Raw genomic sequence first — 70807 nt, forward strand, 5'->3', positions numbered from 1 at the left:
CCAGCACGTTCTAGCTCACAGCACGTCTCCCAGACATAAAGCCTACGGCAAAGAGCAGCGGACTGAGGCTCTGCTTTGCTCCGCATAAAAGCTCCTTGTTCTSAGGGATGCAAGCAGGCGAGGAACGCAAGCAGCCAGGAGGAAGGTCAGTTCAACGAAGGCTTTCATCAGGCTCCCAAAAGGTTGTTCGTAGGCGGAAGTCACTGTCATTTGCTCCTTGACCTCTCAAGGATGAAGAAGGCAGGAGCTTGCAGCTGAAGGTATAGCTCCACTGAGCTCCTGTTGATTCCTTGAGCCTTTGACATGTGCTTGGTGCAACGTGTGAGGCACAAGGGGGTGTCACTGTTAGAGTTGTGGCTCGGTCACTGGGCAAGTCTCTGCACCTCACATTTCTACCTCTTTTCCTCTCTTACCCAGTTAGAAGTCGCTGGAGCAGCTCTTTTACTGGTGTCTTGGGACTGCAGCGCTGTGGGGACACGGCTGTGGGACTGCAGTGGGAGGAGTGAAGATGGGAGCGTTTTATGAAATGATTTCTGCAGACAGATGCAGTTCTTTTTCTCTCTCTGAAGCCTATCCTGATGGTATTTCTGAGCTGAGCATGCAGATCTGCAAGTGGTCCAGCCCAGGCCCCCAAAATAAACTGCGATACAGCATGAGATTTGTCGGCGAACAGGGAGATTAAGGGTGGGGTTAGACATGCTCCAAGAGACTATATATATTTATATATGTATAGTTCTATCTTTCTGCTTTTGCTTACCTTGCTTCAGCCCCACCAGTGATAACACAGGTAAAATGCAACCCCGGGGCACCTTTGAGGAGGAAGGCCCAGCTCTCTCTGATGAAGCGTCTGGCTTCCAGGCTGCAAAGCTTGGATTATCTCATTTCTTTCTTAGAAGAGGAGATTGTAGATGCCAAACCGAAAGGGCAAAGTGATTAGATGTTGCGTTTCCACTCTGATATATGGCTAATGGAGAGATTTCTGCGTCATTGATTCAAGTAATGGTTGTATTTAGGTAAAGGAAATAATTCTGCTGTTTTCAAATCAGCATCTTTTTAGCCATAAAACTGCAGCTATTAAACCTGTAAGTGAAGAATGAGCAGGATCAAGGCTACAGGTGCAACAAAAGGTACCGGCTGAGACATCGTCTGTCTCTTGTGAAGTGCTTGGCACAGCTGGAGAGCAAAGCTGCTTGTGCAGCGTGTGGACCTCAAGGGAATAATTGCGAGCGTCTTGTTAGATATAAAGCCGGGCTTTTCCAGCTTTACAATGTTGTGTCAAACACATGTTTTATTTAGATTAATGGCAGCGGGTATGTTGGCTGTTTGGTGTATGCGCCAAACCAACATTTGTTCAAGGCTTTATCTAGTTACTCTCTGGCTGCAAACCGGGGCGCCCGGTGTTTTCTCACGTGTTCGGTCCCCCTGGGAAAGCGACCTTTCCGCACTTCTTATCTGTACTCAACAATTTGAAGCTGCTACCACGGTTGATTTAGCGAGACGGTCGGTCTGACTGGGGGTCAGCCAAGTAGCTTTTCTGCACTACTGAAAATCTGTGCGAGTGTCAGCAAGTTCTTCATTGTTTGCTGTTCTTTCCGGGGATTAATGAGTGTCGTCTGACACTTTTGCTAGTATAATTTGGCCTGGCCACAAGTGCACCAGCCACTAAAATGAAAGGTCCTGTTCTCATGGAAGAGGTTTGGGTAGCATAGGTGGCTTTGTCACGTTGAGTGACGCTGCTGCGCTTACTTCCACTATGGTGGTGTGTATGTGAAAATTGTATATATTTTTCTACCATTCAAGCCAAGACTCTGGGATCATTTTTTTGCTGCTTCCCTTTGGATCTACCTTTCGTCCCGGGGGGACAGGGACAGGTTCAGCGGCAGCAGCAGTAGAGTCCTATTTGGTGCCTTCTGGCCTTTTGCTGGTCCCAGCTCTGCTCGTCTCCTTGCTTCTCACTGGGACCAGGGTTGCTCTGGGCTTCCAGTAGAATCTTGGTATTAAAGAAATCTGAAAAATACTGTTTTGGGGAAGAAATAGGTATATGATCTGTTGCTGGTCCTAGGTGAGGCCCCTCAGAGCCAGCGGTGCCGGAGCGGCAGGGGCCGAACATAGCCACCCCGTCCTTAATTTTTGACTGTTGTGCTAGAAACGGCTCTTGCGTAAGAGGGTCTGATCCTGCCCGGGGGGGGGGAGGACTTTGCTTGTCATAATAAAAAAGAGCTTTACTCGGAGGAGCTCAGAACAGTAGCCCTCTAATTTGGCAGCTTGCTTTTATACAGGTCCAAGTGCTGCCTGGTGCCAGCAGCTCAGTGCACGAGCTTGTGCCGCTTCCAGGGGCCTCGGGACAGGACGTCTCCGATGGAGRTGCTGGCGCGGAGGTTGCTGAGGACACAGCTGCGCACCGGCGTCGCTTGCTCCCTAGCGTCCTCTGATGGCTAGTTGTTCCTATCGCTGGCCGTATTCACGATGAGCTGGGGGGGATAGCTCGGTCCCCTGAAATCGCAGGGCTGGCAAAGCACTGGGTTTCGGGGGTCTGCAAAGCCRTTCGGGCCTCGGGAAGAGTGGGGATGGAGCCCCCACTGTGATAGAAACCTCATGTTCCTGCGAGGTCCAAGGGATTTCAAAGCAGAGAATGAGATCCTTTGGTTCATGGCTGAAAGGAACTAGGAAGAGGGGAGGGGAAAAAGCTATTTGCTAAGACGGGAGTATAAACGTTGTGTTTCCCTGCCCTCAGTCCCGAAGAATAACCCTTCCTGAAGAATAACCCTGCTCTCCGTGGACGTTCCTGCAGAACGTAGCAGCAGGAGCCCTTCTTTACTGGTGGGAAGGTTTAATTCAGTTTCAGCTTTAAAATCTCCCTGGCCTGGGAGTGTAGGAGCTGCAGGAAACTTGCCCATATTTCCTTCTGCTTCGCTAACTCTGCTGCTGTGACTGAAATGTTGAGAGAATCCCTCAAAACGTGCGAATCCTTCACAGGAGCGCTCCGGGCTGCCTTTCCCTCCGGTGCCAGCTTCGTTCGCCCGCTGCTGTCGGTCTCTCTGCTGCATCTCATCCACTCCCTGGGTCTTTGCTTCTTGGCTCCTTTGGGTAGGAAATGCCCTTTGCTGTGCTGGTGCACTGCTGTGCCCGGCGGGGATGGTGCCGCAGCGCCGGTAAGGATGAGGCTGCGATAAAGGACGTTCGAAAGGCTTTTGCAAGGGAGGGAGGGATTTGGGGGGGATGGGGGGGGAGAGAGGGAACGAAAAAACGAATCACATCATGCTCCTGCCAAATCTGCCCCGTATGGGAATTGATAAGCTAAGTCCATACGATGAACACGGTCAGCGGTATAACCCCTGCTAGACCAGCCCTGCTTTGCAGCACGGTGCTGAATCCTGCGCCCGAGGCTCCTGGTTTGCGGGATCCGGCCCTTTGCATTGTTATCCTTCTTTAATTAGCACCTGTGGTGCTTTGTTAATAACAGACGTCTTGTTACAACACTTGAGCTTTAATGAATTCATCCAAGGAGAGAGCACGCCYGGTGCTTGTAGCAGGTTCAGTAGAAAGGAAGAGCTTATTGTGACCGAGTGTTCAGCTCTAACACAGGGAAATGCTGGAAGTGCACGGAGAATTGCGTATGTCTTCCAAAAACGATAGCCGAGAGCCGGTGCAAAGGCCCCAAGGACCTTCTGACTGCCCAGAGGAATGAACGGATTTGAAAGGGTCAGTGAAAGTCARAACGGCAGCATCGGGGCAAATCCTGTACGCTTTTCTGGCACGTAGGTGATGTGTATCAGTAACGCGAGTCAGGCGCAGGCTGCCTTCACGCCTGTGAAAGTGCCACTTCCCTGCCAGGCTGAGGCATGGGAACGAACCAGGACTGATGTAATGGGAGGGAGGGAAGAGAGAGAATGAAAAAATGGAAGAAAATTTCCAAATTCCCTAGTCCTTGCACTGGACAGCACAAGGGCTCCCAATTAGAAAATCTCGTGATATGCTATGTAAACGAAGGCAGATGCAGCAGCTGCCCTGATTGAATGGAAAGTAAATTGAAACTGTAAAAATGCATTCAATGTTGATAAAGAGGTAACATGTCTCTACATTTCTTAGCTTATTTTTCTATGCATGATATTCCTTGGGAATTTGGTTTTATGATCCTTGGTGTAAGGAACTGCATCTCTTTCTTGGTCGCACCTCAGTGCACAGGCACACGTACACGACTGGAGGGCAGCTTGGTCTGACCACAGGTTTTTCGCAAGCTTGTYGGGCATTTCTGATCATTAGCTCTGGCTTTGCTGCAGGTCCAGTATAGTAGGAGGCCAGTGGTTTTGGAGCTGTTAACCCAGTCACAGGAACCTAAATCATCATGTGGAAACATAATTTCCCATGGCCTGAATGTTTTGTAGTTGTTCAACATGGGAAGTACAGATGAGTCCTAAGGATTTTGGTGGGAATTCCCCACTGAATGGGGACATCTCAGCTGGTGAGATGATCTTGGAGCACAGTGATCTGTCTGTACCCAAATTCTGTGATGACAATGCAGTCATACTCTACTGCTTCCTTGGTATTCTGGAGCTCGTATGTATTTATTAAAAAGACAAGATTTATGGTCTGCAGATACCAGAGAACTTTCCTATAGAGAAATTTTGGAAAGTGCTTTCTGAAAGTTCCCTAAAACTTTCCTTGTTCTTGCTTTGTAGTTACAGAAGCTGAGGCTAAGGGATTTGCCCAATGTTGTCTGAGATAGTGTGACCTGAGCTCCTCATACCTTTAGAACTAGGATAGGTAGGAGGTGGGAATAAAGTTGGCACTCAATTCCCCTAAGGCTGGTGTCCCTCCATGTTCTTAATGTCTTCCAGCACTACAGCGAATCCTTCTGTCAAGCTCATAAGCAAAAGATCCAGGTGACTCCACCAGTATAAAAAAAAACAGATGTAACTGCAAGTTTTATCACTCTGATCCTGACCCTCAGGACAGATCCTTTATTATGCTTTAAGACCTGTTTGCTGTATTGTACTGCAGTTTGCCCCGAAGCTCTCATTGAATTGGGCTTTTGAAATGGATGGCAGATCATGGCCTCATCAGTTGGAATACCTGTGGGAATCTGGTTACTAGTTCCATGAAAATAGGCTACATTTTCCATCATCTGCAGCTAAATGGCATCACTGCTGTTTTTATGACTGCTGTTGGTCTCTGCAGCTATTTTCTTTAGGCCACTGAAGTAATGCTTTTTTATTACAGTAGGCTTTGAGAATGAGAAGAGAGGAAAACTGGGATTGCTCATGATGAGGCTGCATCCTGAAGTTCCCACTTCATCATCTGCAGTGCTCCCCCAGAATCCAGCTCTTTGTCGGATATACACATTTCAGATAGAGTTAGGTGTTTGTTTCCCCACTGCCAGATCCGGGCCTCAGCTGCTCAGATGACTCAGGAGCAGCATCCAGATTGCATACGCACTTTACTTCATGTCTTTAGTGCTTCTAGTGAAATAACCAGGCAGAAGTGTTGTTTAATTTGGATAATGGAGAGCACCGTTAAAATAACTCCAGTAGCCCTTCAGAGAAAGTTGTTTAACCTTTCATTGTCTGATCCTTTGGGTTTCCTGTTGTCTTGATTGCACAAGCCAGAGGTAAAAAGGACAAATGGAGGCAACCATCATCCCCCAAGAACATGTTGCCTGTTGATGGCTCTACTGTTGTGCCCTTCTCCGTATTGTGCAGGAGGTGGGCGGCCAGGGCCAGGTCTTGACTCTAGACGCTTCAGTAAGAGGGACCGTGCCAGGACAGTGAGGACAGGAGCATGGCTTGCGATCCTCCAGGGCCATCCTCTCAAAAGTGATTTCTTCCTTGACACCTCTGTTGTTGTAGAAGGTGCTGCAGGGTCATCACTCAACAGGGCATTGAAAGAAGCTGGGGGGCCATGAAGCTTATGGCAGTTTGCTGTCTTCTGTATGACAAAGGAGCTTCTGGGCTCCCCAAGCCCCTCGTTTGCCTGTCGTCTTCTCATCCTGCTGGGCAACGGGGACACTGTACGGCCAGTGTTAGCACACATCCTTGTGGTGTGGTGAGCAGGACAGGATTTTTTAAATTTTCCATTAATCCATGTGGTCTAATAAATTTTTCCTTTTGATCTGCAGATGAAATACATTGTGTAACACACCGGTAGTAAATCGGAATCCAGGTATTGCTATTTTCCACCTTCCCAACACCACTTTCAGCCTGGAGGAGGAGAATTGCATTTCTACACTGCTTTCCGCTCCAAAACTTTCTGCAAGACATGCCTGTCTGCTCCTTGGTCTGTTCACACCAAGCCCGACAGTTACCGGATTTCTCTTGGCGTCCATTCCCTATTCCGCGTGCCCGCAGACCTGCACCATGCCCCTGCGCCTTCTGGTGCGGGCACAGTTTTGAGCGGAGCACTGGAAGGCAACGGAGGAGTGGGTGGAAGGATGTAGAAAGGGGGCTGTAGTGTCATGAGTGTGTCGGTTAAATCCATGCCCGCTGCGGTAGTGTAGGTGTTACCACCTTGCACCCAACAAGATGTACCTAGTGCAGAAGCACTACTGCTGTGCCATACTCGTGAAATGAGACTCTCTTCTCTTTTAGTGATACGCATTGCATTTTCCCTGTCAGTGCTTCTAGAACTGTACTAATTATTGGTAATTAAGCTGACAAGGCAAAACTTGGTTTCCTTCCATTGCATATAAAAGAAGCCAGAAAGGTAACAGCGGTAGCTCTCTCTTCCTGCAAAATTACTCCCTGCCACCAACCATTTGGCGTTCTTCTAGCACAACGTGCCATCCAAGCCTACCTGGTTTCAGCTCTCCCTGTAGTGTTTGGTTCATATTGCTAAAAAGCTCAGAAAGGTGCTCAGTTCCGGGTGGCCTAAACTTCCCAGTGTGGTGGGGTTGAGAGCTGGTTTGCAGGGACAGAGCTCAAATCCAACGTGGCGCGTTGCCTTGCTGTGGAAGCTTATTGGCCCAAGTGCCATTTCAGATGGGCCCAGTTCTCTTTGCCTCGAGGAGATTTTTGCTACTTTCTTCTTGGTTTTCTCTACTCAGACATCCAGGAAACCTGTGCCAAGACTGAGGACTTCAGTGCAAGAAAAAGTATGTCCTAATGTGTAGTGGCAGCTGAAATAAAGCAGCCCTGAAGACACATAACTTAATCGGCAGCTTGATTTGAGGTTCACAGGAAGCTGTGGAACTGAATGCAAGCTGCTAACACGAGTTAGAGCCCAAATTACATTGTCTTCAGTGTTGTTTTGCTCTGACGTAGCTAATTCAGGTTTGTTACCGCAAGTTTAGAAACGCTCCATTTGTGAGGCGGAGGGGCTTACCTTTCATAGCGCCCTGGCTGTTCACCGGGTCAACGTCTGCCCTTGGAGCTCGCTGTCGGTCCTGAGACCCCACCACTGCCTTCTTGGGGCTTGAGCGATACCTGCTCCCTTTTTGCAGTGGTGTAGCTGGGTTTGCATTCACAGATGGCTTTCTTCTGGTTACCTGTCCAATTCACTTGCTGTCCTTGCAAAGCCTAGGCGTTTGTTTGCCTTCCTTTCCCCTTTCTCCCTGTTGTTCCTTTTTTTTTCCTCCTGTGACTTTACAAGCTAAGGCATCTCTCTGGCTTTGCGTTGCCCACTGAATGGCTGCAAGAGCTGATTTCTCTGTTCAATACTTGCATTCAAAAGCCAGCATTAGATAATTGCTGGATTGAAGAGAGGCTGTAATTATTTTTGCTTCTAACTACAGGAGCGAGCAGTGTTTGCCAAACTGTTTGGTAACTGCTGGCAGATGCTTTTCAGAGGGTATCCCTGGCCTGCCTACATCTCTCCGCAGTGTCGTATGTTCCATATATCTTTGTTTTAACCATTAACTGCTTCCCTCTTCAAATACCTACTCCACATTGGCCTGATACATTTCTCTTCATTCATGAGGTCCATGTTTAATGATTAATTGTAGCAAACCGAAACAAAGCTTAACATTTAATACTTTCCGTATCATTACTTTCTGTAACTTCTATTAGAGGACGGAGAACAGAAGGGTTTCAGGAAGGATTCCCTGATGTTTAAAGAGAATGCTGTTAAATGCACAGTAAAGTACCCGGCTGTGAGCCCACTGTTGGGTTAATGGAGCAGCTCTGGTGATGAATGGCTATAACAAAGAGGCTTTAATCTGGGGTGAAGAGCACAACAGGAGCAGATTTGCTTTAATTTTTTTTTTCTTTCTTCTTAGTGTCATTTAGACCAGTGGCTAATCTGGGGCATCACTGTGCAAAGTCACCAGCTTTGTCACTGTGACCTTGTACCTGCAGGTGCTCCTGGCTGCGAGACTCCAGAGAGGCCCAAAAGCTGTAGATGCAGATGGGGCAAAGCATTAGTTTGCATGAGGAACCTGCGGCAACACGTATGTGTAGCAAAATGGTCTGAGAAGTCATGGGAGTGCTGGGGAGCAGCGCGCGTATGGTTTGGGGTGGTTTTGTAGCGTGGCCAGGCAGGAGAAGCTTTCTTGGCTCCTTAAAATTTGTACGAGTCAGCAGGAAAAGGTGGTAGGTTGAAAACTTCCATGAGCTGAACATCTGGAAAAAAAACAGAAAACCCCAGTGATTTCCTAATGTTTCATTCCTTTTGTTTAATTCCCTTTCTAAATGAAGTAACTGCAGACCAAAAATTGCAATGTTTTATCTTGAAAACTTGTAGTGCTTTGACAGCTTTGAACCCTCTTTTCCTGGCTGGAAAATTTGTCAGAGGCAAGCCTTTTTCCCCTAGACCGCTTCTGCATGGATGACATTTCCCCGTGGAAAATAACACTTTGTCAGGAAAAGATTCCTGATCATCCATGTATCCATTGTGGGGTTTTTTGGCTGTTTCAAAGCACTATGCAAGCATTGGTCAAATCCTTTGAAAGTTCATTATTATAATTATTATTGTAGTATAGGAGTAAAAAATGGCAGTTAATGGCTAGCTCAGGAAAACAGTGACTGACGGATGTTTAGCTACAGCCCACTGCTAATTTACCCTGATTTTGAGGAAACCTTTGCTAATTTGAAACCCCACTGATGGTCATGCAATTAGACTGATCTCTGGCCTCTCATTTGGATTTTTGATACACTCATTAATTGTTCCTGGGCACAATTGATTTCCTTCAGTGAGTATCGGGATCCTCCATGACTCTGCGTAAATCTTCATCTTTGTCTCCAAGAGCAGTCAATATTTGCCCATTACAGCGTTCAGAGCTGTGAGAGTGAGGGGAGCGTAGTGGTGAAGGGACAGTCAATGCGGTGCCTTGGTTGCTCATGGCTTGCCGGAGGAGCAGGAGGCCCTCGCCGTCCTCTCTGGCTTTTGGCCACGAGATGGGCCTGCACCGCTGGAGCAGAGGGAGGCACAGCACAAAGGCACGCTTCTTTGGTAGTATGGTTCCACTTCAGTCCCGTCCCTGTCACCCCTGGGTTGAAGACAGCCAACAGATCACTTATCATTTCAGCAGATGCTCCTCTGTTTTTTTTTAAAAGCTGGTGTATCTTGTTAAGACATTCCTCTGGCTCTCATGGGAGTGTGTGTTAGCACAGTTGAAATGCAGAGAGGCTTTGAAACACGGTTTTATGCTCTCGAGACACCACAACACACCGGCTTTGCTCACCTTATTTGCATTGGGTCCTGGCAAAGAGAAGTGAGCTCTCCACTGAGTGAAACACAGATGCAACTCGGGTGTTTTCTCAGGGTCTTAATTGAATGAGAACAGTGGTATATTCCAGGTCAGTCAAGAATACAGGCAGCACTGGAGGCCTCCAGTTGACCTGTGATGTGTTAAATGTGTTTGTATCTTGGGTTTCATATTCATTCGTTCCAGCTTGTTAATGCCAAGAGTGTTACAAAACCTTTTCATATTAAAAAAAGGTTTTATCGTTCAGAATTATATATGTATTCAGCTGTACTTGCAAAGGGGACCAGAAGACCCTAGATTTGTCTTGTAACATGTATTTGATTGGAGGAGTTCTTGGGTCTCAGAGACACCTCTAGGAAGAGAATAGCAAAAAATCTGCTCAGAAGGAGAGGTTGTAGCTCTCGGTCAGTCAACTGGAGTTGTGAATTTTGCAATTTTGGTAATGAAATCTTGCAGCAAAGGATGTGTCTGGTCTGCTTTTACAGTAATTCTTTGACTAGCTCAAAGCTTGTGCTGCTTATAACAGCTTACCCTTCATTTCATTTGGGTGAAAGGGAGGGCTGGGGGAGACGTGGGTGCTTTTTAATGCTCTTCATGCTCTTTGAGTTTGGAGGAGGGCTGCACCAGTTCGTGTGGGGAAAGGGGGGAACCAGACGCAGCACCAGAAATAAATGCCCTTTGCCGTGGGGAAATGGGAGCTGAGAAACCAATTTCAACGGTGTTTCAAAATGACACTTGTCTGCTCTCTCCTGCGTGCCTGTGTCTGAGCTTTGCTGGCTTTTGCGCTGAAGCACAATGTGTTCTTGCTAAGCGTAGAGGAAAATGCTACTAGCACCTTCCTAGTCAACCAGAACAGGTTCCCACGCAGCTTTGCCAAGAGCCTGCAGGGTCATTAGGTGGCAAAAATAACAAGCAAGGACACAGGAGAAGCCTGTCCGTGCTCTGCTTGCTAGTTACTCTCTTCCCAGCTGAAGCTCTTGCGAGTCTCATGAATGGCATGGAGGATTTTGCTCGGAAACAGCAACATTTGCAAGAGGTTCTTCAAGCTCCAAGTCCTGCAGAGATTAATAAATTTCCTTGATGACTTAAATGGAAGCTGGCTTATGCCTCTGGATGGAATAGCTACTACACTGGGACAGATGGGGGAAATTGGTTTCCTGAAATCAACGGAAAAATCAATGATTTAATTTTGTTTTATCCCTCAGTGTCAGTTGTTCAGTGTGTGTGCTAGCAGACAGGACTACCTGTCAGCTGCAGCTACCAAGAGTTCATTTTATCTGCTTCAATACATGATATCAATCCTTTAATTGGTTAGTAACATGACTGAAGGCAATAGCAGATGTCAGTGTGTGTTGTAAGGGTAAAGGTCAGTGCTTTGGTTCGGTATCCCTGAAAAACCGTAACTTTGGGGGCTCCATGTTTTCCCTGTGTTTGAAATTCACAGCTCATAATAGCATCATCTCAGTGTTTTCCCTAAATGCTCTGTTTTGTTTGTGTCACGGATGCATCTCTCTGGGTAATATCTGTCATTTTGTGTGATGTGAAATGATGTCTATTATTACCGCACTGTACAAACATGGGTGCATTTTGAGGCCGGGGAATCTGTACATCTAGAATTGAAATCTGCCCGTGGACATCATGTCAAAAAGGACATCTAAGAGAATCTGATTGCTGCAAATCACCAGAAATGCCTTACTGCGTGTCTGTCTGCTTCTGAAGGTCACTAGGTAATGAAGAGATCATGGACTAGCAAGGAAAACCAGGGCAGCTGCCTCACAGTAGGTGTTTTCCTACCATTTTGTAAAGCATTCTTACATTCATAATACTCAGAGGCAGGGGTCTCTGGGCATCCTGCAGCGGTGGGGCCAGCCCTTGCCCACCTGAGGAATGAGCCCCACACGGCAACACCCTCAGGTGCACAGATAGGAGAAGACGGGCACAAGGCGACAGTGAGAGCACACGCCTTCAAGAAGGGCGAAGGAGGAAGGAGCAGCAAAGAGGGTCTCGGGCTGGGAGGTGAAGCAGAGGAAGCAGTAAAGGCATGAGAGGCCAGGGGACACCCGAGCTGGAGCAACGGCCCCTGGGCAGCAAACAGCATGTGGTGGGTAACGTGGAGGGGAAGCTGGAGATGAGTTTGSCTCTGTGTCCCCAGGGAGCCTGGCAGGGCACTAGCAGAGGCTGAGCAGTCATTGCACTTTGCAGCCATAAATATGCATTGGGTAGGAGAGAGTCAGGCAGCTCATGCTGGGTGTGAAGATCTAGACTCAAGTCCTTGCTCCAGCCGTGCCAAAGAGGGTTAGAGCAGTTAGTAAGGCTCAAACATCAGGCTGTTTTCACCCTGGTGTGGAAGAAAAACCTATCTCTTTGCAGGCAGGAGTTTGTCTCTTGTTCCAGGTTTCAGTACCTCCCTCTRCTTGTGATATTCCTGCCTCTTTCCTTTGCTGTTTATTCCCATCTCCTTCAAGGAATTCCCAAATCAGCTGTTCTGAAGAGCGGTTCCTTAAGATATCCAGCTCACCCAGTAAATTGGATGGGTGCCATGGTTCTTAGCTTGCACAAGATGAGTCTGCTGGGCAGTGTGGTTAAGCATGTAAATAGGATCTAGCCCAAGGACCTTTTATGGCCATCATAAGGGTGATGTCTGAGCATCTGTAGAGGAACTTGTGACAGKCAAAAAGAGAACCTTTGAATTTGAAAGCAAATGTGAAATATATGTTACGCTGTAAGGAACTGCCATTTGGCTGGAAGTCTTGGATTTAACACCCCTGCTTTGTAAAGGTGGCGCTGAGAATCGACATGGTTTCCAGAAATGTTAATCACATCAAAAAGTGTTCTTAAGTCATACAAGATTATTGAACATGTTCAATATTTTCTGAGATCCTGAGGACTGGATTAATCAGTAAGGAACTGCTGAGGAGAGAGAGACCCACAGTACACTCACTTAACTGAACTTTCCTAATTAGACCATTAGAAGAGAAATGTTAGCTGTTCTGTAGCTCTGGCAAAAGAAATGTACTGCCACACATGACAAGGGCTTCTGTGCTTGGCTTAATGGTGAAAAGTACTTTAGAGGAATCAAAGCCATTTTGTGAAAAGCTATTTGTCTAATGTTATTTCATGCTGCTGATGTCTCAGAAAGCAGCTAAAAAAGCCTCTGTTTAGCATTGTTAGAATGACAAGAAGTTAAATTTCCATTTGAGGGTCCTCATCAGAAAGCTGCCCAGACCGCAGCCTGGCTCCGTGCAGCCACAAGGAGGATTTGTGCTGGTGTTTGAGGTTAATCCACAGAGAAATCCCAGCTTGGCTATCGGACACAGATCAGYTCCTGAGTGTCGAACTCTGGGTTTTTTTACCAGGATCTCAAGGACCTGGTGAGGATGCTTACRAGGAAGACTTTCGGAAGTTTTTTCTGGGAGCTGAAAGGAGGATATGTTTGCTGTGCCCTGTCACGAGTCACCCACCAGCAGAGGCAGATTGAGCCTGGGTTGCTGAAACTTCTAGGTGGCTTCTGACTTGTTTCCCAGGCTAAAAACTGGTCAGCTGGGTAAAATCTCTCAGAGTATCTCTCCTGYCCCTCTAGCTGCTGGGTATGGGGGTGCTCAACGCATGCTGTGTATTTAGACCGCATGTAACGGCAGGTCTCTCTGATATTGAAAGCAGAATCCCTAAACACCCTCTCCTGCAGGGCTGGAGCTCACTCTTTACTCCGGAGAGGTTGTCCAAAGTGTGGATATCAAACCAGGAGCGCTACTTCAAGGCTTTTCCGGGAAGCGTTGTCGTGGGGAAGCTCAGCTCTGTGATGCAAAGTGCTTGTGGGGCAGATCTGCCCATGAGAAACATGCTGCAGTTCCTTGCCAGCCAGGCTGCAGGGACTTGGGGCATTTTTTTGGCCTTTTAATGATTTTTTTTGCTTCTTTTATTCTTGAGGCTTTCTTAGAGGGCTGACTGATCTTTATGTGTCAAAAACTAACTGGCGAAATGTCTTCATTGTGAAAGAAGCCTCATAAAAATTCATTGTTAGAGGCGTAGGAAGGAGTGCTGTAAGAATCACCAGCACAGTTAGACTCCACGATCTTAGCTCCCRTCACTGTCTTTGAGCTTGTTGCCGAGGGTGGAAGGGATCTCCCAGCGTGTTTCCCGTCATCGGAAGTCTTGGGGAGAGGCCGTTAGGGTCCTTATTGCTGCCAGGCCTGCGAGGGCGATGTAGCCTCCCCACATCTGGCTTAGCAGCCAGGAAGCTCGGTGCCTGTTCTCCCTCCTCTGCTTTCAGTGTTTATCCAGTGCTTCATCCCGCCTGCATTTTCTCAGTCCTGTTTTCCTAGTGATGCTTCCCTTTTCTTAAGCGGAAGTGACTCTGGAACCGGCGGGAGTGCGTTAGGGGTTGTGCACGTACCAGGAAGCAGGCTGGCTTCGCACCTCTCCCAGAGCTATTAAAAACAACAATATATGGAAAACAATTCCAGAAGCACACAGGGAGGGAGAAATTCATCTCAGCTTGAGGCTTGACGGCAGCTTGAGCGGCTCTGGTCGCACCCCGCTGTCAGCCGTGGTCTGTGATTGCGCTCGGGACAGGAGGGTGGCATCAACTCTTTTGGTGCCAGCCCCGCTGAGGTTGACCTAAACTGATCCTGACACTGCAGCCTTGCCTAACACCAGCTTTCCAGAAGGTGAGATATGGCTTTAGCTGTCTGGGTAAGCTCCCCTGGTTATTAGTGGATAGTCAGGCAGTCCAAGAAGGCAGTTCATCTTCTGGATTTAGAAGGCTGCCTGAGGATGGAAGCACAGGAGGTGAGTAGAGCTCTCTCCGCTGGTTGAGCATGAGCAAATGCCTGACTTGGGAATTATAAATGTAGCTAAAATTACCCCTACCCTGTGTGTTAGGAACATCTGCACAAATTGGAATTTATTAACTGGAATTTCATGCGTCTTTTAGGCTTTTGTCCCAAAAGTGGTGCGTCAACAGACTAATTCTCCTTTCGTGCAGGCTTTAAGGTCTTATTCCTGCCTGCTGCAGGAGTGAACCGGGTAGGATCAAACAGCATCTCTGGGAAGCGGCAGCAGGAGCCGCRTAGGAGGAGTTTTGCAGTGAAGCAGAACTTCTCTGTTTTGCGCTGCTCTGGGGAGCAGTCATCCAGCGAAGTGAGTCCCGCATTTTGCAACAACAAACAACTGTCAAACTTCCCACATCCACCACCCTTGGGAATGTTACCACTTCCCCTGGGCCTGGGGGCTAGTGGCACCTCCGTGGCACAGCCTTGCAGGCATCATCGGCCCGAGGACCCCACAGTGGGAGGCCTCTTGGCCTGGACACTGTGACCACTTCTTCCCGAGGTTTGGCCACGTTTCTGCTTTTGAGTCTGCATGCAATGGTGAACAGCCAACTGGAGACATCCAGGGGCAGGGATTTGAAGGTGCTGAGCACTTTCTCCTCCATGGGTGTCCGGTGCTCTTGAAAGCCAGGCTGCAGAGGTCTCAAGTCAGAAGCAGAAAAAAGAAGAGCACCTGAAAATGATCAAAATAATTAAGAAAACTGACCCTTAATCGCTCTGTTTTGCTCAGTAAGTAGAGCAAGGAGTTTGGCAAGGGGTATTTCTACAGTACTTMGTGAATAAGAAGCCCCGAATACCATTAGAAAAGACAAGGAGACCTTTTAAACTCAGCTTTSAGGACAGTACCCTGAACATGAGTATGTGATCGCCGTAGGCTCACCCACCGTGAGCTCAGTGGTGGGCAGTAGGTGTGTGCCACAAGTGGCAGAGAGGTGAGCTGACACGGTGCGGGGGGATTCAAACGTGTGCAGAAACCACTGGTGGGCAGCTGTGGGGGCAACAGGGTGAACAGTGCAGCACGGGGAGGGCRGACACACGGTCTTGCCTGGGGCAGAGAGGCCGGTCTCCCGCTGTGGCTGCGCGTTGGTAAGAGCRTTGCAGGGAGCATGGGTGAGGGGAGCTGACCGCTGGGTGCTGTCGGAGCGACGAGGAGGAGGCTGAATTACTTGAAAGATTCCTGAGTGCCTGCCACGCTATCTGCAGCAGTGGGGAAATGGCCGGTTTCCCCAACCGGTTGCTTGATTTCGGGAGCAGAGCRGCAAGGGCTGGCTGTCAGGAGGGATTCGCACGAGTTTTGTGCACCTCTGGGGGAGAGTTTGGCAGGACATTTGCAGGTACGTGAGGGCCRGAGGGGTCCTGCAGTGTACTGTTGCTTTGCAAAATACAGTTTAGACCTTAGCAGGTCCTCCATGCCCGTAGGTGCCCCTAGCGTGGCAGAGCAGGGCRTGGAGAGGACCCAAAGTGTGGGTTGCATTTCTCTCAGAATAGCCAGTAGTGACATTTCCACAGGCGTCAGGGCAAGCAGAGTTAGAAGAAAGTAGAGGACCTTGAAGACTCGCCTTAAACATCTCACTGCCATGGACAGTGCAGATCCCTAGGTGACGCCGTGCAATGCACTGCTGAGGAACTCTGTCGGGGCAGCACCATCTTTCTGAAGGACACTGATTTTTAAGGCTGCCCGGTATATGTCTGAAGATTTACGGTCTAGCTAGAAAGACAAGCCCTTGGCTAGTGAGTATATTTGATGAGTTAATTATACTGCATTGCACTTATATATGCAAAGTGCTTTTTGTTTGAAAGCTCTTAAAATATTTAGAGGCCGTCAGAGAATCGTCACCTACCATGCTTAGCGATTGCCAAGAATCTATTTGTGAATAAAGCACAAATAGGTTTTCCAGATTTGCGATTGGTATTTGATGCTGTCATAATGATTTAAGACTGGGGTATCTTGGGGAAGAAGGCCAGAACGAGAGTGCTGAAGCATGCAGCCTTCGTTTCGAGTCATCCAGCAGGCGTGCGGACGCGCTTCACTTGTGTCAAATGCTTTACTCTTATGAGTAACGCCATGGCTGTTCTCCATGGGAGACAGCGGYGGTCTCCTGCCAAGAGCCTACAGGTCGCATTGAGTTTGGGTGTGCATTCATATATTGCAATTCAGAGGAAAAGTGTCTTTTGACTTCCTTATGGCAGAGCAGGAATTGCTGGGGATCGGAGTTCACCCCAACTGGTTGCTGACCTGCTACGTTCTCCTGACACCGGACTGAAAGCCTTGGACCCTGCGGAGGGGTCGCCGCCGGAGCCCCATGTCCTCGTGGAATGAGGAGGGACTCTGGGTCCTTTGCCCAAGGAAGGGCTGCAAAAATTTGCTTTTTGTGATTTACCAAAAAAAAAAAAAGAAAAAAGAAAACCTTTCACCTGTCCCATCAAAGGCTGAATGTCAGATGCCGTAGCAGGTCTCATGTTACTATAGCTTCCTTATGACTTAGGCAGTTCATCTCTAATTATAACTAAATGACAATTACGAAGTAAGGTGAGAAAGACAATGTTTTGCCATGCCTTACCTTCGCGTCGTTAATATTTGGRCCCCCGGGTAAGTGCAGCTACTTGTGTGTCCGAGAGGATTAGCCCAAGGGGTCTTAAATACATGCAGCAAAGGAGGGGTGACCTTGCTGCAGCCGCGCAGCGAGCAGGTGACAAAGCAGGGTTTGGAGGGAGAGAGGCAGAGGGCTCCCTTTGGCATCGCCGCTCATCTCTTTCCGCAGCGTTTCCCCTGCATGTCGGCTCTACCGGCCGAGGCCTCCGAGGCGAGCAGGCAGGAGCGGGCGAGGGGAGGCCGGGTGCAATGCGGAGGCCTGTTTCCCTTGGCCGAGGGCTGCGTTTTGCTCCTTCCTCCGGGCTCTGGAGCCCCCACCCAGACGACTGCAGCCGGGAGCGAGGCCACGTGCATTCGCTTAGCAAAGCTGACCTGACCGGTGTGGAATTATTTGCCCTGTTTCTCCCTCCTCCCCTTCCCCATTTCATCCTACAGAATTGCACCGAATTCCCAGCTATCATCTCCGTCAGTGGTCTCCAGCTTTTTAAAGACTGAAAAACCATGAGCAGCTCTTAGCTGCCTTCAGTCCATGAAGTCACTCGGCCTTTCCCAGGCTCTGTGGAGGCAACGGGAAGCTGTGCCTGGGGCTGTACATGTGGTACCATGGCAGCGTCACAGCATCTTGGTGCTGAATGCGTCCTTACGAAGGACACAGTGAGAAATGAAGTCAACTTGCATTCTCCCACCAGGTTCCCCCCCCCGTCTTTATCGTTGGTAAAGGTGATGCAGAAGCAGAGGGATTCCTGCCTTCTCGGCGAGGGCTGCGTGCAGAGCAGCGCTCYGCCGAGCCGAGCGCGTGACCTCTGCTGATGAGCAGCAAATCCCCGTGCTCAGGATGACACGAGTCGTCCATCTTAATGAAGATGTTCTCCTCCTTTCCCTGGAACATGCTGTACCGTTAGCATTTCCCGAGGGGAAACGAGCTGCGTCGTTAGCCTGCTCTTGCACCCTGCTCCGAAAAAGCCCGCGAGATTCTTTCTTTATAGCTGCACTAAAACCAAGTGGTTTGTCAGTGTGACGCGAGAACTTGGCAGCCACCCACGTCTGCAGGCGCGAAGCCAGCGTGATCCACAGGCTGATGCCGAGCTTTACTGTGGGACCTCCAATTCGGTGGGCGTTGAGCCCTCTGACCGCCTATCTGAGTTGAGTTTGCTGCTTCCAAAGCTCTGGGAAAGCAAACTGCGGCTGTCGACGGCATGCTCCACAGCCTGTGACAGCAAAGGTAGCTCCAAGAGAGCAACCCATGTCTGTAACTAAGGTTCCCGCGGCGTCACTGCTCTGCCTGGGCCAGGCCGGAGCCTGCAACCGCCTCTCTCACCCAGAAACAAGCTTGGCGAGTCCTGCAGCGCTCATAGAGGTGCCTCCTTTCCCCAAGCGATGAGCCTGGGTGCATGGAGGAGGTGGCAGTGCAGAACCTTAAATGCAGGTCTGACAAGACTGTGCCAGGCTCCTTTATTCCAGTGCAGTTCCTGGATTGTGTCCCCGAGCGGGGTTCGTTTCAGCGGCAGGTGGACGGTTTCTTTTCTGTGCTGTTCGCCTACCCATCAGCAAAGCTCATAAACTGCGTTAGGTTCCTTTCGGATGGAAGGCGCTGCAGAAACGTAAGACCATTATTGCAGCTTGGCAACTGAGGCAATTTTACTTACCTTAGCTGGTGCGGGGCGCAGATACGAGTCACGTGTTGGTTGGGAACACTTTTCCCCTTGCATTTACATACAAAAGAGCAAAAAAACACCTGGGAAATTGTTGTTTTTAAGCCCAAATTGCATTCATTGCAAACTGGAGAAAGCCATGGYATTCTTTACCCTCAGTTGCTTAGCAGAAAACGCTTTGCACACCTCATGTACTGCTAATGTAATTTTCTTGCAGTTCAGTTAAGCATGTTTGTGCTAAGTGGGCAGTTGGAGACCGAAGTGTGTTATTCGACCTTAGCCTTCTGCAAATCACCTCGTAAAAATTTCAAACAGATTAAACCCCCCCCCCCCGCAAAATGGTATTTCGGCGCAAAAAGGAAAGATTAACCATCTGAAAAATGCTGGTAATGATGCGTGCGTTTGGAGGGCATAGCTAACGAATTTCCAGAAGGTCACTGTTTTGCTTGCGTTTGACCTTCGGGAAGAAAGCATTTACATAGCCAGGGCATGTTCGGTGGTGTTATCAAATGAGCCAATCTCTCCTTTTCTTGCAGCGCACGGGCTGAGGCCTGCGGAGGACTAGCCGGACGGCACAATGCGGGGAGCTCCTCCAACGGTGAACGTTGCAGCTGGCTCTGAAGATCGAGTGACRCTTGGGTTCGCTACCGAGAGACGCGCAAGGGCAAGGTGTTGGGATCGCAAATGGGGAAACCTGCTGCGCTGAGCACAGCGGAGAGAAAGTGAGCTTCGGTCCAAAAAGCGTTCACCTCCGTCCAGATCGAAAATGGAGTCTGTCTGCAAAGAAGGGGAGGCAATGAGAACAGCAGAGCCGTGCTGATTTCTGAGGAGCAGATCCAGCCCGCGGATGCGCTTCGCTGGTCCGTGTGACCCGGTCGCACCTCGCGGGCAGAGAGGCTGTGGGGGCAGCGAAGGGGCTATGGGGCGGCTCTGGGCTCTGCCTCACCGCAGCGGGCTTGGCACTGGCTGCGCCGCAGGGCGGCTGCCCTCGGACTGAGGCCGCGGGGACGGGCGACGGGACAGCACGTTTGTCGGCACGAGCGAGCCCATCGTTTCAGCATTGTCTTGGAGACTTCAGGGAAGAAAAACAAGAAAGTGGCTGAAAAATTTGGTAGTGTTGATCTTTTAGTAACAAGAAAAATCACCTTGCTGTGTTTTGATAGAGAGCACTGCTTCTTCACTGCATTTGAAATATCCACACTGTTTGGAAAGTTTCCTCTACCCCTTGATTTCTTATCTGGTTTAAAACATTTTATTTGTGTGTGCGTGTGCATTTTTGCATATTTTTGGTGTGCCTGCCTGTCAGGAACCTTCTCATCTTGTAATCATGGGCTCAGAGCAAGAAATCCCCCAAGCATCTATGAGTAATAATGACTTGCTTTATTTCAAAACACATTTGTGATCCGGAAGTTCTTTGACTCTCCCAGTTTTTCAAGTGACGAAGAAGAAAAGCCGAAAGAGGACTGAGCCCGCGATGGCAGAGAAGTGCGACTGTATCGCCAGCATGTACGGGTACGATCTAGGCTGCCGCTTCATTAATTTCCGGCCTTTGGGCTTCGGTGCGAATGGACTGGTGCTGTCAGCCCTTGACAGCAAGAGCTGCCGCAAAGTTGCGGTGAAGAAGATCACCATCAGCGATGCGCGGAGTATGAAACACGCCTTCCGGGAGATCAAAATCGTCCGCAGGCTGGACCACGACAACATTGTGAAGGTGTATGAGGTGCTGGGACCGAAGGGGACCAACCTACATGGAGACTTTTTCAAGTTTAACATGGTGTACATCGTTCAGGAGTACATGGAGACGGACCTGGCTCGGCTGCTGGAGCAGGGGAAGCTCACCGAGGAGCATGCCAAGCTCTTCATGTACCAGCTGCTCCGAGGGCTGAAGTACATCCACTCAGCCAACGTGCTCCACAGGGACCTGAAGCCAGCCAATATTTTCATCAGCACGGAGGACCTGGTGTTGAAGATTGGTGATTTTGGGCTAGCCAGAATAGTGGATCAGCATTACTCACATAAGGTACGTGACGCAAACTCACCCAGATTGTTTCTCTTTTCATGAGTTGCTGTTCAGGATGGGCAGACGTTGAAATCAAATCACCTGGATACTTTTGCTCTGGGTCGTGTGAGGAGCCAGCCGGGTGGTCACCTCCGCTCTCGTGGGCAGCGATCTTGGTTGCGGTCACGCTGTACCGGTTGAGCCCTGGCTGGTTGCTCATTTAACACTGCTGTGGGAGGAGATTCAGCAGTTTGGGTGTTTGCCTGTCTGCATTTGTGCTTCTTCAGTCCCCCGGCACGTGCACGTGTGTAACAGAAGCAACAGGACCACAGCGTTTCTTCTTGGGAGAAACTGTTCACTGAGCCTCTTCAGGGCACCTGTAAATGCTGTTAGGATTCACGCTCCCTTTTCTAAACCAGGAGGTGTTTCCTGGGTGTTAGTTCATGGATTCGGCTCTCCCAAGCACACTGCAGGTTCAGGGCAGAACGAATCTCGAGCTCTGCAAAGTGAGGAGCAGGGCACCGTAACTCTTCAAGTGCCGTTCAGATTTTTTTTACTGCTTTATATCAGGCTGCTGCTTTTCTTCCATCGCAGCAATGGCTGTGGGGGTTGTGTGTTTGCTTGTTTTATTTAAATGACTAAACTTGGTGGTTTTTGCTTTGCCTCTTTCATAAAACATGAGCCGCCATTCACCTCTGCAGCGGAAATATGTGAAAAGGGTATCTGACTCTTGTTAGCAGACATTGTATTCGTATTAATCCTCATTTTTGTGCCAAGTGTCCTTGGTTTTTCATTTGCAGAATGTTTCTTCTTCCAGCATTTCACTCCATGTCCTAGCTGGCATCAGCCATTGCACCACTGGGAACCAGATCTTGTGATGCGGATCAGATTTGCTGCTGTCTCTCTCCATGTACGTTCCTCTGCAGAGAGATCACAGAAGAGGATTTCTCTGCTGTCCCTCCTCCGCTCGATCACACTGTTAAAACCACGGCTCCTCCGGGATGAGCTTACAGTGGGATGAGGCTCATTAGGGCTGTATGTGCATTGCTGAGCAAATACTCGGATAGTGGCTTAGCGAAACTCCCCTGGCATCTTCTCCAGCTGTAGCGCAGCTGAGAGTGGCTTAGCAGCCAGCAAGACACCCTGCCAGTTTATACAAGTATTTACCAAACCTAGGAGCTGCCACAATCGAGGTTGCTTGTGCAGCTTGGTTTGGTCCTTTGTGTGTATCTGGTCTTTGGCCGTACGATGATGTACACTTCCCTGGCCCCCCAAGAGAGACGCTGTTTCATTCATTGCAGGCTTGGCCTGCTCTGGGCTCGGCGAGGGCTCTGAAGTGCAAGAGAAGGCTATTTGCTGCAGGATCCTCTTGCAGAATTTTTTGCCTCGTGTAGGAGGTGTGGGTTACGTGCAGGACTGATTGCATGTGCGCTGTTAGAGCAGGCCAGGGTTGCTTAAACCGGTCTTTTTAGCCGGTCGCTAGCAGCGTGCTTTTTGTTTTCTGAGACCTACTTGAGACAAGCCTATGTTCTTACAATTTATTTAAAGCTCTTCTTGTGCGTTGGCTTGAATTCAAGGTGTTTCATGTTTTTTAAGACAAAAGCTGGCGGCAGGGCCCGTACCCTAGAATAACCCACAGCCTKCTGCTCATGTCCTAGATGGTGAGGACACGGGTACAGTCATTCCTCCTCTGTCAGGTTTGGGGTGTTCCAGGCAGCAGGAGACAGTTTCTGTTTGTTTTCACAGTCCTCCGTTTGCATAACCACACAGAGGAACCACGTACCTGTTGAGCTGGGGAGGCCGGGCATGCACCTGAGGAATCAGAAGGTACAAGCTAGTTGGGTGTGAAGCATCTCCAGCCCCAGACGCCATAGGAGAGCCTACAAGGAAATGAATCCCTGGGTTTTCACAATGATCGTGAGGCGTCAGTGGCGGGTGGTAAGTGGGCCGTGGCCACCAACAGCGTAAGCAAGTTATCGAAGAGGGGCTCACAGACTGCCGTCAATGCTGATGGTACCACCCGTGCCGTCCCAGGACGTGGCCTGACGGGCCCTGGGCAGCCAAAATACGGGGATGTGCAAAAGGGTGGCCGGGTGTTGCTCCGAAAAGGGTACACCGGATGGTGGTTTCAACCAGTTCAATCAGACACAGGGATGCTGGGAAAGCCAGTTAAAACAGTGCCTATAGACAAGCRAGCAAAAAAGCTGCGCCTGAGCTCTGAATTACGGCACGCGGAAGTGAAGAATGTTTGAATTTGAAACTTTAATGGTGTGGCCCAAAGAGCAGGAACTAAGCAGGAGCAGCCTTTGGTTTGCTAGCAACTGAGGCAACAACTCCGTGTTTCTCTAAGCAATTCAAGGTTGTCTTGTAGTGGCTAATCGCGAGGGAAGGAGGCTTCCCCCAGCTCTAGCATTTCTGAAGCCCGCTCCCTCCCTGGGCTCCTCGCGCCAACGGGCAGAGAGCAAACACCCTTGCTGCTCGGTCTCTCAGCTCACRCCTTCAACAGCGCTAAAAGTTGCGATTGCTTCTGACCCAACCAGATGAAATCAGGAGCGATTGCAGCGAGGGAGGAAATGTGAGATACGCTGTGCTTACATTATCTACGTGGTAACTAGGCCAGGCATGTGGGAGAGCCGGTATTTGCCTCCTAAGGGAAGCTCCCAGAATTTGGCACCGGCTGCAGGGAGATGTTTTTTTGTTGTTTTCTGCAACAAACTGCCCATGTCGGTGGCTGTGAAGATGCCTTGAGCCTTGCTGTATAAGCGAGGTGGGCTCCAAGCGATGAGGCTGCRCTGGGAGGCTCCCGGGCGGAAACGGCTGGGCTACTCAGGTTTTCCCTGTTCACGCTACTTGCTGTGATGAGTATGGAAAGAAGGAGCTTGGGGGAATGTGAGGAAGACCTCAGCAATCTGGTTGGGGCTGTCCACACGGAGCRGGGAGGTCCCACAGCCCTCACAGGAGGGCTGCCGAGTGAGCGGTTGTTGCAGTAAGATGGAGGGGACGAGGTGGTAAAACACATGGAGCGTATTGATTGGGAAGGCCGGAGTTACGGGTGGTCCCGGTGGTGAGGGGGAAGCTTGTGGGCACTGTGATAGAGTGGTGGTCGGAGGCCTCGTTCAAAGGGAGACGGTGAGAGCTTTCTGCATAGTTCTCAGAGTAAAAAATGGCCAACCGTGGCAAACGCAGCGCCACGAAGCGCGTGGGCCRGCTCAGCGCCCTTGCCGTTCATCTAAAGTAGAATAGAGAAGGAAGGAGAAAAGGAATGAAGCGAAATGCAGGAAAATAAATACCTGCCTGCCTCCGAAGAGGGCAAAGCCATCCCCTCCTTGGACGGTCGTTGGCAGTGACTCCGTTTGCCATCCCTGCTTTCCGCAGAGTCTCCTGCCCTGAGGTTGTCAGAGAAGGGCTGGTCCTCTCTAGAAGTGGCACTTTCTAGAAAGCCGTTAGTGAGCTACATCCTGTGGTTTCCTCTGCGAAGGGTCGTATGCATGGGCAGCTACTGAACCCCACAAAATAATTTAGGGTATTGAAACCAATTCCAGACTCGGACAAAAATGCATCATGCTGTATTTTTCCTCCAAGCATACTTAATTCAGCATCTTGGCAATGAAACCCTCCCAGGGAGCAGTAACCCTACATATATTGCTCTCCTTTCTGGTGGTAGTGGGATTTTTTGTCTGTATTCTTGAYCTGCTGTCCATGAAGCACAGACGCGGAGCAGGAGGTGCTGGGGACGGAGGAGTCGCCTGCCTGAAGCCRCGGTGGGCGGCCTGGGAGGCTTGTGGGTGCGTGGTTATTTCTAAGTCCTTCATGTTATGTGTGTTCCTGCCGCAAAAGCCAGCTGAAGCTTTGGTTCGCGGTGGCTGTGGCCTCCAAAGGGAAGCGCAAAGGTGCTGAGCGTGGTGTAAGGATTTGTATGTTGGTCCGTCCACTGTTCCTTCCTGTTAAAAGACATGTCTTCTCACTGCATCTGCTCAGCCACGCTCCGCTACAGGCAGGCTAGAAGACCTCTAATGCCCGTTTGGACCCAGTCCTTTGATGCAGAGGATCCACAGGGTGTTATAGCTCAGGATGGTGGCCGGGAGCAAGAGGAAGAAGTGCCGGTGAAGGCACCAGCCTTGAGACCAGAGGTTGCCTGCAACTCCAGGCAGGATTGCGGTAACCTTGTAGCTGTAACATATCGCTGGTGCCAACAGTAAATTCTCAGCGAGTGACAACGGCTGTAAAGCACGTATTGTCGAAGGGAAAGGGTGAGTAATGCCGTTCTCTGCTGTCTTCTCAAAAGGAGTAGGCAAGGCAGAAAGGACAAACGAGCTATGAGCAGCTCGTGATAGATTTGCTGGGGGAGCTGGGCAAAGGAAACAGCTAAACTTTGGAGCGCTGGAGTGTGGGAGTTGCTGCTGTATGGAGCTGCCTGGGAGAGGGGCCCTGGCAGGGTATGTGATGCTCTCTGGTGTGAAGCCCTGGTCAGCAAAGAGCAGAATCAGAGTGGAGCAAACCAGAGCATCCAACAGAGTCAGGCTGTGTCTTCTTCTGACAGCCGGCTCTGGAGCGGAGCTGGTGCCATGGGGAGCCAGGTTTGCTGAGATCCTGGGAGCAGGGCCAGAGCGGGAATGCCAGATCTGCAGGGAGCGCTGAGGTCAAATTGTGGYCCTAGTATAAGCTCAGTGGATATGAACTTCAGGTTTTTGGCCTAATTTAGGATGTGTTTGTGGAGTGGCTCCATTTCCTGGTCCATTGGTTGGATACAAGCCACAGAAGTCTATGGGATGTGTTATGATGCCCATGAGCTGCTTAGAGCAAATTCGTTCCTTCCCTTTTCGTTGTCTTGGAGACTTACAGGAAGCTCTTCTGGGAGGGTTCGGTGCAATCCTTTTACAAAGGTGGTAACTCAGCTGAGCAATTGCCTCCTGAAATGGATGAGACAGGCAGGAATGATTGCACTGAAACAGTTTTCCAGCCTGTGCCCTCACGCCTGTACGTGTTGGTAGAGGACACGATGCCAAAGCCCCGTTGGTGAGCATATGCCAGGCCTGGGTCTGAGAGGTGCTGCAGAGTGGACTTGGCCAGGAACTGCATCCAAGCAGTGTAGGAGAAAGTGGAAGCGCTTGGATCATTCTAAGGAGCAGCGTCCGCACTGGCTTGCTGCCCCAGTGAGTTGTGGAGCCTGAATTTAGGGTTTCTGCTGGCAAGAACAAGTGCAGGGCATGTCCTGAGGGGGGGCTCCGACTTGCCTTGCTTTACTTTACAGTTTAGATATGCAGGGACCAGGCTGATGCATGGAATATAAATCCATTGCTGAGGATGTTAACATCTCGTCGTCAGGAGGGAGGATGTAGCTTTGGGGGAGAGCCGAAATTATTGCTTCAGGGGAAAGCGGCGGTGTCCTAGTGAAGGTCGAATGGTGGAGGCAGTGGCACAGCACCATCGCTGGGTGCTTGGTGGATGCCGGAGTTGTACAGCTCTGATTTACTCATATTTGAAAAATGCTGGCAAGAGGGCGAAGCAAAGTAAAACATGAACAGATTTAGGATTCAGCTACTCCTGATACTGCCTAGTTGCTGCATGGCTTGGAGTGCTCAGTGGCCAGATTTTTCCTTTTTTGCAGCCTGCTTTACACCGTGTGAAAGGGTTAAAGGCAATGAAAATGGGTAAGAACTCTCTGTAGTACCGAGTCCCGATTCTAATTGATTTTGAAGGCAGTTACGGTTAATGCCATCCAGGCAGGAGCTTGAGAGCGCTGGAGGAGTGCGCTGGAAGTTTAATAAACTTGCTACTTCTCAGATAGACGCTACATGCTGCAAAAAAGGTGTCTGTGCTGGTGGGACATTGCAAACACTGCTCATTTTAGCTACGCTGTTGCTAGATCCTGCTGTTTCTGCTGCATTTATTCTTGCGTTATCTGACCTGCCAAGATCCACAGTTCTTCGCTGTACGATCACGGATTGCTGTGGTTCCAAGAGAAAGCAAAATATCACGTGGTCTGCACAAGGAGACGTGATACAATCCACAGCCAGTTTCYGGTTAAAGTTACTATTTGGTATTTTAAAAGGGTAAGATAAAATCTTTTTCTTTAGCTAGATTTTTGCATGCATGGTTGTCAGTCTGCCTTGATTTTCGTGTTTGCGACAAGGTCTAAATGTACTTTGCATCTAAAGATCAGTGGGTTTCTGTCTAATACGGCTCTGGTTTAGTTGTTTGGGGTTTTTTTTTGTTTTAAGTCAGGTGCATTCAAAGACCTCTCCCGAGAGAGGGTAACTCATGGAGAAAAACACCCCAAATAAGGCAGCACTACGTGAATACACAAAGCAACCAGTTTGAAGAGTGTCATCCAGTCAGAGCCTGCAGGATAACGTTAGGAGTTGTCTGTCCCTTTCTCCTGCGGAATTACTGTTATTTCTAAGCAATTCTCCACTGGCTTAATAGCAAGCAGGGCTGCGGGAAGGAGCTGTCAGGCTGGATGGCAGAGGCTGCAGCTTCTTTGTGGGACGTACCTTTGCAAAATGCCACTGCTTTAAGGTCTCCTAATTCCTCCCAGTGCCCAGAGACTGTAGCTTGGAAAAAAAAACAAAACACAAAACARACAAAACAAAAGGCAAAACCCAGAACCCCACTGTGCGGTGAGAAATATCAGTGCGACTGCCCCACGTACRCATATATAACATTTTCGAGGTGCCAGTCACCCTGTCCCTCCCACCGCCACGCTGCACGCCAGCGGGAGCGCATCATGTTCTGCTGTTGGTCTCATCCGAGCCGGGCGTCACCCGTCGGGTCCCAGCTCTGTTTCGTTGGGGCCGCGGCCCGGCTCTGCGGTCTGGTCCCCGTGAAACGCTGGGGAAGGCAGCGGCGTTCCCGTGGTTAGCACCGTAGTGGTAGCGCGACTCAAATCCGAGCCGCACCAGAAACGAGGAGCTACGGCAGGAGGATGTAGGCTGGGGTGGCATTCAGTCCTGTGTTTGCTTTCCAGCTCTGCTCAGATGACTGAGAAAAATCCGTTCCTTCCCGTGTTTCCCTTTCAACCTCTGATTTTCTTGTCTGCTCGTAGAGATTTGTAAGCTCGTTGCTCTGTTTGTGCTTCATATACTGCCCTGCCTCGGAAGACTCAGTCACGAGGGAAGAGACCTCCAGGCATCTCCGAATTCGAAGCTGCTGAGCCACTGTCCTCCTTCCAGGTGGGACTGATCAGAGCAGAAGTCCTTATGTCCTGACTGTTGATCGTGCCAGCAGGTGCTAATGCGGAGCTGCCCCAAAACAGATTAAATCATGCTCTTTTCTCTGTGGGTAATTAATTGCTAAGAAGATCCAGTAGATCCAAACCTCCGAAGGTAGCGCAGAATTACAGCTCTAGCGTAGTAGTTTGCTTGCGAGTCTTTGTGGCAAGAAAATGTCAATCTTAAGTGCTTGGATTTTTCCCCCTTATGATCTRCTGTATCTGGAATACGCTCAGACTGGTGCCTAGGGCCTGCCAACACGACAAATGGCAGGTTGCGTGTTGTCGTTYGTCTACAAGGTTGCAGCTAGTCTGACCCGACGGTTCTCAAATCCCAAGCCCCTGCTWACCAGCCTGCTAAGCGTTAAAATGGCAAATAATAGCTACAGTAGACTGTGACTGGTTTTAAACACAGTTTAAAAGGATATGTACCAGGCTGAATAATAGGCTTTGCCTGGCAGTGTGTCTTATTTACATGAATTGCAGCAGGCAGCCCTTTAATTGGRATAATTACATACGGAAAGGGAGTGCACTCCAGTGCTGCAAGATGCCTTGGAAAATGCTGGGAATATTTGATCAGCTCCAAAGARGAGCAAACTTGCCTTCATTTCTCACGCCATTTGTCCCGTGTTCGCCACTGAAGACCCTTTCTCCATGTTTTTAGAATAACTGATGGGCATCCGTTCATTTGAAATTCCCAAATAAGAAACAGGATGAATTTCAAGCTGCAAAGTTCACAKCTGGGTCTACACATTCAGAGGCTGTTTAGACCTGAAGGCTTAAAATTCATTCCTTTCTCAGAAAAACACGTTTCTAAATTTCCTGAGTGCTCACCTACTTGTAAACATCTCTTTAGGGCACATTATATCAAATCTAGCAGCAGAGAAGACTACTAAATCCACGAGACAGTCATCTGGATCCCCTGACCTCTCCTTTGCCCTGTGCCTTCACCRATGCTGTCATCAAACAGCCATGCAGCCTTTTTTCTCCTCCTTCTCACTACTCTTTTCATCCCCTGGGTGTCATTAATCCTGCTGTTTATCCCTCCAGAACACCTCCAAATTAATCCTTTTCCCCCCCTGTCAGCACTGTTTAGGGTCTGAACACTTTGCTGTGCTACTCCGAGTTCAAACGGTGAGCAGAGGAGCATTCRAAATTAAGATATTGATAGCTCAAGCCTCCCTCAGATCCTTATCGTTATGTAAAACACAGCCAAAGTCAAGTGCTTCCCTTTCCTTAGATCACCTCTTTATTGAATTCAGGCATCTCATTTTCATCTTCAAAGCGCTCTGCAGTGTCCTTCTGCATCTCTAATCGCAGATCTCAGCACCCTGCTCCACTCCCTCTGACCCTTCCTTTATTTTCCACGCTGGGGTCTGTGTCCACATTCCTTTGGGGCTGCCGCTGCGTACGGAGTTGCCTGTCTATCCATCCCCGTTCAGGGAGCCATCCGCCCTCACCACCGCTCTCGCGCCCGGATGAGCCGTGGTGGCTCCGAATCGGAGGCCAGGCATGAGATGCCCCGAGCTCGGATGGGGATGGCGTGGGGTGTGAAGGTGAGGTGCCAGTCACCACTTGGGCGCCCTCACCTTGTGGTGGGTAGAAGCAAGTAAAGAAGAAGCAAGGAGCAGGAAGAAAGCAAAATCAAGGTTTAAAAATCGGGGTAAATAGCAATGGATAGCTAGACTAAATTTAAAAATTATAACCGTTTCCGAGGACAGAATGGTGCCTTGCCTTGCGTCTGTACTGCGCGTTGCCCTGCAAGAACGGACRAGCGTCAGTCAGAGCAGAGCTCTTTGGGTTCGGTGGTTCTGTTTGGAGCAGACAACGAAATAAGGTGAATTGCTGAATCTCTTTACTAGGGTGAAGAGACAGCAAAGTGATAGACTCCTTAGCCTGTATATGTTTGAGGTAAGCACTTAGCTACTGTTCTGTGGAGTTGATTTAAGACAGATGAATTCAGAAGGGGATCGCAGTGGCTCAACAGCAGAAGAAAATTCTCTTCAGAAAGAGCTGTCGGCCCGTCAGCTGGAARAGGAGGCTCTGGCGCCCGAGGAGTGGGCAGAGAGCAATGGGGGATGTTCCTGGGGATCCAGATCCCGAGCCCATTGYGTTTTCTCGAAGGGAATATGTATGAGACGAGGTCTAGCTGCCTTGCAGAAGCTGATCCTGCGCCTACCACTGGCAGTGGAGAGCTTCGCTCTGTTATTGATTTCTCTGCGGCTGTTGCTGCTTGCTGGAGGCTGTGTTTGGTTTCTCAGACTTCTCCGAGTCTCCTGTCAAACCAACGCGCTCATTTAAGGCCTGAGCTTGTTCTCTGTGTTCAGGTCCTTGACATCTTTTAGCGAGGAGAAGGGGACTGAAGCCTCAGGTCAGTGGGGGGAAATCCTTGTGACCTCCTTCATGGGGCACGGCCACACTCTGGCTGCCAGTGATGCCGTTTCCCCGGGGAACGTTGTGCGGCTTGACTGGTTGTTCTCTTAGGATAAGCAGGTTTCTTGCCAGTAAGCGTTTCACCTTGGGGGTGAGTATCTTCTGGGAAGCTGGCCGTGACAGAAGGCAGCGAGCTGGGTACTTGCTTCAGGCACATCACATGTTTCTGCACCCTCCGTAACCAGCACAAAGCGGCGATGGGGCTCAGGCCAGCTGGACCGTTAAGACAGTGCCACCAAACATGGCCTTCACTGCCCATAGCAGTTCCCATGCTCTCCGTAAGGATGCCGGCAAAACGCTCCGGGAGCAGTTTTTCATTTGCCTGAGCCTCCTGGAAGGAGGAGAGAGGCAGAAGATGTCGGAGCTCTCCGAGACCCTTGCAGAACCGGCACAGACGGCGAGGAATTCCCTCCCGATGTGCCGTGAATGTGCTGCTGCGCCACTGTGCCCATTTTAAGGCAGATTCTGACTCTTTTTGTACCGGCACACTGCGGGATGCATCCCATAGAGGTGGAGGCCTCACGGCAGGGGCCAGTGAGGTGGAGAGGAGCCATTGCTGAAGGACTATTAGCTTTGGGAAGGCTCGGGCCTTTGGGTGTTGGAAATTCCACCCCCCCCCACCGGTGAGGCCCTCTGGCCTGAGGGGGGCTTTGGGAATGCAATATCTTCTCCATCTAATGCCTTGGGGGGCTTCTGGTAGGACGCTGAGGCCCAGCTGAAAGACCYGCTTCGTGCAGTCTGGGAAGAACAACGGTGATCTTTCCCAGTCGACAATAACCTTTTCTCCACACCAGGGGAAAAACGTGTGCTGCTTGATGRCACGTGTTTGGTCTCCTGACCTGGTGCTGCAGGTACAGCCTTTGCTCCCCGTTCCCACAGGAGAGCCCGTGGGACGTGCTAGTAGCCGGCAGGAGGTGCCGGCCAGCCGCGGTGCAGGCAGTCCCGAGGCTCAGCCCCAGCACCAGGTGCAGCCCAGGCGATTGGGCCCTTTGCCGGGAYGGATGAGGTGGTGAACGGCGCTGGAAGGTGCCACGGGCATGGATGGAGCAGCCCAGCATGCTCTGGCCRGATGCAGCCCCTGGCAAGGCAGGGAAGGGTGTCTGAGAGGACTTCAGGCATGAAGTCCTGCCTGGAGGTGTTTTAAGATGGCTCTGGAGGCTTGCCGAGTCTCTAAGCACCATCTGTGGAGACGTTGCAAGGYGTTTGTGAGCCAGGGATGAAAACCTGTCCCCTGCGCCGGGCTGTGTGTGAGCTCTGCGCCGTTTAGCACCCGGCGCAAGCGAAACGGCTCCAGCTCCTGCCACCCTGCCTCGCTCCATCCTCATCTCCGCTTGAACCGTGCGTCCTCGCAGCCGGGAAAGCAGCCGGCATTGCCTTTTGCTCCTAGGGCCGGGAAGAAACTGCTCAAACCTTGTTTTGTGCTTGCTGCTCGGTGCAATGTAATAGTTTCCAGTGCGTCCAGTAAAGCAATAAGATTCCCAGGTGGGGAATCAAGAGGAAATCTGAAAAGAGACGGGGACAGGTGACAGTCCGCAGTGACCGCCGGGGAAGTCGCTGCCCTCGGGGTTTAGCTCCAGTGCTGTTAGCGCTTCATTTAATGATTCTCTCCCCTGCTCCTTGGGTGAAGTATCTACTGGTCTGAGTTCATTAAATAAAGGCATTCTGTGATCCCGAAATGGTGGGAATACACGTCACGTTTTCGGAGCCCTGCAGAAGGACGTTTTTATTACGCTTTGCGCTGTGCCGGGAACAACGTTCCCGTAAACCGGACAAATATTCCTCAGCCCCTCCTAGGACTCTCCTAGCCACCTTTTAAAAATAAATGTAAAAAAATGCTCTGAAGAGGAACCAGCCTGCCGTGGCATCAGGATTATTCTGAGAGCTTTTATTTGTTTCTATTCTGAGTGCCGTCCCCCCTGCCTTGGCGCTGCAGCCCTTCAAACCAGGAACCGTTCCAGCTCCTCCCGGAGACGGTGGCAGAAATCCCATTCCTGGCTGTAGGTGGAGGGTCAGATGCACAAGCCGCCGCTGGATCCCGCTGAATTTCCAGGTTACGGGCACCTCGTGCACGCACCTTTGCAGCTTTTCCAATGCAGAAAGCTGGGTTTTGCTGTGAAGCACCTGCGGGCGCTCTGGAGTGGTGTCAGTGAAGCGCGGCTGGCTTTGGGCTCTCRCCTTAGGGGCTGCCTGGGTCGCAATAGCCGAAGAGCGGAACAGACAGACACACRGACAGGTTTTGTTATTGGTGTTACTGTTACGACTGAAGGAGCGCTAGGCACTGCACAAAGCCTGGAGTTCCTGCTGCAAGGAGTTTGCAGTCCAGATATACGACTGAAGGCTGGTGCTAGGCTGGCCAAGGAGCTGGTGCTGGTCAGTGGAAAAGGCAGCTTTCCCACCTTAACGTAATCTGAGCTTTCCTTTTCAGGAAGATGACATGCATAGAGCTTTCCGCCAGCAGGAGCAGGTCCRAGCCCTGGGAAGACAAAGCAGTGGAAGCTTGTAGAAAGCCCCCTCCTTGCTACCTGTCTTAGGGCAGCAGCCTGGACGGGTCAGCTCGGACTGCTGAGCCTGATCCTCCGTGGCTGCAAGCCGTCCTGCAGTTGATGTCCGTGTCGGGAGGACCCACATTTGCTTAGGCCACACGGCACTTCCCCAGACCCCCCAGTAAACACGCTTCCACTAAGAAAAGTTCAAAAGCCACGACTGCAATGTGCGGCGGGAGCATGGGGAGAGCAGGAGAGATCATTGCTTCATCCCGCTAAGAAGATGCATTTTCAAATGACTCACAAGTATGTAGACGCTCGGCTCCCTTTGAAGTTCAGTAGTGTTTTGCTTCGGCCTAGTTTAACTGGGGGGTGCAGAGCTGTCCCGGCAGTTACACACCCAACTGCTAAGGCTCAGGCGCAGCCTTGTGTCTGGGCTGAGACACACGTTGCAGCTACACACGTAAATGCTTCCAGACCTCAGCTGGTAAGTCCACGCGGCGCGACAAGGAAACACGTGAACTTGAATTTCTGCGTCTGCCTGGCACAGGCGTGCCCTTGGTCCCTCTTGTGAAGTCTAGCTCAAAAGAAAAGGCCTGGCCTTCTGTGACGGGAATTTTGGAGCACCTCCAGGTCTTCTCCCTCTCCACACAGGTGCTTCTGTGTATTTCCAGCTGCACTCGATACGCTCGGGACTTGGACTAGTCTAGCGTGAAGTGATCAGAGCAAGACTGCGTCTGGGCTGGGGACACAGGGGAAATGCAGTCCACTTAATGCTATCGTCTTTCTGAAATTGTTTTTCCTTCTGATGTTGGAAGCAACACGCAAAATCAGTGTTGTAGAAAGATTAGGAAAAAAAATCATTTTGCTTTGCTTTTCAGTTTCTTTATTATGCTCTTTGATAGATCTTGATGCCTATCCTACATATAGTGAATTTATCACTTTGTACATTGTCTGGGCGGTTCTTACACATGATAGTTGCCTTGGGAGTAGGAGCRGAGGAGAAGCAGGAAAATGATACTTGAAAATTGCAAAAAAATAGCATGGGAAGGCTTGAGAGCAAGGCTTGGATTTGAAACTATTTTTGTTTCTAAATTAACTTGGTATCATTTTTTTAAAGAGATTCCAGTGTGTATTTCAGTCCAGAAAGGGCTGTGCACTGAAGCCATAGGATATGTCATGAAAATATATGTCTAGTCTTAATTAGCACTGAGTAGTATGCTTCTGTTCTTGGTATTTCTACAYGTTTGGTTGACTGCACATAGATAGACGGTCTAGTGATGCTCGTGGTATTCTTGTGCTAAACTTGGACTCAGAGYGTGTAAATGCTTGAGCGCAGCCCCTGCAGGGGAGGCGGGCAGGGAGCCTCTTCCCAGCCCGGCTCCCAGCTGTGGCTGATGTCTCCCCATCTGCAGGTCCTGGATCCCCCAAAAACTGTTATTGGCCTGGGAATCGATACGCTTTCTTCTCCTGGTGCTCGCTTTGCCCAAGGAGGGAGCTGTCTCTCCGTGGAGGTACCGGGCAGGGATCTATTTACCACGTTCATGGTTCTCCTGTGCGGGTGGTACGTGACCATGAAGTTTGTGCCTCTGCTGCACCTCCTTCCTCCACGGGATATGGGAAAAGCCTGTGTTTGGTGRGGCACTGAGGAGGAGAGATGAGAGTTAAGTCGGACAGAAGGCATGCAAGCGAGGGAGAGGCAGCACTAGCAGTGAAGTAAGGAGCCTGGGTTATTTAAGGCTCTGCTAGGAAAGCGGTAATCACCCAGCTGTTGCCTTAACTTTTAATGGGGCTGTTTGCATATGTTAGGAGAGCGTTAGTGAGATCTGCCTGTGAGAAGACAAGGGAGGAGGCAGCCAGACTGGAAATGATCATGGGTGTAAAAGCTGTCTGCACTGTCAGTGTTGCTACCCTTGTGCAAGTCTTGATACGCTACATGGAAAACTGAATGCCATTATCTAAGCTGGCTTTATTTAAATCCTTGTACCAGCTTCCTATGACTATGCAGGCCTGTTGTGTGATCGGTGCTCCCAAAGCTATGATGATATTTCCCCATCAGCAGAGCTGAACATAACTCTGGAAAAATACTGGGCAGGGGGGAAATGTTGTTCACTGCATTTTTTTCGAGCCATATCATATTGGATTACTGCGAGGATGCTAGCGCCACGCATGCCGGGCCAACTGCGGCATCATCTGCTGTCACGGGGCACGCCRTGCAGAGGTTGCTGGTTGGTTGTTTTCCATAGGATAATGAATAATTCCTCTTTCAGATGGCAGGGCAGGAACTTATTTTTATATTAAATAAAAAAAGTTTGTAAGGTTCTAGGCTACAGTTTTAACCACCATGGAGCAGAGCAGGCCTAGGTTTGGAGGCTGCAATAGGCTATCATGTTCATGCCATTGAGGACTACCCAAGTGGGGCACTCCTCTCCAGGTTGGGACTGAGAGTTCAGTTTGCCTGGAGCTGGCCCAGGTTCCCAGCACTTAGCATCTCCCACGGGAAGATGTCAGATTATTCACCTGGGTCAGGAGGGAAAGTCAGTCCTTGGGTTTCCCTGCAATTGTGTCTGCTTCCAAGCTTGTTCCTGTAATAAAAGGAGAATTTATCACTCGAAGAAAAATCTGATCTTGATTTTAAAACTTCCCATGACMAAAGAATCCATCAACCCTTACTAGTATTTTCCCTTGTGGTTAATTACCCTTGTGACTGAAAATCTGCACCTCGCTTTTAGTGTGACTTGGTTTAGCTTCAACTTCCAGCCGTTAGATCATGCTGTAGCTGTTCCTGATCGAAGAGCGCTCARTTAGCTAATTTGCTTTCCCTGTGGGTACTTCTAGACTAATGCTGTCAACCCATAACCTTCACTTGGCAGAGTTTGCTTTAGGAGGAGTCAGGGAAATGGAGCAACTYACTTGCTCTGTATTTAACATGCTTTAAAGATTGGAACAAGCTACTTTTGAAGACAGGCTTAAGTAAGCACAGTTGCTTTTTCTTTTCCTTCTGTGGAATCGCTCCATATTGCTGTTCACGTGATGATGAACCAAAACCTCTGCCACCRTCAGAAAGCAGGTCTATGTCTGCTCCTGTCACTGGGGGAAACTACCAGGTGAATGGGCCAAAAATGAGAAGCTTGGTGAAGATGAGAAGGAGAACAGAAAACCCAARGCCCAGAAGCAAAACACCATGGGAAGCGAGGGAGGGTCCAGATACATGTGACAAGAGTACATGGGGCAGAGGAARGAAACACATGCTCATCTTAGTGTTCATGGGTGTTATGATCGTGTCTGGAGGGCCAGTTACATTGGGTTCCTGCTTTGTGAACCCCTTTACATACATAACACCAGCTGAAGCCATGCAAACTCAGCTTGGGGACTAAGGCTGTAGTTTACGTCTGATAGTGCGGTGATTAATCACTGCACAGACTGCCAAGGGAAGCGGTAGACTCTTCCTCTCTGGGGATCTTCAGGCAGCTGCAGGTTACTTCCCGGGCTTGAGGTGGGTCTAACAACGCAAAATGCAATGGTCTGGGTTGCTCAGCAGATCAGAGCAGAGAGATGACAATCAAATATGTGGCGATGCATCACAGAAAAGAGAAGTGCAATGAAAAGTGCTGCTAATCATAACCAGCAGCGCGTGCATTGGTAACCCCACACAGCAGARGTGGGTTTTGAAGACACCCCTGCATCGTTTGGTGAGTGTTTACAGGGGATCCTACCAGTGCCTACGAGATGCCTGGKGAAAAAATGGTCTGGTTTGTTGCAATATATAGGATATTTGTAACACATTGCTCATATATTTTGCATTGTGCATGCGCTCCTGAGTATTCAAATCCTTCTCGCTGTCAGAGAGGAGAAGCATATGACTTGAATGTTAAATTTGTAGGGAGAGTGGTATTCGTTTGCTGGAGTAGGGAAGAAACTGCTCAGGTAACAGTTAGGTAAAAAAGCCTGGGCTCTGCATCCTGGAGAACTCTTTCTGCTTCYCTCAGGGTCACGGGTGCAGGAAGGTCCTCCTTCCTCTGGTACGCTGCCAGAAACCCAGTGCCTGGTGGCCAGAGTGCAAGAGTTGGGGCTGAGATGATGCCTTYCAGCTCCTTGCCCTGAGGGTTGGGATTGTAGTGATGGTTTCTGATCCTTCCTGGTCCGGTSATGTTTCACTTGGGTTGTTCTGACCCTCAGAGAAACCAGGAGTGGCATGGATCCAGCCCCAGGAGCTTGGCTGTGCCCATCTAAGTTCAGTCTAATTTTCAGGTCTTGAAGAGGTGCAATATCCATTTCCTGCATTTGAAGGCTCCTGCCAATAATCACCTTGGAGATTCGGTGCCAGTCATCCCTTTTTTTTTTTAATTTACTCTAGTTCTGCCCTTTGCATCTACAAACCGATCCCTCTGCATCTTTGCTCTTTGCCACCTGGAAGCATTCAGCAGGTTTTGTTCGGCCCATCTTAGCAACGGCTGACTTGGGCTTGGTTTCTCTTGCTCATCGCTTGAGCCCCCGACTACCTCTGYGTTTCTTCTCAGGCCTGGGTTCAGTCGGTGTGGCTCCGTACTGCAGAGCCAGGTTCCCGCTGCGAGGACAGGACTCACCTACCCGCGCTGCGTTCCCACYGCGTTGACATCTCCATGTGGCACCGGCCTTTTGCTGCCCAGTCGCTCTTCGTGAACGTAGTTCATCTGTTCTCGCCATGCTCACTTAGACCGTGACCTTCACCGTTTACTGTGTTGGACTTTCTGGGTGAAGCCCATCTCCAGTCTTAGCAGGACAGAATTACACCCCAAAGGGTGTAATTCAGCCCCTGGCAAAGAAAAGGCATGGTGCCTGGGGTGATTTTCATGCTATATTCCTACTGATTTCTTATATATCTTCCTCTCCCCGCAGTAGCTTGTATGTAACGTGCCCCTTGGCTTTCCCCRTTGAAGAGCTACGTTGCTATTTGTATTGCATGACCACACTAACCTTTTGGACCCCCCAGCGTTGGGCGTTATCAAATGCACAGAATATGGTCCATGAAGAGCTAATCTAATTGTATGACGTGAAAGACAACCAGGGAGTTCAGAGAAGCCCAGGAGCTGCGTGTGTAACTGTTGTCCTGTTTTYCCCTTTGCGTGTTTTAGTGGAGCTCTCAGCAGCGAGCCGGTGACGGTTTGCATCAGGTCAGTACCAGCCTGACCGATGCCAGACCCCTTCTTTGGTTCAGTTTGGTGTGTTTATAATTTTATTACTTCTGAGCGTTTGGAGAAAATGAAGACTAATTGCCCCAAATCGCTATCCCCAGAGTTTATTTTCTGAAGATTTTCCAATAAATACCAAGATCTCCATTACAGTAAATAATTGCAGTAGCTGAAAACCRGCAGCCCGATCTGATAACCTCAACCGTTCCGCAGTTCTGCGATAACGCTTGGGGCTTTTGTGCCCGTTCTGATTCAGCAGCATTAGCAATAATATAACAGCAATAATACAGCGGCATTAAATGAGCCAGCAGCAYAAATTCTCAGCTAATCAGTCTCAATTATAACTTATCTTTGGAAGACAAAAATTAAAATATTCTTTGAAAAGAAAGCCTTTTGATTAAAAGCTTGACAACTTGCACWTTTGGAGATTGGAGCAAAAATCTGCATTGAGGGAATAGAAAAATTATAAACCTCTCATCATTTGTGACAGTGAACTGCTCTTGCATTTTTGCTGAAAAAAATATCATAGCGTACCCTCGATCACAGAAGACATTRTTGTTGGCTCTGAGTGAAAAATGACAACGCTGTGCTGGCTTTCTAGCCCCTGGCTCATTTTATAACGTATACTTTGCAGCAGGGCTTCCGGGGGGCCTGTCTGTGTCGTGGATTTAAGAGGTCCAGGTGCCTCCCTTCACCCAGAAATCTTCCCTGTCGAAGGTTTAAATAGTAGCACGTTTTATGCTCGCAGTTTCTCAGGGAGGGCCCGCTGTTTCTCCCGGTTTATAAGCACAGTTCCTGCAGATTCGAGAGACCTGCACTGATTTGAAAGTCGTGCGGCTTTCAACGTAAGGCAGCCTTGCTAGGCTGGAGAGCAGGAGCAGCAGCTGACAGTCATTCTCATGAAGAACCGCAGCTTCCCGGCCCCGCTGCTGTCCGGGCTGCCTGCCGTCCCGCCAGCTCCTGGCTTAGGCAAGCTGCTTCTTGGGGCTCAGCCTCCGTGCAAGGGGCGCCGGGCTGTGCCAAGCCTTAGCTCAKCTCGGTGCCCAGTTATGCTGTCCTTAACCCGGCTTTTCGGATGCGCTGTGGATTTATGCGGCTGACCCTCGCTGGTCCTCGCTTGGCTGGCACGGCAGCGGGAATTGAAAGTCAGTTCTTACAAACAGCCTGTTCCCAGCTGCCCCCCAGCACTTCCCCGCTAACAACGGTCATCCAGCAAATGGCATCTCCTCTYCCTGGCAAGAGCCTTTCCTTGAAGGAGGGGACACACAAAACAAATGCTTCCCGTGGTTCAGGGCTGTAGTGCAAGCCTCAGTAAAAACTGGTTGTTTCTTGGCTTGCTGCAAGAGCATAGCTAAGGCCCGTGCTTCCTCCGAGGGCATGCAGTTGGGGTTTTTTGACTCTTGTAGAGAGAAACATATCTGAAGATCTCCAAGCACTTTACAAGTGGATGGTTGCATCTCACAGGACTCCCTACCAGTAACGAAGTGATATCTCCCCCACTTTGCAGAAGGGTTACTGAGATGCAGAGCTGGAATCACCTCTCYGGAGCCATAGATGCGGCTCTGTAGGGAAGGGAGAGGGTTTTCTTTCCCCATGGACATCACGTAGTGCTGTGCCAGTGACCAGGGATGCCCAGAAGCCAGCCTGGAGCAGTGGCCTCCGATCTGTCCGGGGACAGCTGGGTGCCCTGCACTGCTGGGGCTCCCACAGCACGGGCAGGCTGCAGAGAGCATTGGGGTGGTTGGGGCATGGGGAGCAGAGATGTAGATATATAGTCATCGTCCTAGGTGTCTTCTGGCCACCATAAGCACGTCCCAGGCCAGCGGGCGCTCCTCTGAGCCATTCCCAGGCGTGGTTTGGGAGTTAGCACAAGCCTGTAACTATTCCCAATAGGCAGTTTGGATGTGGGCGGCAGATTTTGGAGGATAAGAGTTTATGGTTTGGACATGGGCTTTCCACGCCAGTTGTCCTCAGTAGCAGCAAACAGGCTGGGCGTGCTGACTTTAGCAGCATGGATGTGGCCTGAAAATATTCAGGCTCTCCTCCTGCAGGGGCCTTGGATCTCAGGCAGAAGAAAAATCCTGGTTTGGGCTTGAGGATTTACGTGTGGGTGGAGAGGATGAGTCTAGTCTTAAGACTGGGTTCAGCCCATGATTAATTGACTGTGTRGATAAACCCTTAATGAATCAGTGATGGGCTGGAGAAAAAAACCCTCGAGTGACTCAATTACCAGTTTCCTTCCCACGACAGCACGCTCGGTGTTCGTAGGCAAATGGACTCATTCCCAGGTTACATCGTGCTGAATGCAGCTCCGGAGAAAATTTTCCCAAGCCAAATTGCTCTTGACGATGCTTTTTATATACGCGCGGAGGGGCTCGCTGCTTGTAGAGGCTGACCGGAGTGCTAGAAATTCGGAGGGTTAGCAGTCACGGGAACATCTTGGCTTCAGAGCTGTTCATCACGAATGAGAGTACCTGCTAAGAGAATAAAAGGGGTTACAAGGAATAAGGATTAAAGAAACACATCTGGTTGAATCGTTTCTGACGGGAGAATTTTGCACAGCAAAATGCAGTTACACTGCAATTGAAAACAGTTTATGGAACGACATCAGTTAGGATGGAGGGTTTTTGACTATGTATTTATATGCACCATTTTCACGTTCTCATTACATTTTGATGCTATCCAAATGTCTCATGGCATTAAAATGTGATTCAGTTGTATCATCTCGTTTTATTTTGACTTGCCTAGAGTGTTTCAATCTGCATCAGGATATGCTAACRTATACTTAATATATAGAAGGCTACATATGAATATTCCAACATTGTCCTGATGGAATAACCTTTCGTGTTTGGACACGGCATGGAGCCCAGTCCAGAGCTCGGCCAGGGAGCAGTGAAGCCTGGCGCCAGGGAGCGAGGGCGGCGGTGGTGGGACATCCCACGGTGGTCCACAGGACGGCTGCTTCCTCAGGATGCCCCTCTTCTTTCTCTGCGCATGCTGATGGACTTGCTCTTAGATGGAGAGGAGAACTTCCATCTGATGGGAAAGGCCCCCACTCTGAATTTGATTTTGCTTTAAATTGGATGGCAAAATCAAAGCTTTTGTACTTTCATGGGACAGAAATTAAGACTGAAAAGCTGTACATGAATAATGTTAATTCTCTTGGCTGGAGCAGTGCCGCAGCAGAGCATGAAACATGGTGTTTCCACTAATCTGCTCACAGTACGTAGCAATGAAAYAAGTAAAAATGAAGCAAGTAAAAATGAAATTTTCTAAATAATAAATTTGAAACAAGAACTTTTGACTTTATGAAAACAAAATAGGAACATCTGACCTGGCTCTCGCTACGGGCTTTGCTGCTATCAGCACCTTCTCACGAAATGCTGGGGCTTTGATGAGACGGGACGTGCCGGTGGCCATGCTGCCTGCCAGTGCCGACAGCCGTGAGGCTGCGAGCTGCTGCGGGCGCTGCTCCGCTCACACGGCCCCGGAGAGCCAAGCACGGTTACCTTTCCAGCGCCTGTCCCGGAAGCCGGGTCGGGTCGTGGAGCGGCTCGGAGYGACGACGTTCTCTGCAGTGCGGGGTCTGCAAGACAAAGTTTGCAATTTATTGTAGAGGGAGTGCGCACACGGCTGGAATAAATTAAGGAAGATACTGTTAGATTACAAGAGCGACAATCTTCCGAGCAGCCAGCTAGATTTAATATAAGGGACTGAGCTTTCTTTCGGTGTTATCAATGTGATTAAATGTGTCTCCTTGATTTCGGTGGGAGTTGCTGAGCACCTGRTGTTTTGAAAACTTGTTTAACTGCCTGAGTAAAAGCCGGGAGCCCCCTTATAACAGGCCACCAAAGTTTCTATGAAATCGCCTCGGGGAGCCCGGGAACGGGAGCGCCGCGGGCCGGAGGAGGTGCTGCTCTCAGCAGCCGGGCCGCCCTGGGCAGCGAGCCTGGGAGCCCAGCGCCTCGCGAGAGCGTTCAGGATTTCTCCTACCGCAGTCAACTGGGAAGCGCCGGCTGCCTAACGGCTTCGGCATTAAGCGGGACTGCAGTTTCGCTTACGCTTTTGAGGTGATGATGCGTGCACGTACACAAAACGACCCGCTAATGAGCAACACCGCGTTACGCGGAGCAGGTGCCTCTGCGTCTGGCGCTGGTGGCAGAGCCGGGCTGCGTCTTCGCGCCCGCGCGAGGAAGAGCAGGGCAGCGTCGCCCAGCGCCTGCCTCGTTTCTAAGAGCTTTCTTTATCCTGCTCTTTCGCTGTGCAGCTTTCTGGGTCTTCTCGAGTCTTTTTTTGATAGATGGCACGGATTTGCCCTGGGCTTTTCATACGGTGCCTCTGAATGAGCACCGCAGGCGCGCTACCCTGTTGGCTGCCCCTTCTCATTGGTTTCTAACGATGTTTCTCCTTTATACGTAGTTCCCTTTTGTGAGATTAAACGTTACGGTCACGGACTTTTTAGCTTTATTGCTCCCGTCACGACGCTGAAGCGGGGTAGCTGTGCTTGTTATTACAGGATTGCTGCTGGATATTAATGTTTCCAGTCAGGCYCTGTACGTTGCTCAGGGCTGAATCACGAATGGCTTCTCTTCRGGGTTATGCTGCTTAAAAATTTAGTTCAGAGGAAGGAGGTGTGGTGGCCCCGGCCGCCGGCCCGCACTGCCAGGCTCCACGCAGCGTTTCAGCGAAGGCCCTTTGCTGGCTGGCCGAGGGAGGGAAGAGCAATCCTGCTTTGAYCTGCCTTACGTGACATTTGGCAACCAAGGAAATATATAAACAAGTAAGCAAAGGAATCTGCTTCTGGCCTCTTTTCTGGGTTCAAACAAGAGCTCTCCAAGCTGAGGCTTACGGGTGCCAAACTCGTCCCCGCCGCAAGAGAGTCAGCAGYCCAGGGCAGGGATGGAAGAACCGTCTTGCAGAGTTATTGATGTGTCTGTTTCTACTCTTTCAGGGTTACCTCTCCGAAGGCCTAGTGACAAAATGGTATCGCTCCCCTCGCCTCCTCCTCTCGCCGAACAACTACACCAAAGCCATCGACATGTGGGCAGCCGGCTGCATCCTGGCCGAGATGCTCACGGGGAGGATGCTCTTCGCCGGTACGTCTCGAACGATTTTTTTCCCCCTCCTTCCTTCTTTGCTTCCCAATCCGCAGGCCTGTCAAGGGTAAGACCGAGAGCACGGCAGAGTGAAGTCCCCTCTCTCGGCCCGCCACGCACCACCTATAGCAGCCCTGCAGCTCTCCTATGCCTGGTTATTAGGTGTTAGATGTGTCTCCACTACGCAGTGCCCCCAGGTCTCTGCCCTCCCCGCCGAGTGCCCCACGGCAGAGACGCTTTGCAAGACCCGCGAAGTGCGTTCAGCCGAAAACACGAGCCGAAACGGATAAAAGAGCAGTTCTGGTGAAACAACAAAATCTTTTTCTCTTACTGGGGTTTCAACAAAAAATTGAAGCTTCTTGTTAGGAGAAAAGATGCCTAAAAGAGTATGACAGGATGGAATATAAGGACACAGGATAATGTGGTCCTGTGCTAAGAGGTTTGTACTCTATGCAGTGGATTTAAACTGTGATTGGTATTTTGAATATATGTCTTTTCTTTGAAGGAGAACATTTTAATGCCACTACAGAATTGCAGCCAGAGGAGTTTCGCGTCGGGAGCGGTAAGGAGCTCGCTGTGAGCTGGCTGGTGTGAAGAGCTCGACTACAGTACTACATCGCCCTGCAGTTTTCTCAGTGATAGCTGTGAAATCCATAGTAAAAAATGAATTGGTGTCAAACCCTCTTGTAAAATCAAATATGTTCCACCGAGACCTATATACATGCTTAATCGTGTTTGCTGTGAGCCATTCCCAGGCTGCAGAGATCAGCGTGTGCCCTAAAACATTGTGCCTTCACAGCTATCTGGACTTGTCCTTATTAGCATCTAGCAAAAAGGGTCTGTTTCTTCAATCACATTAATGTAACTCAATTAACTTTTATGGTATTATCTCCAGATCCTGAGGCCAGATATTTTATGCATAGCAGGAATTAAGGGAAAGAATGGCATCACTGCGGAGGTGACTGCTGCTCCGCAGGGGCCGGGTGTCTGGGAGCGTCCTGATGCTGCACCCGTGTTCTTGAACGGCGCGTGGGTGTGCTGGTCTCGCAGCCGGGATTTCCGTTGTCCTTCCCGGCTCTGACCCTTGCCATGTGCRAATTTGGCAAGCTACAGGCTTCCCMTATAAGCAGGCGCTGGCAWTGTAAAGGTGCGCTGCAAAGAGAAGACAAAAAGCATCAGGAAGGAGGGTGTGATTTATCAGCACAGCATTTAGAGCTCAATTCTGATGCTCTTGAAAAGCAAATCTTTATTCAGTACATTTCCAAAAATGCTAATGTCAGGAGCAAAGGTGCAGTTCTTAGCTTTGTATCAAGCTGGGACATGGAGTCACTTATTCAAGGATGAAGCAGACGCTATCTGGCTATCAAAGAGCTACCTGCCTCCCCAAAGGACGCAGCGATGCTGCTGCTTTGTTATCGTTACCGTTGCCTATTAGTATTTGGAATGACAAGATCTAACACATTTCATAAGCAGCTGTTYGCAGAGTTTGGTAAATAAATAATTAGTTCCATTAATAATAGAGGAGAACACTTTCTTCAGAAATATTTCAGCGCGCTGCAGCGCTCTGCAGCTGAGGCTTCATTGCGGCTGCTCTGTCAGTGTCTTCGCGCTCAGCTTTCAGCTTCCGTCTTCCTTTTGTGAAGGCTGAAAATTCAAGAGTCAGTATCATTTAGAGGAGAGCATTGGAATTGCTCTGCRGTTTGCCTCCCTCTCCTTTCTCCCCCTTGGCTTCAGCCTCCCCTCCCAGAAATTTCCTAGTTCGGGGACGTCAGTCCCCGCGCTGCGAATTATGCACCAGCCCCGGGCTGCCTCTGCCGCCTCCTTGGGATATTCCAGCCACTGCGTGGGCTCCGTTTTCCCATCATGTCAAGGTGTAGCGGCTCGGAGTAATTGCCGTTCCGGCAGCATTACTTCTCTCCGCTTTATTTATTTATTTGGCTGCTCAGCTAAAGCCCCAGGGAAGGCAAATCTCACTCTCGTTCAGCAGCTCCCTGCCGCTTGGAGAGAGAAAACAAGGAGGTAAAGCTAAAGCAACAGGGAGCCGCGCCGGGCTGCAACGAAAGCAGCCTGTGCCTGGCCCGAGGGGCTCGGGGAGGGCGGCCGAAGCTCATGGCCACTGGTGGGAGATGTGGGGCTGAGGCACAGGGCGGGTTCGGTCCCCAGGGAGCCTCCGTCCACCGCTGCGCTTGCGCACGGTGCCTCTGCGACTCTGCAGGGCCTCTCCTGCCTTAAAACAGGCTTAGCAAATCCCTCGGGAGRCTCGATCGGTCCCCGTCTCTTCGCCAGGCGACGCGCGGAGCAGAGGCTGCGCCGGGGCCTCATCCTGCAGGGAGCTGCGGGGGTCTGTCGGGGACGGTGCGCCCCGAGATGTCAGCGCTGCCCCACGACCGTGTTGCTCTGCACATCTGCTCCTGCTGGTCCTCACTGCTGGCTAACGCAGGTGCAGCCCGTGTCCTTTGAGATCCGATCTGGCCTCAAACTTGCAGCTCCTGCCCTAGACCAGGGTAACATGATGCTTGGTGTTAAGCTGGGTGCTGTTACTGTGTGTAGCTGAAACCGCAGGGAAATCTGTCTGGACACTAAGTTAATCTCTGTTTTCAGATACAGTTTCTCATGTCAAACAGAAAATGAGACTTATTTATCTAGGTCCTTCTCTAACCGTCCCCATCATAGCACCCAAGCGCTCATCATTATCATGCTTTTGCCAAACTCTGCTTAACCTGTCTCAGTCTCACCTTGTTTATGGACACCTGGAGTAGAAGTTATGGTGCCTGGTATCAGACATCTACCTTGTAGATAACTGACCCAGTCCCTCAAGCTCCCCTTACGGTCAAGGCAGAGACGAGGGCAATTCCAGGGTGCAGTTCTTCTGGCCTCTTTTAGGTGTCTTCCRTCAGATGCGATTGATTGTGTGTTAAAAATATTTGTTTTTCATCACTGCTCATAAAGAGCGCCCAGACGACTATCTCAGAAGTGGACGCCGGTATTGCACATTGCTACAGTTAAATTAGATCAGTCCTATCCCTGCTGCCCGGGCAAGTTTCGAAACATTCAGAGACTCCGTGCCACAAAGCAGGAATACTGAAACCTGCTTAGCAGGTTGCTGTATGAGAGTCCACAGCAGAGTAAAGCTCATGAGAGAGGGTTCGGCAAGTCACAAATTAAGTTCAGCTAGACAAGTGCTGCACACATCGTTGTTTCTCTGCTTTTCATTAGTTTGCAGTTGCTTAATAAGCCCCCAGGTGATGGCAGRATACTTAGTTAATGGGTAGAGATCAAAACTGGAACTTTGAAACCACATACTCCTTTTGGGTATCTTTAAGAATAGGCTGTAGAGGTTTTATTGGAAGCTCTTGGTCTTGTGCCCAGTTTTTCTGACCTGCTTCTATAGCAGTAAATAAAAAAGAGCCGCTCATGAGCCCCAGCACGGGGGCGATATATCCATGTTGTCCAATTGCCTCTTGCGCTGCCTGGGCCTGGACCAACTGCACTTCTCTCGCAGTGCCAAGGCCGTGGGCTGTCTTACTTGCTGGAGCAGACATAGTCCTGGTGTCCAAAGAGACGGAGAGTTAAAAATCAGTCACTCAAAGTCGTTAAAAAAGGCAAAATGTCCCAGATGATCACCTGCGGCAACAGCGGTGGGAAATAACTGTTGCTCCCTTCTGTCATTCGGTTTTTGTACAAGTCCAGTCAGCGCCAGGTAGGACGTGTGTGAGTGTTCCCGTGTGTGTGTGTACGAAAGACAGCGAGAAAGCCAGTGCCTGAGGAGAGAATGGACACGTCAGAGGCTTGGGATGATACTAGCACTGCTCCAAAGACAGGATTTGGTAATTCGTAGCATCAGCAGAGCCAGGCAAGCCCCTTCCAGGGTTTTGCTCTCTTCAGAGCAGAGCTCACAGCCAAACAGCTAGTGCGAGCGTGAGGTAAGATGCAATGTCGCTGAATCCGGCCCCAGGGAAGGCTCTGGGCTGAGTGTGGGCCCTTGGATCTGTCCTTCCTGGCTATAAGGTTTTTAGCAAAAATGGTGAAAACTAGATGGCATGACGACTGGGGGAAAAAAAAGGAAACAGAAATGTATCGCTACCCCATTCCTATGTCTCTGTCTCACTGTATCTCCTGTACATGCCGAGACGGTACATGGAGAGGCAGGTTGAAGGGGAAGAAAAGAATTGCTCATTCTGGATGTGCCAGTCCCACATGGGACAGCRGGTCCTGCCTGGCTGGATGTCCCCTTGCCTGCCTAGATGTCCCTCTGCCCAGCTGGATGTCCCCCTGCCYGTCCCCTCTGCAGCAGCGTGTGCCCCGAACCTCCAGCTCCAGGTGGGGAGCGGGGACCCTCAACTCCCCCCTTAGCCCTGCTCCTTGATGGGCAGACGGGCTGTTGGTGCCTCAAAGAGTAAGAGGTCAGAAAATGCCAACTGAGGTTTCTAAATGTTACCTTTAATGTTAGTGGTAATTCTGGTAGAAAACCTGTCGCTGAACTGCTGTCCTCTCCTGGCCCTGGTGTCCCCCTTTGCCCTGTAGCCATACCTAGGCTTTGCAAAGACTTCAGGAAGGGAATAGAAATCAGTGAGGAATAGTTCTTTAATTTATTTACTCATCACCCCGACATAAGCAAGGGCAGGTTGTTTCTTCAGGGAAAAAACCCAGATAATCCAAAGCTAGCAAGAGCATAACACATCTCCGGTGGCTAAAATCTGGTTCATAGACCTTTGGAAAACGAAATAAAAGATATCCGCTCCCCACCATGAGCAGTGTAGAAAAGCAGGCAGAGTATCTGTAACAACCCCAACTGGGTTATACTTGCTTTGTAGATGGCAACAAATCCTGACCCTCCCAGGCAGGGGAAGCCTGGAGTCGAATCTGAACTGCTGCTTTATTGCATCTAAATTCAGGTCTGTGGCAAGGACTGGAGCATACGAGAGCCGATAGGAATTTTGCCTTTGGGTTCAGGGGGAGCAGGGTTACTGGAGGAGAAAAATCCTGCTGAGGAGCAGAGAAGCTGTCCTCCCTCTGGCCGGAGAGCCACACAGTTTGCAGAGCTGCAAATTATGGAGGCTTCTGCCTGCAAAACAGAGGCCTGAGAATTTGATGGTTTTATAAAATCTGAGCTCTTCTGTCAGTCATCTCGGCAGTTGCTGCAGCGCGGGGTGGATGGGCCTGCGATGCTCCGGGGCTGAGAAAGCAAGTCAGTCGGTCTGTTCAGCTCTCTCTGTTTTCAGTTGCCTCCTGTACTAGCACTAAGTGGTTTACAGCTCCCTCCAGTGATTTTCCACYCCTCTGCTTGCGGACACATATCCAAAAGCAGTGTCAATGGAAGAAATAGAAAATAGGAGAAAGAGAAGAGTCTTGAAGATCTTTGTGGGAATAGCCAGAGCGCTGCAAGGCTACGGAAGGCCGTATGGTGACTTTTTCCACGGGATCAGTCAGACATGTGTCTTACTTGCCAGGGAAGTCTATCAGGGCTTGGATGTTCATCCTAGACTTGCCTGTAAGCTTAGGGGAAGAATTTCCTTTTCAACAACGCATGCATGAAGCAGAGCTTCTAATCCCCTAGTCTGATAATGACACTTTGCATTTATTCTGTCTTTGGTTCATATTTTTCTTTTTGTGAATTAATGCGTTCAGAAGCTCCCCAGGAATTGCACAAATAGAGGATAATGGGTGGAGAATTGGGTTCCTATGAGCCATAGACTGCTCCAGGGTCAGTTAGCAGCTTCTCCCTGTGGAGAAACGTTGTGCCTTTGCACTGTGCTTGTGGCATTCAGGGCTCAGTGGCTGGACCTGCACTGGAAGGAGAAGAGCCACCAAGCCTTCTTGACTTTCAATGCCCTATCATTTTGATCCCAGTTTGGGAATTAGCCTGCGTAAGGAAAGCATTTGTTTCCTGTTGGTCATCTTTAGTTTCACCATTTTGCAAACTTCTGTTTCTTTAATGCGATTTCTCCTGATGAGGACACTCTGCCCTCCTTGCCAGCTGGACAGAGGTGCTGGGCCACGCACGCTCCATGGGCAGAGGCTCCATCCTCTTGCACAGGTCACCCGCGCGCCGCTTGTGAGCAAAGCTGCCGGAAAACTGTCAGTCAGACAGCAAGGAATGTGGTAGCGTGAAAATCCCCGTTGGTTTGTCCGCTCTGGACAGCTCACTATCTTAATGGATAGTCCTGGCTCTAGGGACAGAATATTTATAATCGGCGTTTCTGGCGGACAGAAGATCAATAGTACAACTCCGTGTTTATGCCAGGCAGCTTCTTTGTACACATAAGAAGCTGGAAATCGTCAGCAGAGCTCTTGGTCAAATTCAATACTGCGCTAAAGAATAGGATTAACCTTCATTAATTAGGCAGTTGGCTGTGCTCCACTCTGCTGGTGCTACTGTTTCTCGCTTATCACCGACTGCTAGCCAGTTCTGGGTGGAAGTTTAGGAATATGTGGATAAATATGTCTTCAAGGAGAAGGATTTAAAAAAATGTTTCCCAATACCAGTCGCTGGGATTCTCAACGTCACTGCCTTGAAGTTGCTCCCAACAGCTAGGCTGGATATGGCTAGAAAATTGCAATTGTTAAGCTCCTAGTGTGGAGAAATAGTGGAACCAGAGTTGAATAATAATATCTAGAGCTGGGCTGGTTCATCTGAGATTACGAACGAGCCCAGGCCTGGGCTCGCTTGAAGAGAGCAGCCAGCTGGGAGGCAGAGGAAAGCCCGTATTCCTCTCCTGGCATCCCGCAGCAACGCAGGCCCTTCCAGGCTTCGGAGGCTGTGGCAGGTACGTGGCAATTAGCCGCATCCCCTTTTTGCAGCGGGCTTGAGCGTGTTGCCTTTCACCATCCTGCTAATAGATATGAGCACCTGGGCTCCGTGATTTCGGCCGGGTAAGGTTTCTGCTTCACAGCTGTTTTCAGTAGTTGGCCAGGTTAGGCAAAGCATTACACTGACGCTCTGAAGGCTGTTTTAAAGTCATGTAGCATCTGCCCAAGCCTCTGTGAGCTTACAGAGTTTTATTACAGCAATTCAGTGCCGCGGTTCTGACAGACTGGGAGCCTACGGGTATTGCTGCGACTGAATTGCACTTGCACTGTAAATCAGGAGGGGAGATAAAGCCGGGATCCCCAAGCACCGATTTCGCCTGTGACGTGTGTGGCTTGGGCTGTGCAGCCGTGCCAGACCCCGCTCCGACCTTAGACTGCATAAATCAACTTTTTGTCAGAAAAAAAATGAAACTCATGTGGATTATACCAGGAGGGCTAATCATCTAGGTCAATTATGTACCCTTAAAAAGAGGGGACCTGATTTTCCTGGGGGGATAGCACATTATGTGTATCTGACCTAATGGATGGCTTGATCTTCACTATTTTGGAGCAGCTGGGAATCCCAGTGACACGATGAGCAGCTGGAGGTATGCCAGGCTTTGGGAACAGCTCCACTTATATAAGCGCCCATGTACAGATTGAGGCATCCCACCTGAGGACACTGACACCCTGGATGGTCATTTTGCCTGCTGCTGTGTAGAAGAAACAAAAGATAGCACTTTTAGCTTCATCCAGTAAAACACGGAGTCCTGCTGGCCTTGGAAAAGGTCAAGCAGGGCCAGAGATGTTGGCCGAGAGCCCCGCTGGACAGCACGGGGTGATTCTGCAGCTGGCTCTTTCCATGACTTTTGGACAGGTCTGGTGGGGGGTTCGGCAGGGGAAGAAGTTCCCCGCAGTTTCTGAACCCAGGAGCTGGCGATCCAAGCGATGCTCCACGGAGCTGCAGGGATGGCATATTGAAATGTGCCCAAATGGGCCAGTTCAAGGGAAGGCAAGAGGGACCGTGCTATCCTACCACTTTGGGGAATACCTGGCCAAGATGAAATGGGATTTTTGGTGCTGTGGATTGTCTTCCCTGTTCCTCTCCCCTCCTCCTCCCGCGTTCCCCTGTGGCAGGCTCGGATGGGTGGACAGGGAGCTGGGACCTTTCCCAGGCTTGAGCATGGTTGTGGGCACAGAGGAACTGCTGCTGAGCTGAGGAGAGGTAGCAAGAGAGAGAGCAACAGCAGCGTGGCATTCAAGTGCTTGGTACCTGCTTTGCCTACCTGGGCAAAGGACAGCCTCGTGCTGAAGAGCTCAGCCTTAAAGTAGAGCTGTTGAGCAAAAGGCAGGACGGGAACAGAAGGGCAGGAGCTGAAGTGATCTGGAGACTTCATTGCATCTGGTTTGTAAAAAGGTGGCAACTGAATTGTCCTTGGAAAAAGGAGCAGTGCCTAATGCCACCAACATCAGCTTGTCTGGCGTTTGCTGCTCCTGAGGTGTGGCACTGCGGTGACAGAGGATGCATTGCAGAGGGGTGGTCGTGCAGGTGTGTGGCTGATAACACTGGCCCCATTGATCTACGTTCTGGGCCCAACTCACTGTTTTCTGCTTGTTTAGGGGGGCACGAGCTGGAACAGATGCAACTTATTCTGGAGACGATCCCTGTTATCCACGAGGAGGACAAAGAGGAGCTGCTCAGAGTGATGCCCAGTTTCATCAGCAGTACCTGGGAAGTGAGGAAGCCCCTGCGCAAGCTGCTCCCCGAAGTGAACAGCGAAGGTACCGTAGTGTTTGGTGGTTTCGACAGTGTCCTTCTGGTCGGGCTTCCCCTGGCCGCCTTATTTGCAGACCTGTTTCCTCAGTGGGTTACAGAAATTGTTCTCTAAGGAAAAGTGCACTAACGCTGGTGAATACGAGTTCAGAAATCTCAGGCTGTGCAGCGCAGCTTGCCCAGTACGTCCCTGCATTCCTGTACTGGCCTTGGCTGCCTTGTAGGTAGGATCTTAGCAGGCCCTGAGGGAACATGTTATGGTGATACTTAAAAGATGTGCTTAGGAGGTGAAGGAGGTTTGTGGGAGGAAGGAGCTGTCTGGTCGCAGCTTCCACAACCCCCATCCCTTTGTAGCCAAATCCCCCACTGGACTGGCTGGGGCTTTGGGAAGGAGAAGGAGCATTGCCCAGCATTGAACACGCGAGTTCCATCATAGCTCAAAGCCTTGAACACTTTCCAAAGCATGTCACGTCCCCCCCAAGCCAGCTTTGCTTTGCTGTATTCACATGCCTCTYCTAGAGCTGTGCGGTTTCAGCCCAGAAGTTACTTTCAAAGCCTTGTTCATTTTCTTGTTGTGCTTCTTTGATGAATAAAATTGAATACTACAAGAAAATAAATGCTTTTGCTCCACAAATGTCTGAACTCCACGAGATGGTTGCTAGAGGCAAAACCTTTGTCAAAGCACTCTGGTGTGACTGGAGCTGGGGAATCGCTTGTCTTCAGGCTGTTGTGGCCTGGAATGATTGATCACCACTTCAGTCAGTTCCCTCCTTTGGCAAAATGAACTGTGTCGTTGCAAGGGGGCTGCAAGACTTTTGGACCTGAACTTTAGCGTTGGCAGCTTTGTAGGTAGTCACACATCAGAGGGTGGCATCATACCAGAAGTCAAAGTGGAGCAGTATGTACCAATGCACCACACCAACTCTTCAGAGCTCTTTCCAGGGCCTCTTTCCAGGTCTTTCCAGGATGGCATACCCGGACTTCTGCTTGTTTGGTTACCACCCCAGTCCTCCTGGAGGCTCGCTGGATCAGACATGTTCTCATGGTGCAGCCTGCGCCTCCAAATACTGACTCACACAGTCCTTGCATTTGGGCTTTGCCCTCTCCCTGCTCGGAAATGTGTCTGGGCAGCCTGCGGATGGCTGCCAGGGGGTGCGTGTTGTGCCCTCCCTGCTCCACGCACACCGCCGCCAGCGAGTCTGACATTCAACGTACATGATCTGCAAGGGTGAATTTGCTTTGATGTGCATAACGCGTCAAGACTGAGCCCTACTTATGTTCACTGGCGTAACTCTTAATTGTAAAAGAGTCCGTTAGAGGTGCTTGGCAATTGAGATACTCATCAGCCTTGGTTATCTAGAGACTACGTCAGCCTCCAGTAAGTACTAAATGGATTTATTCCCTGTCATTACTGTGGGAAGAAAGGTCACCTGCAATGCTTACATAATTCATTGAAATTTTCCTGCCTATGTGACCTGAACTCGTAATATATTGTTCCACCATGCTTCTTGCCTGAAGTCAGTGACCTTATGAAGCTATTGATTCCTTCTTAATTAATCCAAGCAATGAAATAATCCAGTGGGAGACAATTGGATTTTGGTTAATATTTAAGCATTGAGGCAACAGAGATTGCCTGTCTTTTCTGCTGAGTGATTTTTGCCCCTAAAACTTCCTTAGCACAAAGAAACAGTCCAATCCATACAATTTTATTTTTATTGGGGATATTTCTGAAGGTACAATGAAAAAGATCTAACTGAAGAAAGGCACATTCCTAGCTGTATTATCTGAAGTCTAAGGGGCTCCTCCATAGACCAAGAATCATCTGAAAAAGCATTATGTCTTTGATGACAGGATTTGATCTTTTCACATAACCTGAGCAAAAGGAATCTTCAAAAAAATCACAACAAACCCTGTATGCTTACATTTAATTCTAGTCACTTTAATTGCACTTAATTTCCTTCCTCCTCATCATAGAAAGAGTTCACTCTGCACTATCTTTGTAAAATAATTTTAGGCAGTCAGAATTCTTTAAATATTAATGGGCAAAATAATTTCATAGTGTTGGTCATGCCAAGGACTTTTAAAAATTGCTCTTTAAATCTAATTCCACTTCAGTTGCACGTACAAATGTGAAATTAGTTGTCTGAAATGAAACGTGCTTGTAGAATGGATCTGAAAGCCTGGAATCAAATCCTGACAACGCCCAAATTCTGCAAATATCCACATTAATTTCATCTGTACTTGGAGGCACCACGTCCCRAAACGCTGCAAAGGCATAAGTCAAGGCACCCTGAAGTATATATAAAGAAGCCTTTTCTCTATTTGAAAAGGTGGGATGTGATTCAGGCCCTGGATCACAGCGCTGGGTATCATGTGTACCCTCCGTCCTGTGGAGGTGCAGTGCTCTCACCGTCATTTCTTCTGTTTTACTAAATGAACTTAAAGCTGTGGGCTGCAGGATCGTTCCAGTGCAAGTGCCCTGCTCCCATCAGGGGTAAGATTGATGCATACGCAGCAAGGACAAATGTGCCTGTTAGATGCACATAGGACTTGACCTTTAATTCCTTTCTTTCTTCAAGCAGATGTGTTATGGGGGATTCATGAGGCTGTTCCTGGAAYGAAAGCTGGTATTGCTTTTGAGGAATCAGTGAGCTTGTTTCTCTGTGATTCACAGCTATTGATTTCCTGGAGAAAATACTGACATTTAACCCGATGGATCGATTAACGGCTGAGATGGGTCTGCAGCATCCTTATATGAGTCCGTATTCTTGCCCTGAGGATGAACCAGTGTCTCAGCATCCGTTCCGGATTGAGGATGAGATTGATGATATTTTACTGATGGAAGCCAACCAGAGCCAGATGTCTAACTGGGAGAGGTACAGTATCCAGGGCTGGTCTAGAGACTACATATTTACTTGAAGTTTTTAGGCAAAACTTGACTGGCAAGTCTCTGACCTGTGGTTAATTTGGTTCAGTAATACATGCTCTAAACCCCCAAAGGACACCTGATTTTCCTTGTCTATGCCGTGTTGCAATTCTAACTCAAGCTGGCACCTTGCTGAAGTCAGTGGACGTTTTGTCATTGATTTCCACAGGGACTACATTTTGGGGCTGCATGTTCAAGTTACTTGGTAGTTCTCTGCTGTTGGTTTTATTAACAGACTGTATTGTCTTCAGTTGAGCTGCATCTGTAATGTTGTAATTCTTGTACTATTCAGGGATCAGGCCTGATCTGGAGATCTGTATTTATCACTTTTCAAGGTGCATAAGCCCCAGAGGCTGCAGTTCCAGGGTTCTTGAAAAAAAAATCCATAACTGTATTGAATTTTAAATGGTTTGCTGAAAGTCATGCAGGAAGTTTAGAGTAGATCAAAGACTTGAACTGAAGTCTCTTATGTCCTAGATTATTATCCTAATTACTAGGCCCTTCCCAGTGACCAGAGCAGGCTAGGACAGAATAAGTAGCTAAGAATTTACTGTGTTCATTTTTCTATAGAGCTCCTTCTATCCCAGCGGTATGAATATTTGAGGAAGCCTGTAGCATTGTTCCTCTCAGTATAGCGGTTAAATCTCCAGACCTCATTAAATCTATTGCTTGGGCTCACCTTGCCACGCTGTCACCTCTTTGCTTCTGTATTTCCTGGCGTGACACAATAAGCAGCGGCCTGGACCGTTAGTCCTCCCGCCCTGCTGGAGAGATTTGGTATAGGGCTGTAAATTTGGCAACACAAGCCAAGTGTTTTCGAAATGGGAAATGGTTTTGCCTGTGTGTTATGGGACACCTCAAGAGCATTTCATTACCAAAAAATAGAGCCCCAAAACCTGGGATAATACATCTTTTAAAGGCAGCTCAATTAGGAACCAGAAAATTCCTGGTCACTTTGAAAACTGTGTCTGAGAATATGAGTGTTGCAGGTAATTGCAACCGAGGTGGTTACGAGTGGTTCAAGAAGTTATTGCTTAGCTAGGTGATACTTCAGGGATGCTCTCAGTCCGTGACATCAGAGTAAACTGGTGATGTCCAATCTCGGTGGTGATTTAAGCTAATCTTTTCTTACTTTTGTTACAGCGGATGAGGAGCGCTCATACTGTCAGTGGCTGTTTCTGGGCTGAGGACAACTCTTAATAATCAACTTACAATTTGATTATCAAGATTATCTAATCATGTTTTAACCCTAGGTGGAGGGAACGTGAGAACCAGTTAAATGAGGGGGCAGACAGTTTGGTCCACTGACTTTTATTCCCATTACTGGTGTCTCCAGGCAGCTTGGGCAAGTTCTCTTGCTAAGTTACGCAGACCCCTGCCTTTTTTAACACACAAGAAAAAGTTCTGTAATATTGCACAAGGTTTTGCTGTGGTTTGATTGAGTATTAGTTTTAAAGAACTTGGAGATCTGTAGGTAAATGGCTTATCAGCGAGAGAAAGGTAGAAGTTGCAGTAGTAGTGTGAATATCTGTTTGAATGCTGATATTTATAATGAAGCCATCAGCTGTGTGTCTAATAGAAGCATGTCTTTCCCAGGTACCAAGTAAGCCTCTCCTCTGATTTGGAATGGAGACATGATAAATACCACGAAATGGATGAGGTCCAGCGAGACCCACGGGCAGGGTCTGAATCCCTTGCTGAAGAAGCACAAGTTGATCCACGAAAATATTCACAGAGCAGCTCAGAGAGGTTCTTAGAGCTATCACACTCATCAATGGACCGAGTATTTGATGCTGATTGTGGGAAATCATGTGATTACAAAGTGGGGTCACCTTCCTACTTGGACAAATTGCTGTGGAGAGACAATAAGCCCCATCATTACTCAGAGCCCAAGCTGATTTTAGATTTATCCCACTGGAAAAGAGCAACCATAGCACCCACAGCTGAGCTATCTCTGGAAGAAGAACCATCCARTCTCTTTCTGGAGATTGCTCAGTGGGTGAAGAGCACGCAGGTGGGTCTTGAGTGTTCCAGTCCACTTCCGGAGATTCAAGAACGGAGCCTGCCATCTTCTCCTCACCATCTCCACAAAGAATCCAAGGAGGTAGGCAGTGAAACAGACCCCGAGTTTGACTTGGATGTCTTCATCTCCAGGGCACTGAAACTTTGCACAAAACCCGAGGATCTTCCAGACAACAAGCTCAATGACATCAACGGGGCCTGCATAGCTGAGCACCCCAATGAGATCGTACAAACAGAAGTGTACCAGAAAGAACGATGGTGAAGCACCTGCACGTGGGAAACACCACTTTCTCCCCCTGTTCCTCTTTGATAGTGTGGCCATTGCCCTGTGCTGAGTGGCTTCAGGCTGTCACTGAGCATCAGTTTTTTACACTATACTGAATGCCTTTTTCTGAAAAGGCAAGCACAAACCGCATACCCCTTTTGATGCCTTAGAAATACATTTAAGGAAATCAAGAGGTGTGAATGAAATACTGGGTTTCTTATACTGCCTTAACAATCTTGCCTTGCAATCTCTGGGACCGGTTTGGAACTTAAATGTACAACAGAAAGATGACAGTACATGATAAGTTTACAAACGGAAGTCAAGTCTACTTCTTTTTCTTTCTTTTTGTATAGTATCTTAAAACGATGAGGACACTAATCAGCATATTCATTATGGTCTGACACCCTCCGGGTTTGACAGGTTCCAGACACGCCAGCCGTAGGACTCCTTTGAGGCACCCGCCCGAGTACGGTCTGCACGGAGAGAAGCAACGCAAAGGCGTAGCCACGTTCTGCCTTCAGCCCGGAGAGAGCTTGCGAGAATGTAACTAGAGGCAGAATTTGGCCGTGAGACAGAAAATAGTTTTTGGAGAATGTTAATGGGGAAGGAATTTGACCTACCGTATATGGGCCACTTTGGATTTTTTTCTGATTGGAAGATAAAATTTTGTGAAGCACATTCTCCTTATTTGGTTCCTCGCACATAAGTTTTCCCTTCTGCTGCACAGGGGTAGTTCTGAAGTCTCTTAGTACTTAGGAGGCCCAATACCATGTATTTAACAACCTCATACTGTGAATCCTGTCTCAGGCAACTGCCCAGCAGACCAGCAAATTCCAGCGTATGGGCTGGACCAGGGCAGGGAGCGAGGAACGGGGGGTTTCATGGCACGATGCTGCCTCTGTCACCCACTAGCTATGGAGCCTGAGCAAGGTCACCTCCCTTCTCCATGACATTTCCCCCCATTGCTAAAAAAAAAAGAAAGAAAGTACTACTATTTACCTTCTCATGGAGAAGTTGTGAGAAAAAAATTGCTACGGTTTGTGCATTACTTTGATCAGACAGAGCACTGCGTGTACTAAATATTGTTACACCTTTCCATACCGGAAATCTGTGCTTTTTGGCCAATACCTAAACAAAACCGTACTGGAAACGTCAGCTGTATTCAAATAGTCCCTTAAATTGGTTGGGTGGTCTTTTGTGCAGATGGTCCTACACACAAGGGAGGAAGGTCTCCTGGGGTCCTGTGGCGTTAGATTTTTACACGTGTGCGTTTCCTAATTGGCCATGATCACACATTAAAAAAACAAATATTCGCATTTCTCCCAGGCACTTTGCTTTCGGCTTCCTTTGGAACATAATGGTGGCAGCAGGCAAACCAGCGCAACTTTGTAAATAGATATAAACACGATTGAGCTACTGTAACTTCTGTTTTCATCCACACTTCTGAGCACCTTAATAACTAATCAGCTAACAAGAGTTTGTATATGGAAGAAATGCTCTATACTTATATTTAATCAAACTAGTCAATTTTTTAAACCGAAAACATGTAAATAGTGTTACAAAAGCAAATCTTCACTCTCCTTGCCAGTGTGTCGTTGTGCTCTCCAGCACGGTGGCATGACTTTCATTTGTAAAAGAGAAACTACTGTACTTAGTAACTCAAAGGTCCCTATTTAACTGCTGTTCCTATAGGAATTAACAAGCAATCTGCTAAATATTCTGAGATGTGAAGAAAACTCACGGGAGACTTGGATGCCTAACTAACAGCGGCATTTATGGCGTGAACCCTGGTGACGGTTCTCGGCGGGGTTGGGTCCAGGGTTGAAGGCTGCGTGGATCAGGACAGGGCAGGGGAGGAAAAGGCATCTGGAGCACGGAGYGAAGGGGCACTGGTTGCCCGGGGTCGCGTGTCCCCCGCAGAGGTTTAGACTCCTGCCTGGAAAGAGGAAACAAGGGGGAGACAGAGGGTTCATTTACGGCGCGTTACGGATTATTTATATACCTCAACTAAAGCTCAGCACTTTTACTCGTGGCGGGGGAAATCCAGGCTCCGCAGAAGTGGGTGCACCCGCGGCCGAGCGGCGCCTTCGTGCCAGCGGGATGCGGCCGGGCCCCGCGCGACGCCTGCCTGCAGCTCCCCGCACACCTGTGGTGCCGCCGGCSCTGGGAATGCTCCCAGGAGCTGCCCGGCACTGGGAACGCTCACAGGAGCCGCCCGGCACCCTCGGCAGCCGCAGAAGAGGGCAAGGAGCCGAAAACGCCCAGCGCCTCGTGGAGTGCACAGACACCGCAGCTGGAGGGGTCGAGCGGGAGGAGGACGGTGGGGAAACGACGGAGTCGGATGAGGCCGAAGGATGCAATCGGCAATGTAAGCGCTGACTTTTCAAACGCTCTGCTGATAGACTCGGCCAATATTTGCTGCTGTTGCGTTAAACATCGAGACGTACTGACCTGTGAAATCACTATGGATCAAACCACGTCAGTATTTTCCTCAGTGGACACAAATCTTCACATCCTCTGAAACGAGAAGCCATTTCATGGGGGTCGTTACGTTCGTTCGAACGTCTTCGCTGGGAACGTACGGGACTCTATTTATTACGGCCGTGGAAGCATCAGTTTTGCTTTTGAAAGTTGTGTTTCGATGGGGAGTGGGAGTTTGCGGGCCCCACCATAAAAAACGCGTTGTGAACTTCGCGACAAGCGAAGGGAGAGCTGAGGCGGCTGCTCCGGGTCCAGTTCGCCGTTTCCACCCGCGAGCTGCTCGCGCGACATCGCTCCGAAACGGCGGCGGGGCTGCCTGGGAAGGGGGGACCGACGGAGAGGGTTTTACGTTGTTACCTGGGCGCGTTCAGCCGGTCACAAGCCAGATTTTTTTTTTCTCATCTGCAACAATAAAATTTAAGGCCTGAGTCTCCTCTGCTTCGTAGCATTATTTATTTTTATAAAGAACCGTCCAGGTATTGAGCGTGTCCCTCACGGCCGCGGCCTGGCCAGGGGCTTGGGGACGGTGCCGGGCTTTGGTTACTGGTCCCATTCCTTACCCCATCACAAATATCTGACTATTTTTACTGCAGTTTATTTTTAATAGTGTTGTGACTCAGCAGCTGGTACGACACCATGGAGCTGCGCTAAACAGATCTTCAGAGCTTTGCCATTAAAGTCATGGAAAAAAAAAATCCACTTCATCTTATTTTTAAATACGATTTTACAGGCATCCTGGGAAGTATGTCCTATGCAAGCATTTCCTATGAACCCCAGAGTAAAACCACAGAATAGGGTCAGTGAATGTTAGAAGTGGAGCTGTTGGAGACTGACCTGCTAATGGTCATTTCTGTCCATTTTAAACCCAAGTCAAACGTGCATTTGCCCAGTTTCATGCCACCAACTAACGTTTTCACGTGCTTGCGGTAAGAACTCTGTAAAATGTTGCGTGCTGTCATTTCAGGTCTGAAATGAGTTTTTTTCCAGTGATTGTAAGAGGAATTGAAGAGGACCATATGGTGTCTGACATTTTCAAAGGCAGAGTTTGAATTTGAAGTCGTACGATATCCCGGAGAACGTAGTCATCTCAAAGCGTATCTTAAGTTTCCGAGCCCCTGAGCAGCACGTTGTTTTGAACCGCCATCTGGCAGCCGTTGGAGTTAGTTTATAACAATCCYGTGGCTAAATTCAAAGAGCAGGATTTTATTTGTCAAAAAAAGGAAAAGTCTGTCTTAAAAAAGCGAGCCTTTTCCCACAAAGGCTTATCCCATGGGGTCTTGCGTTGTGGCAGAATTGACTGTAGCAAAAGGATTTGAAAGGGGTTGCTGTGGTTAACTGCGCGCTGAAAATAAGCAGTTAAGTTAAGCCTAAGCCCTCCTCTGTCTCCTCCTTTAGGATTAAGAGTTAGACTTTGCTAGTCGTGTGTACGGGCAGGGCGTTGGGCGCAGTCCGGGGACCCTGAGCCCCCCTTGATGACCGAGCCTGGGCGCTGGCTGTGCTGCACCCTCCCAGCATGTGAAGAAGAAACGTGGATGATTGCTGGGATATTTTTGGAGTAAAATGTAAAACCTCTCTTTAGGATTTTCCTCTTGCCACGAGCTCGCCTTTCTGATAGGGGGCAAAAGTTTTCCATAAGCAGCAACAAAAGAGAATAATGAAATATTTTGTGCTTGTGTGAATGAATACGTAGGTTGTGCTGGTTGTGGTATAAATATCTGGGACAAAAATTGGGTAATTAAACGGAGCTACTCCGGTCTCCAGGAGTGCCTGCCTCCGGCTCCTCTGCAGCACTGTACAAACCATGTGGCCCCTGCGAGCTCTTTGCCAGGAGAGGGAATTGTGGCGACTGGTTTTGGATCGCTTTTTTGGGCCAAGCTTGCCAGATGATTGTTTTCTGAGCCGAAAACGCGCGTGCATGCTGCCTTCCCCRGCCATGCTGACGCACGCTGAGCTGAGCAGCCCTGGGCCACTGCTGGAATTGCTTCCACACTGCAGGGCATTTCCATCAGCCCCACCGGCACGACGTCTCCGCCATCAGCAGGGAGCTGAAGATAAATGGAGCAGCTCAAGCTCGGCCAGGTCCGACTAGCAAAGGAGACTGYGATCCGTAACGACTGCTCCTCCAGCGGCGAAAGCAGCAGGGTGACATGACAGGCCAGTGAGCGCCATCCGTGTTGTCTTCTCTTCTGCTATTCTGTCGCAGTAAAACACTGCGGCTCTCACGTAAAGGCTGCGAGAAGAAGCACAGTGAGAACAGGCTGCGGACCGGCGATGGGATGGGATGGGGTGGGGGAAGAGAGGGGCTTGAGCACGCAGAGCGGACGGGATTCCCCCGCCGAGCGACGACTTGCAACAAGGCAAAAAGACGGTTTCGGCCCAAAGCGTGGCTCTAGCGCGGCTTCTGCACCTGTGTCCCCAGCACTTCCCGCTTCTTCCAGCTCCGGTTCGCCTCTGAAGCGGCGGATGTGGTGGGGCTCTGAGCCGCATCCGGGAGCCGGAGCTGCCCGCAGGGCTGTCTCGCCTTTTCTACATCAAAAATAAAACGCTCCTCTTTACTTCCACTGCCTCGGTCCCTTCAGGCTCAGCTGAGGGCCGAGCAGACTGGTACCCCTGGGCCCGGGGAGGGCTAAGCGGGGCCTGGGTGGCATGCAGGCTCCTCYGCCGCCAGTGCCGGCTAGATAAAGTCTCTGGGGAGGTCTGGAAACCCAAGACGACCCTCCTGGAAACAGTTAAAACCGATCTGGAGGAGCTACCGATTTTACTTGTTTAATGCCATGCAACTGTCAGCTGTGAAAGGGAGGCAGAAGAAAAGCCTCTCTCTCCAGAGAAGAAGTTATATGATGGTTCTTCATGGTAGGCTGAAAAGGCTGTCGCTGTAGCAAAACCAGGCCTCACATCTGTGTGCGTCCGCCTTTAACTCGAAGCACTGGGCAGCTGGCACCCGCGCTGCGATGGGGATGGTCGCGTTAGTCTCCCTACAACAGGATGCGGCCGGATTAGCTTCTCTTGTTTTCCTTTAGACAACCCTTATTTCCCAGCTGGGTGGTGAGGAGCAACCCAGCTTCTTGTGCGGCGCTGCACGGGGCCAGGGTGGATGCCCGGACTCCTGCACGGTTTTGGAGGCCTGGTCCAGGGAAACGGGGATGCGACAGGAGCCTGGAGCAGATGAGGAGCACCGGTCTGGACCTCGCTGGCAGCAGGGAAACAGGCACACATGGCTGGGGTGTGCTGCCAGGACTGCTTCGTCTACGGCGGATGCTGTTAACTGGCACGTAAAAATCTGGCGGTCAAGTATTTCCACTGGAAATATAGAGGGAAAGGAGTGTCAAGATAGCAAAATTCAGGTCAAACGTGAGCTGTTTAGGGGTGGGACTTGCTCTAGGTTACATGGAGAGTGGCTGTTTCTAAAACTTGGAATTGGGTTTGCATTTTACAGGCCCATCAGTTTTCAACACTCAGATCTAGAGTCACTACTAGAGACACAGAAATAAAAGGTTCCCCTGAGTCCATTCTTGTCCTTCTATTTGCATTCCAGTAGCACATTCAGCATCTCTTCATTCCCACCGAAACAAAATTACTGGCCCAAAAGCAGTCTGGCCTGAGATAAGGCATCCAACCGAAGACAGCCACAGTGAGGAATTTTCTCTAGCTCTCTAAAATCCATCTTGCTACAATAGCTTTCTTCTACACGGGTCTAACTTAAGCATTGACAGATGAGGGTACCTTTCGCAGGTGACAACACTGTGGTTTTTTGCTTCTTCTTCTTCTTCTTCTTCTTCTAGCAAACAGCAGCTGGGTAATGCATAACCCATCCTGCTACATCAGCTGAAATACTGGCAAGAAGGTCAGGATCGCCCATATTATGAATTGGTCACAACTAACCTTCATTTTTTTCGTGACGGTGGTGTTTCTAGGCAGCAGGGGCAGTTAAGGTGTTGGACCTTGCTGGGAGACTGGCTGGACCTGAGGGGCGTCCAGATGCAGGGGAAGGGAAGGGGCGCAGGACCGCAACATCGCAGCCAAATCCTCCTTGGGGACCATGGCCCAAGCCAGGGCTGGGGCTCTGGAGGGCAGCGGCAGTGCTTCGCCGCCCGCCGGCCAGGCGGGAAGAACCGTGTTTCTTGGTTAACATCGTGTCTGATGAATCGTTGACTTCTGATTTTTGCAGCGCTTGGAAACGTAACTTGTGTTAGGTGAGGAAGGACTGCCCTCTGCAGGGCAGCTGACAGAAGTGGATTTTTGTCCTTTCTAATGCACTGCCTGGATTAAACCCACAAATCAAACCCACAGGGGCTTTAAACCGACAGCACTACCCAGGGAGAGGGCCCAACATCGAACTTACGTTCTCCCTCTACCAGCAGGCCTCCATTTGCATTACTYGCGTGCAGAAGATCTGCAAGGTGAGGAGGTACCCATAGCTCTTGATACGACATCAAGCTTTTCCCTCTGCAGGGAGGAAAAAATAAATGTGAACAGTGAGCGGAGGCTGTAGGTCTGGCCTGCGAGGTGGTGACCGTTCCCCTCACCTGTGAACGAAGCCAGCAGGTGCGTTTCCTTGCTGAATTGCATCCTGCAGGTTTTCTCCAGCAAAGCATTTAGGCACCTTATCATCACGCAGGTCAGCAGAGTCATTTAAGTCAAGGGGGGGGATTACTCCCGTGCTTTGCTGAGTGTGTATAGCTAGGCACATCGTTAGCCTGGATCGGTATTTAAGTAACAGGCTGGAAAGGAAAGGGAAATTATCTCGGTTCCATCCTGTGGGTGTATCAGTGCGTTCAACAAAACGTAAATTCCCAACTTCAGCTTTGACAACATCTTCATCGCAGGCTCTGACAAAGCAGGCAGGGAGAAAGCTCGTCCCATGTAAGAYTGAGCTCTTCGGCTATACCTACTAAATTCATTGCCTTTTAAAACTCAGAAAAGCTCGTGCTTTGTAGCAATATTTAAAATTTGATGGTGGAAAGTGCTTCTTCTCTAGAGGGAGAAGCATGTGGTCCAGCGGGGTGAGTTCAACAGAAGAAGTCAGAGTCTCTCCGAATGGCAACCTGCTGCTGCCATTGATTTCCTCATTAACTCGTGACCTCCCCCAGTGCTAAGTCTTGCTCTTCAGGCCTTTGTATGCAGTGCTGGAAAGGCAGAAAATATYCGAGCAGCAACATAGCCAGCTGCTATCCCTGCTTGTATCCTCCAGTTTACAGTTCGTAGGAGCTGCGGGGAGCGACCGAGAGGGGAACGTGATGCACTGACTCTGCTGGGCTCAATCGTGCAGAAGATACTCCCTGACTGGAGACCTGTACGCACCCGCTTCCTCTGGGGACTCGGCGGGCCGCTGCGGTGAGCGTGAGCCTCTGCAGGCTTTCACTCCTGGCAGCCTCCAAYGGCTTCTGCTGCGCTTTCCTTGTCGGGGAGTTTGTCTTCAGCTGCCCCCCGAACCGAGCGGCAGCGGAGCAGCTCCGGGTGTGCGTTAAGGGCGCTGGAGCAGTCGGGGAGCCCCAGGAACCTGCTCGGGACAGAAGAGGACTGCTCGGCTCTGCCAGGCAGCAGCCCCAGCTCAACCCAACGACGACTAGGCGCAAATCCTCCTGGAAGCTGCTTCCAAGCACGTGAAGGGCATAAAGGTGACTGGAAACAAGCAGTGCAGATTCACTGGGGGCAAATCGTGCCTCTCCAACCTGAGAGTTTTCCATGACTGGTTCGGTGGGTGAGGGGAGAGCAGTGGATGTTGTATACCTTGAATTTGGCAAGGCCTTTGACATTGTCTCCCGCAGTGTCCTTATAGCGAAACAGGTGAGATACGGACTGGATAAGCAGACTAAAGATGGGTGATCCTTGCTCTCTCTTCAGTGCTTGTGAGACTGCATCTGGAGCAGTGTGTCCAGCTTTGCGCTCTACCAAAAAAACAGCTCCAACAACCACTGCAGAGGGTCTCCAGCTGCACAAGGGAAAAATATGTTCATCTCCAGCTCAGAGAAGGCAGCATTAACATCTCTAAAAGCTGTAGGGACTCTGCAAGCAAAGTTCACTGCACAAATGCACTGGGCCAGCACATATCTTGACCATAACAAGGCCTCTCTTTGTACTACAAGGGAGGGAGAGAAGATATACAAATAATAATAATATGTTATCATAATATAGATTAATTGTAATAATATGCCCTCCAACACACTATAATTAAATAACTCTTTGGGTCCTCCTCTTTCTGGTGAGGGGAAAAAGTAGCTGCATCCCTTCCACCGGTTTGCTGGTCCAAATCAGTGCTGGATACCCAGACTCCGAAAGGTCACAGTTATTTCTGAGGGGCTCTTTGCCACCCTCTCCACTAACCATCTTCCTCTTTGCTACGTGTCCTGCACTCTCCTCTGCTTTCCAGAAGAAGTACAGCAGCATGCAGGACACACACAGAGTCCTTGACAAGAAGGAGATTTCCTTGGAGTCTCCTCCTGTCTTTTGCCCAGAATCACAACAAACAACTAAAATGTTAGGACAGACTGGTTGTTCACCCAGGATACAGGGAGTTGGGGTTTTTTTTTTACAAATATATGCAGGTCGTCTTTCTCCTAACTTTATAACCTGGCAGTTTGTAGCAGAAATGCCCCACAGTGGGGCTCAACTTTTGACTTAAAGTGACCCTTTTGAAGTTGCTCATTCACTAATCTCTTCTGTTCAGGTCCCAGTTCCTCTACTGGATGCTAATTCAATGTTTCTGCCCCTTTGGGTTTCTAATCTCTGGAGACTTCAGGAAGTCCAAGTCCAAGTTAGACCTCTGGCAACCAGGCTCAGAGTAGAGGTAAGATCTGTGGCTTCTGCAGCTCAAAATGTCATGCCATCTTCTGTCCTCGAGTGCCTTCCAGCAATGGTTTCATTCAACCTCAGTCCACCTGATCCAAGACAGGAAAATAAACTTGAGCTGGAAACCCCTGCTAGTTGAATACATCTGGATTTTTAAGAGTCAGATTCCCCCCTCACCCTCAGAAAACAACAGAAAAAGCTTGTTTGCGAAAGCTGTTGAGAACCTGGGACTTCCATTCACACTGATATTGAAATCTTGATGACGTTAGAGTCTCCATAATTTAAACTACAGAAGAGCTTCTGTATAAATGCCAAAGCTCTTACAGCAGAGATTTTGCAGTTGCCTCATAACTCTCTGTCCAGGTATCTCAGAGTTAAGATATCTTAAGCTATTCCAAATCCAGATGTCTGCACATTCTGAAAAGTAATATGAATTAGTCACCCACTGATGTAAAGAATTTATGTGTTTTTTTCTTTCATTTGAGATGTAAAAGTTGGGTCATGTAAATGTTTCTCTTTGAGCACCTTTCAAAATCAACCTTCTCCTGCAGGAGGAATGAGATTTTATGATTCAGCTAGCAATATATGACCAATAAGAGTATATGACGAACGACCTTAAAAACAAAAAAGAGTCCAAACACGGGATAGATGAAATATTGTGGGTGTCAGTAGCTATAATACTGCTTTATGACTATGTCGTGTTAAGCTGTTAATCTCTTCAATCCTCTGTCAATTCCCCTCCTTCCTTCTAGCTTTTGAACCAATTTGCCAACTTCAGCCAAATTTGACAGAGGACTAAAGAGCTCAAATCTATTCAGTTCCTACGAGTTCTCTGAAAACTGAGAGCTGGGTAAAGAAGAAAGACCTAAATTAAAATCTTTATTGTGGGAAAGGCAGACTAAAGAAAAAAAACCTTTCATTCATTCATTCATTCTTTGGGGGAAACAGGGCTCCCTGTCAGCCCCACAGATAGCCTGAAAGGTTGATCATTAGTGCAAGTGCAATTAGTGCCCTAGCAGAAACCTGAGCAGCCTGTGTCACACACACATGTTAATTTTAGCAGAGTCCCACCGACTGCTTTACCTTCAGCAACATTCAGCAGGCAAATGGTTGTTCCAAAAAGAAAAGCCACGACTCTTCAGTGTGGGGCCTTTCCGCTTTTTGCTTCATTTCCCCACTCCTGTTTTTTGTTTGCTGTTGGCAGGTCTCACCATTGTTTTTCGCTGTCGCTGCCACTCTGAGACAAAAGCCCACTCTTGCCATTGGGGATGGTTTCACGGTGAGACACCAGTTTAATTGCCTGGGATCCAAGGCCAAGAGGGTGGGACCCACCAGTTTAAGGCAGCAGCAAAAGTCCTCAAGGGTATATGCAGCGGGCTGAAGGGACTCACCTTTTAACCCCTTCCTTTCAAATCCCGACACTGGCTCTGATCAGTCCCTGTAAGGTCTATTCTCATTCTGCAGTTCACTTGCACACATATATATTACATATAAAGTGATGTATTTATATATATAAAGTGCTGTATGCTCATTTCTAGACCTTAAACATGGATGCTATTTCACCAAGCACTTGCAGACAGGGTCAGACTCTCCTCTGAGGTGCCTGAGCGACACCTCTTTCCAGTTTAACTGAAGTCAGTGTGGTTTTAAGATTTCTAAGTTTATTGTGAGCTTAATATCAAGATTTTAGTGTTTTTTTCATCCCAGCTTTGATCAAATAAAGGAATGGCAATCCTAACTTGATCTACCCTGAGTGATCAGAAGAGGGCAGACGTTCTCCTCCGGACTTGCTGTATTTATACTTGAAAACTTAACAGTCTCAAAGTCACAAGTTGATGCTGCAGGCTTGTGCTGATACGGTTACACCGGTGAGGGACATGAATAGATGCAACCCTTGACTGACATTGCGACGCTGGAGTAAGGCCCAGGGTCAACACAATCCTAGCAACAAAACAGCACTTTTGCCTTACTAGCTATTTTCACTGTGCGGTGCTGCAAAGTGTGGCTGTACGTTGGCAGCCGCATTTCTGCAGAACTGTGTGTGCTTTGCCAAAATTACGCCAATATTACTTTATTGTTAGGGCTTTCTCAGTGAAGATTGTTTCAAAATTGCATATACTTGATCGGATGTTCTTTCCACAGGTTTATTGTCCAGTGGAGATGCATATTTCCAGGTTATTAATGATAATTAAGATGTTATTAACAGATTATTAATTATTTGTCTCTTCTAACTGCACCCCCTTTGTAAGGTTGGGAATTGGCTGAAGCCACCAGCCTGAGTCTACCTGCACTAATTTTAATCCAACTAACATAAGGAACAATGGAGAAGATGAAGGTATTTCCCTGGGTTCCCAGCAGAAAATTTGATTTACTAGAGGATGAAGGCACCAAGAAAGCTACGGGCTCCTCCCATGAACACCACTCACTGCGGCTGGTACCTGTGGTCGCTGGCTCACCTGGTAAGGTAGAAGCCAGGCAGTGGTACACTTGCTTCTGGCCCTCCATAGCGAACACACCAGTTCTACTACAGATGAGTCTGTGCAAACTGCAGTTATATCTTCTACTTGCAGTGTGGCTTTTGTGGTATTTTAGATTTTGTGGTATTTTAGAACTATGACGATGAAGGAAAAATAATAATAAGGGAGATGATGGTCATTGGTCAGGATAATTAAAGCAGGTGGCAGAGAGACAGAGCGCTGAAGGTGAACGGGAGAAACCAGGAATTGAAGGAGGTGGAGGCAGAGCCAGGAGAGCGAGAGGTAATGCCACCTGGCTGCAGAGTCTCAGGTTTTTGTCACCATGGCCCCATCCATTCGGGAGCTCAGCAGAGCAGAAGCAACTGATGATCAGATGTCAAACTGGTCACCAGCCTAATAAGAGCTTTCAGATCAAAGACAGACAAAATAAAACACAAGTTTAAATGCAGCAAATGCCAGACCAGGCTGAAAGGGACCCATTACCTTACAGTTACAGTTATATGAGTCATTGACAAAGGAACTGATCGAAATTAGGGAAGATGAAGGGACCTGTATCAATTCACACCAAAACTCCCAAACAGGGAAGACTTACATAAATGTATGGATATATATTTAAACAACATCATTCCTAAACTATGTAGAATGCTGCCTGAGGGCAAGCCAAAATRTTTTTTGGATGGTTGGCAGAAGAAAGGTCTTTGCATAAGGGAAAGAAAAGGTTTGTATAAAAGCATCAATTCTGAAAGGGGAGACTAACCAAAAGCTTTCTTTCTCTGTCCAGCAGACAGCATGAGTAAAGCCCCTTTAGGGCAAGCAACCAAGACAATAGCCTAAAGTCTCAGCCTAAAAACCACCTCCTTCCTTATGCCATAGTTTGAGCTAGGTAACAGAATAAGCCATCAAGCCTCGTTACTTTAACTAATGAGTTTAATGGTGCCACAAAATATTTCCAGGAGCTGGACCTCAATCATCTATACTRTTAAATTGCTGGCACAATTCCAGGCATGGTTCTGGACCAGAGCTTTATCTTCCCAAACAGTTCCTGGAGACAGTTTGGGAAACAGCACAGGAAATGCTCTTCCCAAAATGTAGTCTGCCTGGGAGCGTTGTTTTGGATGGCAAAAGACTTTAAAAACACGGCTGTGGGCTGTTCCCATGCAAGCTGGTCTCAGAGCCAGAGAATAGTCCTGTCACATTTAATGGCTAAAATGATGAGAAATTTCAAGCAGAATAACTTTAAAAGATAGAAAAAAGTTATTAGAAGTAGAATCAAAATTAGGGAAACAATGTAATTACCAGTGTTGTTGTTCTAAAGACATAAGAGAGGCAAGGTTCGTGGAGAGAGGTAATATCTTCTAGTGGAACTGGTCTAATAAAAGATACTATATCTCTTCACAAACCTTGCCTTGAGGTAACTATCATCTTTACTGCACAGTTCCTGCTATAGTAACATAATGTAAATAAGAAGAGTAATTAGGGTCATTTCTATATTTGAGGATTAGTCCAACCATATGATTAACCCTCAACCCATATTACCAGAAATAAGGAGTGGAAGATGAAGATGCCTGTCTTCATCAAGCTGTAGAAACTTTCTTTGTGAGAGATGGCTTCTCTGCCTTGATCTGCACTGTAAACATTTTCTTGGATTGCAGGTAGATAAAAGCTAATGTGACTATGCTTAAATAATTATTTATTCATCTCTGTATTTTATTGTAACTTGTTCCTAATGATAAAAAGGCATAGTTAAATAACCTTTCTTGGCATTTCCCACAGAATTCAGGTTAAGCGCGGCCATAATCCAGATTCTGCTTTTTGTTATACTGATGCGCACCTTAATACAAGTTTCCTGATTCAGTTCAGCAGCTGTGTGTATATATAGCTACATCATCAGTATATTTATGGGGGTGATAGTGTACGTGTCAAGGCAACATTATGGAGGGGAGGAAAAGAGCCCTGGATCTAGGCGAGTAGAACAGCAAAGTGATTTTTTTTTTTTACTCACACTCAGTATCAGTGAGATAAAAACAAGAACACTGAGTCTTGGTCTGGTATTACTGCTTTAAATAGGGTATTTGAAAAACTGGGAGTGTTACAGAAAGGAGAGACAAAACCATCTGAAGGATGGGAAAAAAAGATTTATTTAAGCCTTCTGTTTAATTTATGAGACAGAGTTGGTTACAA

The 70807-nt window shown here is 49.1% G+C and overlaps 1 protein-coding gene across 2 annotated transcripts; it reads left to right on the forward strand.

The window, feature by feature from the left end:
* Positions 1–20185: 20185 nt before the first annotated feature.
* Positions 20186–56876, forward strand: MAPK4 (mitogen-activated protein kinase 4). 2 transcript variants are annotated; one of them, XM_026092254.1, is made up of 6 exons: positions 20186–20731; positions 42959–43103; positions 51513–51674; positions 54341–54542; positions 56100–56112; positions 56175–56876. In XM_026092254.1, exons 1-6 carry the CDS (start codon positions 20186–20188, stop codon positions 56874–56876), a joined length of 1770 nt encoding a protein of 589 aa, XP_025948039.1. The 2 variants fall into 2 exon arrangements, with proteins under 2 accessions (XP_025948039.1, XP_025948038.1); XM_026092253.1 differs by lacking the exon at positions 56100–56112 and having other exon boundaries at positions 56189–56876.
* Positions 56877–70807: the final 13931 nt, after the last annotated feature.

Source organism: Apteryx rowi, unplaced genomic scaffold (genome assembly GCF_003343035.1).
Source record: "Apteryx rowi isolate R43461 unplaced genomic scaffold, aptRow1 scaffold_95, whole genome shotgun sequence".
Lineage (NCBI taxonomy): Eukaryota > Metazoa > Chordata > Aves > Apterygiformes > Apterygidae > Apteryx > Apteryx rowi.